General features: G+C 42.1%; 1 protein-coding gene across 2 annotated transcripts; it reads right to left on the reverse strand.

Moving 5' to 3' along the window:
- Positions 1-3809: 3809 nt before the first annotated feature.
- On the reverse strand, positions 3810-36598 carry LOC110529821 (leucine-rich repeat transmembrane protein FLRT2). 2 transcript variants are annotated; one of them, XM_021612380.3, is made up of 2 exons: positions 36161-36598; positions 3810-9799 (listed from the first exon to the last, which is right to left on the reverse strand). In XM_021612380.3, the coding sequence occupies exon 2, from the start codon at positions 9286-9288 to the stop codon at positions 7273-7275; it is 2016 nt and encodes a 671-aa protein (XP_021468055.1). In that variant the 5' UTR covers positions 9289-9799; positions 36161-36598; the 3' UTR covers positions 3810-7272. The 2 variants fall into 2 exon arrangements, with proteins under 2 accessions (XP_021468055.1, XP_021468054.1); XM_021612379.3 differs by lacking the exon at positions 36161-36598 and adding an exon at positions 12050-12628.
- Between the last annotated feature and the right edge of the window lie 35491 nt (positions 36599-72089).

Genomic DNA, 72089 nt, shown 5'->3' on the forward strand with positions numbered 1-72089 from the left:
TAGTACTAGTCATTTCTAGACAGGTAATTTGTAGTTGGGTGGACATTTCCTCACATCTCAAAGCATAAGGTTGCATAAAGATGTGTACACTTGTTCTTAAACATTTATTTTACTGCGTAAACTTCAGAAATAGGTAGCCTTGGGATTTCTATGGAAACCAATGTTTTGGCCATGAAGGTAAAGTTTGTGGGTACAGCTACCAGCATCTTATTTTGTGCAAAGCAAGCTTTTAGGAAAACCAGTGCCTAGATTCAGGAAAAGTAGTACAAAATAAAGTAAAACTCCATGTTCCTATCAACCCCTGGGCCAAAACATTTTACTCACTAAGCGGTAGCCTACTTAAAAATGTCCCCACTCATTTGTGTTTTCATATGATTTCACCCAGAGTGGGATGCCAAGGCAATGATCTTCAGTGGATTTGCTCTCTCCCTGTACCTAATGATGATGACCCTCTTCAGTGGAAGCAGACGGGCAGAAATTCAGTGACCCATTGTGACTCAAATTAACCCTACAGAACAGGAACAGAGGGCAAGGCCTCACCTCCACGCAGGCCTAAATTAAAGCCTATTGAAGGGGATGGAATCAGGGGAATTGAGTCAGAATTAGTGCTTTTGGCAGGCAAACTGCTCAAGTGGAATCCCAGTTGACTACACTTACTGGACATCAATGTTACATTTAATGAGTCCATTGACTGGTTCAACTATTTCCAGTTTGCTGTTACGAGTAATTTTAAGGGCTTGGGAGATATACAGTTGAAGTCGGAAGTTTACATACACTTAGGTTGGAGTCATTAAAACTCATTTTTCACCCACTCCACAAATTTCTTGTTAACAAACTATAGTTTTGGCAAGTTGGTTAGGACATCTACTAGTAATATTTCCAACAATTGTTTACAGGCAGATTATTTCACTTATAATTCACTGTTTCACAATTCCTGTGGGTCTGAAATTTACATACACTGAGTTGACTGTGCCTTTAAATAGCTTGGAACATTCCAGAAAATGATGTCATGGCTTTAGAAGCTTCTGATAGGCTAATTGACATAATTTGAGGCAATTGGAGGTGTACCTGTGGATGTATTTCAAGGCCTACCTTCAAACTCAGTGCCTCTTTGTTTGACATCATCGGAAATTCAAAAGAAATCAGCCAAGACCTCAGAAAAAAACATTGTAGACCTCCAAAAGTCTGGTTCATCCTTGGGAGAAATGTCCAAACGCCTGAAGGTACCACGTAAGTATAAACACCATGGGACCACGCAGCTGTTATACCTACTGCTCAGGAAGGAGGTACGTTCTGTCTCCTAGAGATGAACGTACTTTGGTGCGAAAAGTGCAAATCCATCCCAGAACAACAATAAAGGACCTTGTGAAGATGCTGGAGGAAACCAGTACAAAGTATCTTTATCCACAGTAAAAAGAGTCCTATATCGGCATAGCCTGAAAAGCCGCTAAGCAAGGAAGAAACCACTGCTCCAAAACCCCCATAAAAAAAACAGACTACGGTTTGCAACTGCACATGGGGACAAAGATAGTTCTCTGGTCTGATGAAACAAAAGTAGAACTGCTTGGCCCTAATGACCATCGTTATGTTTGGAGGAAAAAGGGAGAGGCATGCAAGCCAAAGAACACCATCCCAACCGTGAATCACGGGGGTGGCAGCATCATGTTGTAACAACAAAGTCAAGGTATTGGAGTGGCCATCACAAAGCCCTGACCTCAATCCTATAGAAAATGTGTGTGCAGAACTGAAAAAGCATGTGCGTGCAAGGAGGCCTACTAACCTGACTCAGTTACACCAGCTCTGTCAGGAGGAATGGAACAATTTATTGTGGGAAACTTGTGGAAGGCTACCTGAAACGTTTGACCCAAGTTAAACAATTTAAAGGCAATGCTACCATATACTAATTGAGTGTGTGAACTTCTGACCCACTGGGAATGTGATGAAAGAAATAAAAGCTGAAATAAATCATTCTCTCTACTATTATTCTGACATTTCACATCCTTAAAATAAAATGGTGATCGTAATTGACCTTAAACAGGGAATTATTACGAGGATTAAATGTCAGGAATTTAAACGTATTTGGCTAAGGTGTCGGTAAACTTCAGACTTCAAGTGTATACTGATTAATATGTAATCTGAGGTGACATGTACTGTAACTACAATGGCTAAATGTCATTTTTTACATTATTCCAATGAGACCATGTTACCACCAATCATGAGGAGTGATACAGACCAGAACAAAATGTAATTTTTCTGATGGAAGAATATGAGAATACATATGTTCCCTTAATGAATCAGAATGCCGGATTTATATTTCATGAGATCTAGGCCTATCGAACGTGGTGTCCATTGCCAGCACATTGTCTGCTAATTCAGTGATATTACGGATATCCGAGTCATTAGCAATAACGTTTGGTGTGTGTGGTTAATTGTCAGAGTGAATTAAGATGAGGCTAATGTGTTGTAAAGGCATTGTGGAGAAGTGGGCAGGAATGTTAGATTTCTGTTGAGAAAAAAAACATTACATTGTGGATAGGAATATAGCATTTAAATAGGGATGCACTTGTGTTGAACAGTACTGTGTTCAACTGAAAGCTAAGCAGTATACTGTGACATGTGACGGATAACTATTGGTAGCATACTGTAAGACTAAGTGGATGGAAAGGTCAAATAAGAATAAGTATATATCTCTGTAGATAGGTAAAAAGGCCCAGTGTTTGACCCAGAACACACACACACACAGCCCCATGCAGGATAACAAGGTCAGTGGTACAAGTCCAGGAAAAGTACCTATTCAGTACATTGATTGACATCTAAAATACACTCTTCTCCCTATTTATTTCGACTTTTGAAGATTTGTTATTTTTTGGATTTGAAATCAAATGTTTCATATGAGGCGACAGTAGATGATGTCACCTTTTAATTTGAGGGTATTTTCATAAACATATGTTAACTAGGCAAGTTAGTGGGTTAACAGCCTTGTTCAGGAGCAGAACGACAGATTTTTACCTTGTCAGCCAGGGGATTCAATCCAGCAACCTTTCGGTTACGGGCTCAACGCTCTAGCCGCTAGGCTACTTGCCGGCCCATATCTAAAACCCCCATTTGAAGAAATCATAAATATTTGGACAAATTCACTTATAGTGTATTAAAGTAGTAAAAAGTGTAGTATTTGATCCAATATTTATAGCACGCACTGACTACATCACACTTGTGACTCTACAAACTTGTTGGATACATTTATATCTTGTTTTGGTTGATTCGGATTATATTTTGCTCAATAGGAACTGATTGGTGATTGATGACTGGAGTACTGTAAATAGGATTTTTCTGAACTCTAAATTAGTCCTGACAATGCCATGACTAAGAAAAATTGTGAATACTGATGAGTGAGAAAGTTACAGAGGTTACAACAAAACACGCTAACCTCTCACCATTACCAATAACATGGGATGTTAGCATTTTTTGGGGGGGGTATGATCTTTGCGACCCAACACGTTTGTAGTCACAAGCTTGATGTAGCCATTGTGTACTCGGAATATGCGACTAAAATACTAAACTGTTGACTACTTTAATACACCGTAAGTCAATTTGTCCAAATACATAAAGTGTGTTCATTTCTAAATGGTAAAACAGATATTTATGAAAATACCCTCAAACAAAAGGTAATACTGTCACATTAAGTACAGAGCCAAACAAATAAAAATGCTTCACTGTCCAAATAAATATGGAGGGGAGTGTTAATGATATGTTTCAATGGGCCTATAATCTTCTGACTGAAATGACAATGAATGATATCAAATCACATATCACGTAATGGCTCTTTTATTTGCAAAAAGCTTAACTTCTATATTTACATTTTGTGCAAAAACATTTAAAGGTTTCAAGGACTTTACATCGTAAGTTAACCTCAAGGCACATACATGGGACAACAACAATATTTTATCATGAGAAAAGAAATGTAACTTTGGTTCCTAAGTAGCATATTAGTTTATGTTGTTAAAGTCAAAACAACTCAATGTCGAAACGAAAAGCCATAATAGCCGAGAACCCCAAGCCAAATGACATGCATTGTTAATTTTCCGCATACTTTCTTCTGTCAAATGATACATGAACAAATAACCTGTCGTTGTTCATTTTATTTCCATTAATTCGACCCAGCAGCTGTAAGAGAAAGTGTTTATTATCCAAAACACAGAAAATGTCATTACTTCAAACACCCATGAATTGTTTGCTGAAGACTTCTAGTTTTCTGAAGACTTTTATGTTGGTCTACAAGGTGTAAAGACGACGTAAAATGTATTCAATTTGATTCACTTGGGTGCTTATTTTGATTTGACCTCTCAGTGATTTAACATAATTATTCCAATGAGAATGAACGAGCTTAAAGGAAGTTACTATCAAAGCCTGAAACAGTAACAAACAGAGGTTGCAGTCTCTCTTTTTCTTTCACTCTTTCTCCCTCTTTCTCTAATGTGTTCGGTCTAATTCCATTGGTCACGCCATTGCGTTTGTGTACTTTCTTCAAATGAGGGAGGGAATTTAGAGTAATGTACTGCCACAAACAAACAACAAGGCTTCTCAGTCACTTTGTATCATTACCCAGCACCACTCGAGGGCGTCGTTACGAATGAACAGGCTTTCATTAATTATGTGTTGGGTCTATTGCTGTCTGTCACTCGTAGTTTTTTCACCAATATGAAAATATGTGCTTTCCATACAGTAACTATTCAATTACTGCCATTGTCTCTTTCACAGTTTATAAATTGCTTCTTCTCTGAAAAAGTCCTTGAACAAACTAAGTGCAGTTAGCCGGTACAGTACTGCATAAAAGTAAGGCAATAAATGGACCTCTATCACTTCTTGGAACATTCTTTAATTTGGGGAAAAGTGTTGCAACAGGTTGGCCTGAAAGACTAACATTACATTTAAATCCTAATCACTAATGAAAATAAAGATACTTTGCTGTATGGGATTATTGTCAGACAGGCCGACTTTGCCACAGGCAGGTAGGATGACGTGTTCAGTGGATGCACAACCTGTTAAAGCACTACGGCCATGTAGCAGTGTGACCTTAGGTCAGTAAATGTTGGTGGGATGTTTTACATAACTTGTCATGTAGCAGTGTCAAACTGACCTTAGGTTAGTTTACGCCAGTGGGGTTTATTGGACGTAACTTCTAATGTGTATCAAACTGACTTCAGGTCAGCTTCCGTTGGTGGGGGTTTAACACAGGCTGATAAACAGATATGTGTACGTTCGTAGACCAAGTGGAGACCCTTTGATAACCACAGAAGAGCAACTGTTATTTCTAAATGACACAAATGTATTTCTGATGTATGAATATAAATTTGACTCAAAACCCTATGAAAGCACACAAGAAAGCTTAAGCATCAACGTGAATAATGGCATTATAGTGTCTATTGCGTCATACGTTCCCTACCTACTATTTCTGGATCTACTAAAGGAGTTATTACTAAGGGCAGATGTGCACTGGCATGGCAATTCTTCAAAGAGAGACAACGTCCATTAACACCCGAGCACAAAACGAGAGTTCCACCCTTAAAAATTGTATTTCCTATTGATACTTTCAAATTCTAGCCAAACCAATGCAATGTCGTGGTTTTACGCTGTATTTAACCCAGTGACTTGGTGCCCTGTGAATGGTTAACTCTTGTCATTTGACCTTCCCCTCTCTCTCTCTCGCACTCTTCTCCCTCTTCCCAGCTTGTGATTCGAACGGCCAAGTGAAAAATAACGTCTGCATATTTTCTCCCTTTTTCGGATGAGGATTATGAGCGGGGCAGGGGGGGGGGGGATTCTTTGAACTCGGTCTGCAAAATAAAATCTAGTCAAAGCAAATAAAGTCTGAGTAAGAAGTGCATAACAAAGACTCCTCAGTGGCACCAGGCATTCCTAACTGGGAGCCAACATGGTTTGGAATTGATGATGAACGTGTAGCTCGAACCAATCAATCAATTAATCAATAGAGTGGTCAATCCCATGTAGACAATAAAACACATCATCACATGCTACAGTAGGAAAGTCCTTCTATCAACACATTGTAAAGCAGATAACAGATAAAACACCTTCATTGTTGATTCTGACTCACTCAATTTTCATTTGAGTACTTAACAATAAAGGACTTAAGAAAGGCAGAGGAATGTATAACTGTGAGTGTATCTCCTCCACATTCATCATCGCGGCAGACACCACCCGGCAAAGACAAGACACGCAACGCAACCTCATGGACCTCCGCCATGATAATATCTGTATCATTTAGCCGCTGAACAACAGAGCTGAGCACTGTTCATTTTAAATGATTCCATAAGTAGCTCCGCGACCATTAATACTCTAAACAATGCCATTTGAGAATGAGTAATGTAATGCATCTGAGGTAATGGACTCATGGGATGCTGGAGGTAAGGGATCTCTTAGACTACCTGTACCTCGCTCTACTCTACACTGACTGAGAAAACATGCCCCCTAGTGGCCACAACTGGAGAGAAAAAAACTCCTGTATCATTGGAGGCAAATCTATATCCAACAGCGACGGCATTATCCCTCTCATCCCTACCACCTTGAAAAGTGTTCACTTAGTCCTGCTAAGGTAGTCTTCCTCCCATCCCTTCCACATTCAAACGTGTTCACTTAGTCTTGTGAGGGCAAAAAGGGGTGTTGAAAAGTGTGCCCATTCCTCTGATGGGATTTCCACAAAAAGCTCATTTGAATGGCTGCTTACACTCTCTGTTGCATTAGGAAGTGCACTTTGATTCTTAAAGAAAATACCACCAGTGCTTATTTTCCACTGCAGTCTAATCAGCAGTGTTAGTTCCCCCAGACTTCCCAGACCACTGTGTTATCTTAACTAGTGTTTCTGTGAGGGGGTGGCTCTGCACAAAGGCCATATTTTTGCTTCTGTGGTTAGCAAAGAATCCCAGCCCTCATAGCGCCCAGCAACCCAAAAACCTGACAGACAGGACACCGTTCGTCAGAACCAACCCAGCGTGCCATATTGTACAAATTTCTATGTACAGAGAATACTTGAGCAAAAACCACTTACTGTATTTAAATCCCGCTGATTAAAAAAAAACATATGTATTCCTTTTTTTACTAAGAATAAAAAAGATTGCAGATAGAATTCCACATTATTGTCCACAGTATAAATTACATCGTAGACAGAACTTGGAAATATATATGGTACAGTATATTTAACTACTTTGTTGTTTCTTTCTGTCAGACAACCAGTGTGGGAATATCCTGTGAGAAGCATCACGTGTGGCAGAACTCGGTGCTGGGAACATTGCTGCTCTTGCAGTAGGCTAAGCTATTGTCACTGAGGTGGCAGTCTCTGAAGCCGATGCCTCCGTTGGGTGTGTAGATGGGCTGAATCCTGAAATCCCCTTTCAAAAGTTGCTCATTGTTCAGCGAGACTATCTGAAAGCTGGTCTCAGTCATTTCCAGTATAGAGTTATCCTTTTTGGTACCTGCCTCGCAGTAGTCGTCTTTTCTCCTGCCCCGGTTGTATTTCCACTTGGACGACTCCGAGCGGCTCTTCTTGTGCATGTGCCAACAAAACAGGCTCAGCAGTATTACCAGGACGACCAGGACGGCCCCACCGATCACCCCGGCCAAAAGGAGGGTGGAGTGGGCGTCCTGTTGGGCTTGCTCTGACCCTGTGGCCTTGTTGTTATTGGAGTTGGATGAGGCCGACTTGGTCCTGGCCTCTGAGCATATTGTATCCTCACCTGGGCGGTAGGAGTTGAGGGTGTCCAGTACATACACACAGATCCGGTACACTGACTTGGGCTCCAGGTTGGTCAAGCTTAGCTTCCGCCTGTCCCCACTCAGCGTCCTCTCGCGGCTGACGTCGCTCATTAGGCTCTTGCCCATCTTGACCCAGGTCACCTTGTAGGCCGTAACGGTGAAGTAGGAAGCCCAGCTCACATCGATGCAGGAGGCGTTGACCACGTGGAAGGATATCTGTAGGGGATCCTCGTAAGGGGGCAGGGGTCCAGCGGGGTGGGGAGGCAGGGCAGGGGGAAGGGAGGGCGATGTGAGGTAAGAGGAGGATGTGGAGATGGGGATGGAAGTGGTCATGGCGGTGGTAAGGAAGGTGGTGGAGGCGGTGGTGGGGAGTTGGGGGTGTGGGGGCGTAGAGCGCAGGGTGGGCCAGAGGTCATGCTGGAGGTCTGTCCCGCCTGAGCACTGGATAGCATCCAGGGTGAGTTCTCTGATTGCCATGCCGCGCACCCTCTCGGGGCTCTGGCACATGAACCCGCGCACGTTGATGGAGCCTGGCAGTGACTTGAGCCACACCACCACCCATTTGACAGTGCAGTCACAGCGCCACGGGTTGTTCCGAACGGTGAGCTGTCTGAGGCTGATGAGGCCGTCAAAGACCCCCTGTGTCAGTGTCTGCAACTGGTTATTGGATATATCCAGTCTTTCGAGCCTCTGAAGGTCGGAGAAGGCCATCACTGGAATATGGTCCATCTGATTATCCTGCAGGCTGAGCTTGACCAGGGACTGGGTCGGGAGGAGGGGTGGGGGGAACGTCAGAGAGTTACGAGCCAGCGCCAGCTCCCGGAGGGTGGACAGCTCCTGGAACGTCCCCGGGGCCACGCCCTCGTCCGTCAACAAGTTCCCATCCAGCAATAGGCGTTGGAGCCGCGTCACGTTCTGAAATGCTTCCTCAGCAATGATGGCGATGCGGTTCTCGTCCAATCGCAGCTCCTTGAGGTCCTCCGGAAGACCAATGGGGACACTGCTCAGGTGGTTCTTGGTGAGGAAGAGCAGCTTGAGGCTGACGGCCTCCCGGAACGCCCCCTCCTCCACCCCCACGGTAGAGATGGAGTTATCATCCAGGTGGAGCTCCTCTAGGCGGGGAAGCTGGGCCAAGGCAGCCCTGGAGATGGTCTGGATGTTGTTCTCCTGCAGGTGGAGCACCCGGATGTTCTTGGGCAGGTTGAGAGGAAACTCATCCAGCTGGTTGCCGTAGAGAAACACCGTCTCCACGGAGGCCACATTGTGTAGTTCCCATGGGAACCCAGCATTGTTGATCTGGTTGTTGTGGAGGTAGAGGATCTTGTAGCCCTCTGTCACCCCCAGAGGTACCGATGTCAGGCTCCGCTCGTTGCAGTAAACAAATGTTTTGTCGCAGCGGCACTCCTCCGGGCACGAGGCTGCGGGGCGGCTGAAGTGCAAGTTGAGGCTCAGGAGGACTGTCAACCAGAAACGCAGAAATGAACCCCAATTTTTATTCCACAGCCTGACCTGAAACTCCATAGTGGAAAAACAGAAGGAGGGGAACGGCCTCAAAAAGCAACACACAATAAAATGTATTAAAAAGGGAAAAGGATTGAAGGCGATGAAGTAAATCCCCTAAAATAGTCAACAAAAACGAAAGTCCTCTAAAATAGTTTGATAATGCTCAGTTCACTTCTTCGCGGGGTGGTAGAACAGGAAGCCATAGGGTTAGGCTTAATCCCCCTGTAATTGGTTAGTCCTCAGCTTTAAGAGGAAAGAGTGTCACATTAGGAAGAGCAGGTCCTCTGACTGAAGCTGACTCTGACTCCATCCATGCTGATATATTAGACCATGGCAGGGCTCCACAATCTCAGCTCCTCCTCAAAGCACAGGGCCAAGCCTGGGCCAATTTAATGCCAAGTCGCAGCTGAGAGCTACCGTGTCCGGGGCCTCCTTCTCTCCTCTCCTCGCCACACGCCCGTCAACGTCACACACTGCTGGTCCCCGCCCGGGGCAGCGTCCAGGTGGTGTGACATTTGGATCCAGAGACCTGTTCCACAAGACAAAAGAAAGGTGAGATAAATGGGGGGTGGGGGGGGGGATGGGTTCGGGTCAGGGGTGGTCTGTTTCGCCCCATGAGAAAAAAAGAGCTGTCTATAACTCACGTGCACACAAAGGCTGAAAAAATGACTCTGTTTCACATACATATTCAGACCCATAAACACATAGATCATAGACACACACTCTCACACACACTCTTTCTCACACACACAATCATACTTAACCCGCACACAGATCCACACACACTGACACCTTTGAAATTTATGCACAGGCTATTTCTTTCAAAATTTCAAACCATCTGATAAAAATGCAGGAGCGCTCTAGCACATCCGGTTTAGCAGACATAAAGGGGCTTTCATTCCTTCCTCTCAGTCATAGAGGAGAGAATATAATAGCTGCTAGAACAGCATGGACATTCTGCGCTTTCTACAACAACAAGTCAATGCCTCAGTGCTGAACTACACACTAATACACACATTGCAATTATTTTTAACTGTCTGAAACATAAATTAGACATAACGGAGACATAAAATGAGAAAAAGCAACAGAAAGGAGATAAAAATACTGCCCGAAAGCAAAAAATACTGCCTGAAAGACTTATTGGGCAGCCCTTTGACTTGTGTGAAAATAGTCTCTTCTTTTTCTTTGCCTTTGTTAGAGCAGACAGTGCTTTGAAGTTAGAGCTGATGAACACATTGTGCTTACAGTAGACAGAGAGAGGTGTTGTTTTGCCTCTTAAGGTGCACCATGCACATTACATAAGTAGGCCAGACAAACCACCAACCATCTCCAGCACATATACATGATATAAGGCACCGCAAAAATGAAATGAAAGGGGAGTGTGGGGATGTATAGTGGGACTTCATACCAATCCCAGAGTGACAAACACAGCCTGTCAAATGGAATGGGATTGGAAAATAAGTTAGCTCCTCCACCTGCGATAAATGATCGATACTGGACTATTTCTCAAAATGGTTTAGAGGTTTAGCGTGGGCACAAGGCCACCCAGTTACAGTAAGGCCTCAGCTCCCCACATCCCAGTATTTGAGTTGCCCATCACACATGTTCTATCCAGAAGATTGAAAGATACTGCTTGTCACCAGTGCTTTTAACTTAACAGGAGCACTGCACATGTCAATGCTCAAGAGGCCCATACATTTAATAAATAATGGGTTTGATGGTCTGAATTGTATAGAGGTCATATAAGGATAGGAGGTATGGGCATAGGGGGAGATTAAGGTTATCTGCAATTATAGGTTGCTCTGTAGCCTGATGAGTGGTGAGATGTGGCACCACTGCTACTTATAAGGATGACACAAAACAATATGAAATACATCTGTGATCTACTTTTCTAAATTGAAAAGAGCTACATTTAATAGAATAAGCTTCAGGGGAAATAAGGAGATACCACAAGCTGCAATAAATGTGCTGCCACAGCAAAAAAATCTCGAATGATTATAGCTGCATAAATAAAGACTGTGGACATTGGAATGAATTGTGGAGTAAAAATACATCTAAGCAAGGCTAAACAAAATGATCCTATGGACACAATAAAGTTGCCCTTGCATGTATCCAAATCCAAAAACGACATGGACAGAGAGCAAGGTGTATGTGTGAAAAGATAAAATAACGTTTTTCGGTTGAGGCCAGGTTCAATCCGATTAGGACTGGATTAAACGACAGAAACGCAATTAAAAGTTTTTTAAAAGGATAGGCTATTTAAAAGGCGATAAGAAGCGGATCAGGTGTAGGCTACTTCAAAGGCAGCCCAGCGAGTGGTGTTCAATTGAATGAATTATTACAAAAGGGATTGAGAGCCGTGCTGAGCATTGAGATTGCAAATGCAAACGGAGGCTTTGCTTTTCTCTGAAGAAAAACAAAAATCTAAAGCAATGCGCTTTGTAGCTAAGCATTGATCTTTGACATCTAATAATGGATTGATAAATAAACGATAGAAAACGAACTGAGAATTTACAAATTGACCACATTTCCTTTAGAGATAGCAGAGGGTTGTGAGGAGAATAGAATATATTAGGCAGCAGTTTGGCTGGGAATAAAATTAGCACCATAGCTCTTAACAATGGCAGTGCATCTATGTATATATATCCATAATAAATCTCATCTAGTTCAATCTACTCATACAGCCTAGAACTCTATATAAACTATTTAAATAAGTTGTAGTATAGTTGTTTATATAGCCTTTATGCTGCTATTAAACATTTGGGCTACTGTAGCCTACCTTAGACGAGGCTTTATCCATATTCATTGTATGCCCCTTTACCATGTTCAACTCTTTTCTTTATCCTTCATGCAATCCTAGAATATGACCGTGCGCAATGATCCAGCGCCATTCGGTATTGTTTGTGCGAATCGCTTCCAAGCGCCATGCCACCCGTGGGTCTACCGGACAGCATGCTGCCTGAGTCGGGGAACAATCTTCTGCTCTGTCCGCACTTTTCTGCAATTCCGGGGCATGCAGCTCAACCTATGACTACACTCAGCTCAGGCCGCCTCAAAACCTTGGGCAATGCATTCGAGCGGGAGAGTGGGACTATATGGACCAGAGGCAGCACCGACTTCTCTCGAAACAGTGAACACGCACTTGCCAAGGTATCCGGGTTGTTTTGGGGACGATAAACTTGCCTTCTATGCTCGGAATCCCAGAGAGATGTTTGCTAAAATGAATTCCGTTGATAGTGATGTGTGTGCAGTGCACCGCTCAACTCTGTCTTGCGCTCTCTCTCTCTCGCTCTCTTCTCTCCCTCTCCCATCGTCGCTCAGGTCCCTCCTACCCTACCCTTCCCTGAATAAAGAATGCGTCTCCCGGTGCAGCTCGGAGAGAGATGGCTAGGAGCCACGTACTGCTCCTCCCAACACTGCTGCCCTCATACTTTCTCTGTTATCAGGGAATTTCAACTTTCTTGTTTTTCTGGAGAACTTTATATTCAGCCTACGCATTTGTCACTATATAGTTTTCCTATACACAATAGTTTACTAGCAATGGTCCAAAACGCAACGACTAGACTGACCTGGATAAAGTAGCCTACATTTCCATGCTCACTTCACATTTTTATTCGGTTTTCAGGACGGCAGACCTCTATGCTTAATTCTGTCTACATTTACAGTCAAAAGTTTGGACACACCTACTCATTCCAGGGTTTTTCTTTATTTTGCCTATGTTCTACATTGTACATTAATAGTGAAGACATCAAAACTATGAAATAACAAATATGGAATCATGTAGTAACCAAAATAGTGTTAATTAAATCAACATACATTTTAGATTTTAGATTCTTCAAAGTAGCCACCCTTTGCCTTGATGACAGCTTTGCACACCCTTTCATGCTCATTTTAAAGTTATCAAGTGTTGCCTACAGTTTGCATTCATATATTTTTTTTTATTGAAAGTGAATTATGCTGGTAAACACATTCTAAACCGCTCTGGTGACACTTTTTGCCTCATCTCCATTCATCCACATGGCTGTTGGATGCCCAAAAACCTATTCAAGTCAATAAATGCATTTATAAAATGTTAAAAAACAATGTATTATTTGGGAAAAGGGAAAGTGTAGGGCAAGTCATTTTGTAAGAGGACATTATGAAAAAATGTAAATGGACCGGGTGTCCATTTGATTAATTGTTCAGCACTCTTATGGCTTGGGAGAAGGAGCCTTTTGGTCCTAGACATGGCGCCCTGGTACCACTTTCTGTGCAGTAACAGAGAGAACAGTCTATGACTACGACAATCTTTTTTGTACATTTTGAAGTATTGATTCTTTAAATATGAAGTGTTTAAACTTGTTTTATTTCTTAAGCTATTATTCAAAATGAACTAGTGTCAGTGTTGATTAATCACTAATCACAACCCTGCAATAAAAGGGGTTCTGTCGCTGTGTTGTTTTCTCAAATTAACATTTTATTTTTGTCTAGCTGTAAGATGTCCAATCGTTTTATTTGATTTTCACGCTCTCACAGTATATATATATAAAAAATCTAAACTCTTACTGACAGTTGTGGCTGCTTTACTTGATGTATTGTTGTCTCTACCTTCTTGCACTTCGTGCTGTTGTCTGTGCCCAATAATATTTGTACCATGTTTTGTGCTGTTGTGTTGCTGCCATGCTATGTTGTTACTGGCCTATGGACACCCGTCAGCTGAGGCAGAGAATAGCTAAACTCACACATTTACATGTAGAGAATTTACATGTTCTTAATGTAAAATGATACCAGTAGACAATGTATGTAAGGCAAACCTTACACCAGATTTTGTACATGCATTTAAAGTGCTGACATATACAATCGTTTAGTGCAAATCCAACCTTGTAATTTAGTTTGAAAATAAAAAATGAGGTTAATTTTATTTGATTTCAATAATATTTGCAATCTTGCTTGCAAAAAGGTTGCAGTTGTTCCCATAGGTAGACAGTATATCGTTTCTCTATGTGTCACTGACCTTGGATAAGCTAGCACAACTAACCTTCCAGGTCAATAATATGCTGTTTTTATTTTAAAAAATGTTGGCTTTAGAATTGTGAGAGAAATTGAACTAGCTAGTAGCTAGCTGGTTATACCTAGCAGCATACAAAGTTAGCAGACATTTCTGAAAACAAACCTCTTTGCGGCTAGCTACTTCTTGTCCCTCATGCTAGCCTTACAGCCAAATATCACTTCTGAAATGTAAAAAATAAAAAATAAAAAATATTGATATGGCCACTTCTCTGCCCTTGCTGCAGATTTAGCTAGTCTCGAAATAGCAGAGAAATGCCATGAAAACCAGAATGCTGCTGTGTTTTGTCACCAGTGCTTGCTGACATTTTTAGTCCTAACGCAATGTTGCGCCTACGGCACTAATGCGATGTGCACCTTTGGAGCGCCGCCCAAGCAAGAAAAGTCAACTCGAAGCCAGCAGATGGCGATTCCATTGGTTTTCTGTATTATCGACTCTCCATGAGACAATTTTGTGAGATTCATTCTGCCTTTCATGTTTCATTTTGTCAGCAACATCCCAAAGATGGACTGCTTTGCCATGTCCTGTCCACAAAATGTTATTTATCCATAAATCACACAACTGTACACAGCATGAATTATATATTAGACATGAAGAATGCAGGGGAAAATAGACAATTTTAATTTGCATGTTTTGCAGCATAATTCCAGTGGATGGAAATTGCCATGGAGTTGTAAAATATTTCTCTAAAGTCAAGAAAAGTTTTTACAGTTGTTTGATATAATGTTTAATGTATGTTTGTGTATGCCAGTGTTAATACCAGTTTACTTTTAGCTACTTTTGAGCTACCATGCCCATCTGTGTGTATTAAGGTGTGGATCAGCTTTAATATTGCAAATAGATTTTGGCCTCTATCAATGTCATTGTCTGCATAATTTCCAATCCCCCATATATATATATATATATTTAAAATAATATATATATATATACACACTACCGTGTACTGCTCCCTTAATAGAACAGCGCAAACTGGCCTAACCAGAATAGAAAGAGGAGTGGGAGACCATGGTGCACAGCTGAGCAAGAGGACAAGTACATTAGAGTGACTAGTTTGAGAAACAGATGCCACACAAGTCCTCAACTGGCAGCTTCATTAAATAGTACCCGCAAAACACCAGTCTCAACGTCAACAGTGAAAAGGCGACTCCGGGATGCTGGCCTTCTAGGCAGAGTTCCTCTGTCCAGTGTCTGTGTTCTTTTGCCCATCTTAATCTTTTCTTTTTATTGGCCAGTCTGAGAAGGTTTTTTCTTTGCAAGTCTGTCTAGAAGGCCAGCATACAGGAGTCGCCTCTTCACTGTTGACGTTGAGACTGGTGGTTTGCGGGTACTTTTTAATGAAGCTGCCAGTTGAGGACTTGTGAGGCGTCTGTTTCTCAAACTAGACACTCTAATGTACTTGTCTTCTTGCTCAGTTGTGCTCCGGGCCCTCCCACTCCTCTCTCTATTCTGGATAGAGCCAGTTTGCGCATTTCTGTGAAGGGAGTAGTACACAGCGTTGTACGAGATCTTCAGTTTCTTGGCAATTTCTCGCATGGAATAGCCTTCATTTCTCAAGAAAGTTATTTGTTTCTGGCCATTTTGATTCTGTAATCGAACCCACAAATGCTGATGCTCCAGATACTCAACTAATCAAAAGTAGGCCAGTTTTATTGCTTCTTTAATCAGCCCAAATGTTTTCAGCTGTGCTAACATAATTGCAAAATGGTTTCATAATGATCAATTTGCCTTTAAAATTGATAAACATGGATTAGCGAACACAACGTGCCATTTGAACACAGGAGTGATGTTTGCTGATAATGGGCCTCTGTACGCCTATGTAGATATTTCATGAAAAATCAGCCGTTTCCAGCTACAACAGTCATTTACAACATTAACAATGTCTGATCAATTTGATGTTATGTTAAGGGACAAAATATAGCATTTCTTTCAAAAACAAGGTCATTTCTAAGTGGCCCCAAACTTTTGAACAGTAGTGTATGTATTTATATTTGTTCCTCTAACCCTACCATCCCTACCCTAATTGGAGTAAACTAATGGACAACATCATTTACAGTAGGTTTCTACTTCAATCTTATATATACTATATACATTTTATGGACACAGTATATTTTACATTAGTTAACTTATGTTTGTTTTTAGTCCTTCAGCTATCCTCAACCCCTCCCATCTATCTCTGAAGACCATTCAGTTGTGATTTATATTTGCCATATATTTTTCACTGTGCTGTGATGTTTCACAAAAGTTTTGAATCTTTCTATTCTCATAGGTTTTCCAGATTATAAATGAAAGATAAACATTTTTGCTAAGAGTATTATTAGAGTATATTATTGATTGATTGACTTTTTAGATCACCCAGCAGTGCTATTTGCAGAGTTAACTCCATTTGAATGTTGCAATTCTTCAGCCATTCCTGAACCTGCGACCAAAAACAAGCTACACATGGACAGTAGCAAAACAAATGATCTAATGATTCTGTCTCTTTTAAGCAACATCTGCAGAGTTGGGATGGTTGTATATGTTATATATGGGGGATATATATATTTTTTTGTTATTGGTTGCAAGAGTTTTGTATGATGACTTAAATTGAAAAACTTGAGGTTTTGAATCCGGAGTCATTTTGTGTGTCAGTTCATAAGCCACGGAATAGGTACATCGTAAATCTCTTCCCAACTATTTTGCAATCTGTATGGCACAGCTGTCAATTTTTGGTCCTTAATTAAACTGGCAAACTTTTTTATTCATCACAATTTTCTTTAACCAATTTTGGTATTTTTTGCAGAGCTGACAGTGTCACGAATACCACCGAAGGTGGCTCCCCTTCCTGCTCGGGTGGTGCTCGGCGGTCGTTGTCGCCGGTCTACTAGCTGCCACTGATCCCTTTTTCCTTTTAGTTTGTTTTTGTTTAATTGTTTTCACCTGTTCCTTGTTGGGGTTTTGGGATGGGTGTTATTTAAGTTTGTTTAGCCCGCTGGTGTTTGTGCGGGCTTGTTTTTATTGTTACGTTTGTGGTTATCGTTGTCTTTTGGGTTTTCGCTGCCCGGGTTTTGTAACTAAGGTTTTGGGTTTGTTTTGCATCTGTGTTTAGGGCTTCACCCATGTTTGGACCTGTTACTTTGTAGAGGACATTAAAGCGTTTTCCCCCATTTACTTTTGCTCTCTGCGTCTGACTCCACACCCATCACTCACCCACCGTTACAGACAGATTAGTTTCTTACTTTCTCCCCCTTACACTTACCTCTTCCATTTTTGCTACAATTCGTTTTTTGTCATTTTGGATAGAGCAGACATTTCAATATATTTTTGTTAGCTGCATGTGCAACATAACTCCTCCAGTCCTATTTATGATATAGTTGACAAAAGATTATACCGTAATCTTATATTTGACCATAATATTTGAAGTAATGTTTGTTCTGTCTTTTCTGGAGGAATAAACTGAAATTGCAAGCAACTTTCTAAAAATAGCATTGTTTTGGGGATTATTTCATTTCCAGATATCCGAAAGTGAGAGGTTGTAATCTGAATAAAGAAAAAAATGGCCATTCTTGAACACGGGGTGATCCATTCTTGCTAAACTGCTAGAGAACCAGTTTGGATTTGACTATAGCTTTTGTATGACTGAAGCCTTTACTGAGAGTTCTAATGCATTAACCTCTTAATAGTTAAGAATTTCTTCCTTCCGAATTCATATAAATAGGCCTGTTTAATTTGTGTGGGTTTGATGAGTAGGATTTATTGTTGCAGTGTGGTGGTCCAATCATTATTACTTTCAAAGTTGAATTTTTGACAGATCGTAATTTCAATTTCCAATGCAAGACAAGTACCCTTCACAGGGAGAAAACAAGTAAAACATCTCTAATCTGGGGAAATCTCCTAAACCTAAAGTATTTCCATTCCTCTTGGCAGCTTTTAGTTCTTGAAGACAGATGGAGGAGGTCCAGTGAACCCCCCCACACATCCTTTTATTGTTCTTTATAGGCTAATCATCATTGACTAACTGAACCTGCTAGACCTGCTGATATTGTGTTTCAATTCTGTTTAACTTTGATACTTTCATTTCCCGTCACTTTGTGTACCAGATTGTGACCCTTACACAGGTACTAATATCAAGCTGCGTGTCCACAGAACCTAACCGCAAACGTCCTGATATTCGACTGAAGGTTTCTGTTCCATTTGAAATGCAGAAGATTTAAGACAAACAATGCAGCAGATGGAGAATATTTACCATAATAGGCAGATAAACTAAGTTTGTGACAAAACGTCATCCCCCTTAGGTCTCCTCCTTCATCTTTACACACTCCTCTCAGGAATTTTCTTCCATACCACTGTGCATCTCTCAGTGACAGAATAGCATAGAGCCTAACTAGGGTTGTGGGTCATGTTGACCACACGTTATAATCTCAACACTGGGAGAAACGCCGGACACTGTTTCTAAGCTTACAGTTGATGAATTACATTTTTCCTTCATCATTTTTATGCATGTCAATTATAAATCTACCATTGTTACATTTTTACGGCACAACTCCCACCAAAGAAAAAGCCCCATTTTCAACAGTCAACCGCCATATCAGTTGTTGACTGTGTTTCCGTCGATGTACTGCAGGTGTTATATAGGCACTCCATTAAATGAAATAAAGAGAAACCTGTAAAGCTTACAGTTCCTTTTAAGAGAATAAAGCTGCTTGTCAAACTGTTGGGCGGGAGGAAGGAGGAGGCAGGGCTCAAACAACCTGGTAGTCAATTCATCAGGAGCTCAGCTCTCACATGGACATGATGTGAATTATGGGGGAGTATAAATGGTAGCCGTAGACCCTTATTGAAGGCTTCCCTGTGATAATGTCACACCGGAGAAACAGACTGACTGATAACAAGCTGGTCCCTGTAGTAGCCTACTGCAGAGAGAGGGGAAAGAGAGAGGGCAGAAAGGGAGGGAGAGTGTGGGTAGACAGACAGACAGAGGGAGAGAGAGAGAGAGAGAGTGAAATGGAACGACAGGGAGAGAAATAGATATTCTCTAGAGATAGAGAATAAACAGATTGACAGAGAGAATGATATAGAAAGAAAGATGAAGAGAGAGAAAGAGCGATGCCAGGAACAGGTCTTTGGGTCACGCAAAGGATGGGCCTTATCCCACCTCCAATCCCTCCGGATTTCTTTCTGTTTGAAGTCACATCTGGGGTGAATTTCCCCTCCTGAGCTGAATGGAGAGGAAGTCTTAGTCTAGCTGTTCATAGCCTGGATGTGGATTTGAGCTAGCGCGTACCTCCCAGGCTATAGCTCTCTCTCTGAGTCTCTGACTGCCTGCTGTTGTCCAGACCTCACCTCTCAGTATGTCTGCATGATGGACACATAGCTGGCTACTACTGCCTGAATGATCTGCTGACATCATATGGCTCAGCTCTCATAGGGCCAGGAGTTGTTCCTGTCTTTGTGCAACAAGTTCTCACAGTCTCACTGCAGAATTAAACGTTCAGCCACATTCTCCAAATGTCGAATTTTGAAGTGTTTTTGACACCCTGAGTTGACTTCTGCTGCTTTGTATCATTCCATTTCTACAAAGGTCAACTTTTTAAGATAAAGGTTAAGTTTAGCCACTCCTTCCGAATGGTTAACGTAAGGGTTACGGTTTGGGATAGGGTTAAAAGAAATGTGTCCACGACTGGGATTGAAAACGCAACCTTCTGATCCTCATCCATGGGATTCCAACTATCCTGCATCCCCTTAGTGCCCTATCAAAACCCAAGCCTACTTGATAGGAATCGCACTCACTATTTCCCCTAGTATAATTTCGACATCAACCTTGAACAATCTCCCTGCTTTGTGATCTGACCACAAAAACAAACTCTGGACCCAAAAAGCCAGTTGCCCTGGCATGGTCAAATAAGATAGGCTATAGTCTGGAAATAGAACGTATCTTTGACAAATAGTGTTTATTTTTGGATTGCCTTACCTGTCCAAAGATGTATTCACTAATTCCCAAGCCAGAGTTTACCTCTATATTAATACATTTCCCCATTAGACCTGTGTTCAAACTATTTCAATGATTTTATTTACTTTCACTTCACGTAGATTTCAAAGTGAGTATTTGGATATATATAAAACAAATTACATTACTTCAATATTGCAATGTATTTGGAAATACCCTATGAAAGTATTTAAAGGTATTTGAAAACATGCAGACAGGTATATTTTAATGTCCAAATATTGAAATATTTAAACACTCCCATGCATTTAGAAACAAGTACAAGTCAAAAAGTAGGCTATTTATAGGAAATTATTTGGAAATGCATTCAAATACTTAAAATAAAAATGATTGATTTGGCACCACATCATTTGAAAATATTTAATAGACAAATACTTAAATACTCATGTATTTGAACCCAGGTCTGTTCTCCATATTTAGATTTCAATGTGTTTGCATTCTCGTGATGAGTTCATTCATTATTGCATTGACTCCTAATTAGAGGAGGGTGGAGAAAGACCCTGCGACATCAATTAAACTAGTGATTTCATTTGTATGGCCAAAATCACTGCTTGCTTATCTCCCGAGAGTATCCCCAGAGGATGTCTGTAGCATGGAGTGTGTGCGTATGTGTGCATGCGTGTGCACGTGTGTCTGTGTGCACATCCTAATTACAGTTCTAGTCTTCTGTGTCTTGGGTTTTCTACTCAGCATGACCCAGTAACAGTGGATTAGTTGCCCGATTTTTAATGTGCTAATTCGCTTGCGTAGGGTTGTAACTGTTCTAAGACTGAAAAGATTGAAAAGATAAAGTACATTTCTCAGGATACAGTATGGGGGCTGCATTGTGGGGCTTCTTATTGTTCTTCGCAATCTAAATCTTCCCTCCAACAATACAGGACTTTGGGTAGCCCTCTCCTGCAGTCAAATTACCTAATGCCCTCATGGGTGGAATATTATTAATATTTGTCATAATTTCATAATGAATTAACAATTTAAATGAAGTCGCTGAAAGTCCAGTATTTCGTTATGTATATAAAGTGTAATATTGGGATGCAAATTCTTTTTTGCAGATTACATATTTTCTTTTGATTAGAACAGTGGTGATTTCAGTATTTACATCTTGGTGGTGAAAATAATGTATAATAATAATAATAAAAAAATGTATGCATTCCAGCAAAGCCACTACACAACACTTAACAATACATGAATTGCACTGTAACGGTGACAAACGGTGACCACAAACTGTTAGGGCCTACATAAAGCTGTCCCAACACTTTCCCACTGCTACACCTGGCTGGCAGCGAAACAGTTCATTCCGCCTCATTTACTACCTTTTTAAAAAAATATAGCTGATATGGCTGACTTGTTGAAACAAATGTGATTTCTACTGACAATTGACATAAGGGGACGACGAGCGGATAAGGGGCAATCCATAGTTTTGATTAAGACATTACTGAGCGAGCTAAGACGGACGTTGTCAATATAACTATTTTGAAATGTACAGTGACAGTATTCTCCCTGTACACCAAGTCAGAACCGTAGGATAAATAACAGGGTCATATGAGCAGACAATGAAAGCTCTTACAATATTCGATGATTACATTTCTCTAAAACAGGCTATAGGCTACATGTGCACGTGCACCACCAAGTCAGAGCAGTAGAAAAAATTAAGAGCGGTAAAATGGACCAAATTATTAGCGTGAGGCATGTGGTCTACTAACATCTTACTACCCAACATATTACTTTCTTAGCTGCCGTACACATATCTCCCTGGCATATTACATCATTTAGGCAGCAGCATACAATACATTTTTGAACTTACCTTGTGCTGTGCTCACTTCCTTCCAAACCACTCATTGTTGAATTTGCGATTTCAAATTGTTGTGTAATGTTTATGTCCAATGGCCGATGAGCACCAATACAATTTATCAATAATTTCTCTTCATATGACAAAGATTTGCTAGTGACTTGATTCAAAATGATGATTGCTAGCTAAGATTTTGAAAGTATGATGTTGACATGATCAGTCCAATCAAAGCTACTGTACATATAACGTGATTTGACACCATTTTATCTATGGCCAATGACCTTGAGCCTTCTTGGATGGGCACTTCTAATGAATCGCTATGTCAGCACCCAAAGAGCTTGAATTTTTGAAGTCTCCCCTTAGACTTCGCGGTGACATAGTTTCCCCATGAGTGACAGAACACTGAGCCATTCACGGCCAACGCTCTGTATTTTCTGCTGGCTTGCTGCACCACCACAGAAAGCACTGGCTTACTCAAGAAAACATAAAAGAGATCATGTTTGTATGCGGCTTTATTAACTCAATGATATATATTTACATTGTTTGCAAACTGATATTTGACACGTATTAATGCCAAAATAACAAGTAAAACAGGCCAGACTCCCCAACATTTATTTATTGTTTATTTATTAATTATTTTTTGCTGAAAATGTGGGGCATTGGATGAGAATATTTGTTTTAAATCTCATAGTGCAGGATTTTGATACAACACAAACGTAATCCACAGTATTTGTGAAATTAGGATAGTTATATTCTATACGTTTACCTCCCTAGAACTTGTTTAGTAGCTGCTATTTCCTAGATAAGTTAATGATATGTAATATCTAATTATTTGTTTGCGAGACCTTTACCGCCTTCTCCCAACTCCCTACTGAACAAGATTACCGAGATGTGCAAATAAAATATTTACCTTCATATAGCTTTCGCTAAGGCAATAGCCCTCACATACCAATCTGTACCATCTGGTCACTGTGGTTTTCACATTTACCATTTTCTACCCCTTAGCTTTCACTTACTGCCACAGTGAGAGTCTTCCCATTTGAAAATAGTATCGCAAACATCCTCAGGCGGTCTCCTATGGATCTCTAACATCAGAAGATTAGAAGCACTACACTACCCAGTTGCTGTTGAGACGAGGCTGGTGAATCACACAACGCCTTCCGAACATGTGCTTCCCTCTTCCAGGTTTATATTATGTGGATAGGTGGGGGATTGTAGATTTTGGGATAGTAGATATCCTACAGACTAGCTACAGACAATCAGTAACATTTCAACTAACTATCTACTAACCTTATCTCTAGCCCTAACCCTTATCCTAACCCTAAAATGAACCCTTCCCTAAAACGTATTCTAAACATAACCTCAGCTGCTTATCAGCAGATAGTGTGAATCCGGACTATCCAAATAAAGTGTGACCTTCTGTTATTATATTTCTGTATTAGTGTACTCTTTCCAGAGGGAAAGGGCAGAGTGAGAGATGGAGAGTAACTGAAGAGGAGTAGGGAGAGAAGGAGGGAATTATGTAAGATCTATCGATTAAAAGAATCCCCTTTTGTCCCTCATCCTTCACAGGGCTGCGGTGCCCCAAAAGATAACTCTTAACTCTCTCTCTACACCCACCTCTCTCTTTCTCTCATCTCCCATTTCTCATCTCTCACTCTCTTTCTCTCATCCCTCTCTCGCAGGTGGAACAGGGCCCAACCCTGGCGCCTGCCACCCTGTGCAGATTAATTGAAGCATAGCACTGTAAATTAATCACATATGGCTAATATCTCTCCTCTCAGCTTTGCAGGGAGCGGGCCAGAATCACCTCGCTCTATTCTTCCGGGAGTCAGTCAGCGGTGACTCTCAGGCCACTCAAAAAAAATGACAAAATAAATTAAAAATGGTATTGTAGCAAAGTTCAGTAGCTGGAGTCCCGCTATATAATTCAGGACTTCATTTTGTATTACTCGGGACCTCCGGTCCATTCTCTCTCTCGCCGTTCATAATGCAAAACTCCAGATTCATTTCCTTGTTCCAGGTAAGTAAAAAACAGTGTGGAAACCTGTCCGATTGCATTAAGATAAATTGAGTGATCATAGTTTTAGTTTCATTAGTTATTTTTAAGGGCCACTGCCCAAAACAACACTTTACTCAGGAAGTGGAAGACGGCTGGACAACTGGTCACCATTAAGGGTTAATGGAAATCATGGTCTAATGGACTTCAGCGAAGTGAAATATGTTCATGAAAGTGCAATAAGAGATGATCGAAGACTAAGCAACACAAGGAACGTTGCAATGCAGTGGCAGCAATGATAATACCATTAGTATGTTGTTACAGTTGTGTAGGGTTAAGGTAAACACAAAGCAACAACGTACTGATTTTCCTCTCAGATACTCAATGTAATCTTGTCAATGATACGGACTGTCAACTCTTTGGAGGTTTAAACTCTCTCCCTTTTTTTCTTCCAGTCATGGGTTTGATTTGTTGCTCCTAGATTAAATTGCAGAGATTTGCGATAGGACAATATTCCTATAACTAAGGTCTGATATCAACAGTCTTATAACTCATAAGAACATTGCTTTCATACAAAGTTCCAGTGCACTGTTGGTTCCCCTTATCGTCTGGCTGATCAACAGTATTCATTGACTTGCCAAAGGCCCTGATTGCATGGTTAGAAATTCATGTGGTAGATGTATTGGCTTTGATATGAATGTTATGTGGTTTTGCCCATGGGGGCAGTTCCATTAGTTAGATTTTCCATCTGTCTGAAGCAAGACTGAACTCTTTAGCTTTGTCACATTTCATTTTCTTTGCGAACTTAAAGCTGCAATATGTAACTTTTTGGACAACCAGACCAAATTCACATAGAACTTTGAGTTCTATATCGGTCATTCTCATTGACCGCAAGTCTAAGAAGCGGGTGATTTGTTCTATGTTTTCGCTATTTCTATGCTTTCCGTTCTTCCGTTTTGTACACCAGCTTCAAACAGCTGGAAATACAATATTTTTTGTGTTTTAGATTATACAATGATTCTCTACACGTCTGCTTGTTTTGTCACAAACTGAAATTAGGCGAACTATTCGAATTTTAGCAAACAGGAAATTGTGGAGCAATTTCTGCATATTGACATTTGTCAAGGAATTTTTCACTTTCTAAACCGATGTTTCTAGTGTGTGCCTTGAAATGCCTTGATTTCCCTATTGAATCATATATTTAGGAGTACGATGCTAAGAAATTCATGCATCAATTCCATGTTCTTGTACACCAAAAGGAGCGGAGACTATGTTGTGTTATATTTAGATGCAGCAGCATCCTTGTTCTGCGTGGTGTATTTACTGCTAGTACTGTGTACTATTGTGATCTGTCAGAAAGAAAATAAACCCTGAGAACTTAGAACCCTGAGAACAGAATCAGATTTTGTTGTATGGTCGTGCCATTCAACCCACGTGTTCTATGCAATGTTTCGCCACATACAGCAAGCAAGCCTGGTTCTGATTAAACACAATCTTGATGTGTGTAGTGCATATACTAAGCGCCATGTGCTCCCTGCTGTGCGTGTGCACACACTGCCCACACACACATTTGTCATGCCGAACTACTTGTCGAGACTGTTGTTGTGATTAATGTGGTGGTTTAGGGTGGCTTTAGCGTGATCACTGCACTGTCAAAGCAGTGTGTGTAATTTCGCTGTGCATGCCGCAGTTTTGCTGAACCACATTCACATTAACAGCAGGCACGAGGAAAACAAACTGAAAAAAGGGCAAAGACAAACTAATTTAAACCGCAGGTCGGTAGGTTTGCGTCCGCGAAACGGTGAAGTGGTATTCCCACAAACAGTGAACCCCTTTGTTCTCCCCACGACCTTAGATCCGACACTTTTATTTGACATCGAGGTCTGTCCTGCCCAACAACTGTTGTTAAAGCATCTAAAGTCCCCTTAACACACGGATATGTCTGCAGTGTGAGATTATGACTGTAATAAAACAACCTTGGCTCTGTTTCCCTGAGAAATCGAAAACAATAGTCAACACGTGTGAGGCATGTCAAAAATTCCCCCGGCGTTAATCGAAACTGTTATGGCAGGTAGGAGTGTTGGGCCAGGAACCGAAAGGTTGCTGGATCGAATCAATCCCTGAATTGACAAGGTACAAATCTGTCGTTCTGCACTGAGCGAGGCAGTTAACCCACTGAAGACACATGTCAGTTGAATATATCCCCCTTTCCCCCAATTAGAGTGAGCAGGTATTTCTCATGAGTATCTGTTTTCTCCTGGGCGTCCAGTGACTGAGGTGAAAAGCCTGGGATTGGTAGTCAGAACAGGGGAATGCTCTAGATGTGCACATGGAAGTGTTTTAGAGATATTTTGTGGGGGAGGCAGTTTGCCAAAGAGATGTAGGATCAAACCATGTCCTCTTAAATGTATCTTTTGGAAGGAGAGTGTTAGCACATTCCTCTCTAGCTATCTGTGCATGTCTGGACTTTGTTGGGGGAACGGTAACTGTCGTGTGGCACAGGGGTTGTGTTAGAAAACCCACCTCAGGACTTGAGCGTTGGCTTCGGTCCAGTTCAACTGATTGGCTAACAAGAATAGCTTATAAATGGAGCCCTTTATGCTGTCTGCACATACACACGCATGCAAGAATGTAACGCCCCATTCACATCCCAAATTTGCAGTCCGTTGCGTACAACATTGGATGTTAAAGCCAATTATATTATATGACTGTAGCCTCACGTTTTAATTCGGAAAAGTTTCTTGTGATGGTCATGACATTTGTTTGAGGTGTAGCTACACCATCTTCAACCTAGCCTAGCTTTTAATTAGTTAGCTATCATTAGCTGCTCTGTGTGAACTAGCTTGACTTGCTAGAAACTCAGAGAAAGAAGTTGAGGGAAAAGTAACTCAATTAAACCTGTTTTATTATCACCTGAAACATTGTTTCAGATGAGTGCTATCTCTGACAAGAGACAGGATCTCTTCCATCTTGCGTTATGAAACCCTATGCTCATCCGACCAGTAGAGGAACGAGATTACGTGAAAAGGAAGAATGGCCAACTGAATTGTGTCAGTTTGGGTATGGGTCATAAGCTCACAAACGCAGGCACGCATGCGTGCACACAGGTAATCACTCATTCACATGCACACGTACAGACACAGACACAGATGAGTGCTAAGACACACACTTGCACACACACACACACACACACACACACACACACACACACACACACACACACACACACACACACACACACACACACCACTGTCTACAGGTGTCAGAGAAAGTAGTGCTTTCAACTCCCCAGCATTCATCAGAGCACTTCAGTAACACAGTCAGAAAGTCATTGTTATTACTCTTACAGAGAGGAATCCAAGTTGAACTATGCCAAGAATAGGGAGAGGTGGGGGGAGAGAGAGAGATCACAATGGTGATAGGGAGGAGGAGAGACCTGTCACTTATCTTGCTGGAGTTTTTTTTGGCTTCTACACTGATACAAGACAGGGTGAGGTAGAGCAAACAGGACCGCCACTGAGCGTGCCCAGTTGAGCCTACTAATCTCACAACGCACTCCGACCTATCCGGCCCACTGACAGCATTTAATTACAAACAGCCTAGTGTCAGGCACACACACACACACCGAGTGTCAGGTAATTCCTTGCTCTCCCTCTCTCACACTTCCCCTTCCCAGGCAGCAATTACACCCTTTCGCTCTTGTCAATGCAGCAGCGTTTTTTTTCCTGCTCTGCGTAGCCAAACATCTACCCATACCCTCCCTCCCTCCTCTGTCACCCCCCCCCCCCCCAAGTAGAACAAAGGCCAACTGCTCCATTACTCACTTGTTCAGTTTAACTCAACAATGAGAGCCTATAGTATTGGCTCTGTTGAAGCTAACATAATACAGTAATTCTACACCGAGAAGTTGATAGATCTAGGATCAGGTTCCCTTTCACAAGTAGTTCATTGGTCTATTAAGGTTTAAAGCACATAATTGACCTTCTGTGTCGTGAGTTGATCAGTGTCTCTAGGCATGTTGATTGAGAATACGCTCTTTTGCGAAAAACGCCCTCGGGAAGACCATTAAATCATCTACTGGATTAGTATCAGGTGAACGGGAATTCATTTAACTGAGATCAATCAGCAGTGTTTTCTCTGGTTTCAGAGAAGATACATTCTGAATGCAAACAACACCTGTTTTCTTACCAGATAAAGAAGTTGTAAAAAAAAAAACTATAAAGCCTAGATTAATAAAAACATTTCCTGTCACTAGACAATCAGCTTTTAAAACAACACAACAATTAGTTTGATATAGCTGTCATTCAGCCGTTTACAGTAAATTGCATAGTAAAGTATGGCCTCAGTCGAGGATACACAGTAGGCCTATAGAATAGTGCCATAGGATAGGGCCTGATGAATGAAAATATACATTTCAACAGGGATCCTTTCTGTGGTCATTAAGGGATTTTATGAAAGCTACTTGTCACCTCCTTAATACTCACAGTACTTACAGGGGAAAAAAAGTCTGACTTGATTCTTCCCTAGCGTTGTTTACCGAGCCAGCCAGAGCCAGAGATAAATACCAAAGAATAACTTCACCCTCAAACTCTCCCTCTTTACCCACAGCCAATTTCCTCCAATGGAGGCGATTCTTTTTGCTGGGCTTATTGGGGCGGATGCCACTCTGGCTTTTACACTGTGGAGTGAAAATGAGGGATTTCTAATGACTGTGCACTCTGATAGTCTTCCAACGGAACAGGGTCCAAGGCCGCTCACTCCGGAGCTCTAACTCAGCACAACTCAACAACAGCCACATAACTCTCCCTACTCTCCACCAGGCCATGGTAGAATACCGGAGAATGGAAGGAAAACCGAGCTGCTCGCAGTACTCTACGAGTGTTAGCAGATGGAGAGAGTTAATGCGAGTCTGTAACAGAAAAATACGTGGCGTACTCGGCCAAAACCCTAAAGCTTATTATATCTCATTATGGAGATTTCTGTTGTGACAGCAGGAGAATGTTCAGGTTGTTGATATGGCTTCTTCTTTTTTGGCTGTGAACATCTGCAGAGAAAAACTGTGGTGGTGTTGGATGCGTCGGAGAAGAAAAACATACTACCATGCATACTCCAGTGTACTGGTACATTTGTTCATGCTAACCTAAAGCACGAGTAATGAGCACTTCAATGTGTAGTGTCAAAAACGCTAATGATTTTAATTGATGGAGTAATTAGCGGTGTGTTTGTTGAATAACGTCCAAACCTCGTAATCTGTTTCTTGTTCAAGGATTTAAAAAAGAACACCTTTGTCCTCAGTTAAGGGCTAGATACTGTAAATGCTTTTTTGTTGTTGTATTTCCTTAGTTATAAGGGAAATGTCAACTATATTTGTTTTATATAGTATGTGGAGTTTCAGTCTAATTTGGATTCAGACGTCTCTCTGTGTAGTGTGTCTAGATTGCTTAACTCCTTTTATTGTTTATTAATCAAGTACATTAATGTAGAGGCAGCTACTGTATATCTACAGTAAAATGTTCCTATCATCCTAATACTTTTACAATTCTAGAGATTCTGTTTTTTATATACGGGAGTTAAAAAAATGACAAAGGGGGATGGTCAAATGCAAATGTTTCGATAATTTAATTGATTGATTCTTGAAGAATATCGACTAAAATGCCTTATACATTTATTCAACGGGCGTTTCAAGCTTCATCATTTTCTAATCTGGTTCCAGTGACAGGTTTGGTATTGTAGCCTATATAGACAGTAGACACTGGGGGACTATTTTCTCAGGGCCAACACTTCATCTCCTCTCCCTGAGTGAGCGTTTGCTCTGTGTAAAAGGAGAACACTTGACCCCTATTGTCTCCATGTATAGACATATTCCCCTGCGTAATGGGCTTTTACATATAGATGTCAAGACACACACACACACACACACAAACACACACACACACACACACACACACACACACACACACACACGTGCACATGTAGGCACATCAGCATGCACATACGCGGGAGCGCATCCACAAACCCAAGCCATATTACAGAGATGCGCACACACACACACAGTCACATTTCTTTTCATTGACGTACCACACCCAGGATGAGCATGTTTTAAAGGCAGTCTTTTCCATGGCATTTGACTTGCAACATTCAAGTGAAGCAAAACAAATTCCACTCATGAGTGCATTTGAAATAGCGCGGCACAAAACAGACGCGCCCAGGAATGTCATGTCGACCTGCAAAGACCTACCAATGAGAAATCTTGAATTGATACAGTCCTATGTTCTGAATATAGCTACAACAGAAGTAGTGTTGAAATTCACAGCCTATGTGGTTGTATGGAGATGATAAAGGGTTTAGTAGATCATGATGTGGCTTTACACAAAACTTTTTAATTTTTAATCCAGTAGGAATTCACCTTTTTTTGCTCTAAATGTTCTTAGTAAAAACTGCTTCTGTTTCTTGCCTTTTTGAATAGTTTTTTTCCTTCAGTTTAGTGCACTTTTCCTGTAGGCTAGTGTCGGTCTGTATTTTTTCAGCAGTGCCACTGGACTTATTTTTCCCTCTGTCTGTCTTTCCTCTTGCTTCAATGGGCCATATGCTTCAACAACATGTGGGAGGCAGGGAGACATCTTGGGTGGAAAATTGATTCTAACTGGCTGATCCAGGGCATACGTGTAATGGTGGCCGAGACTGCCTCAGTCCCACAGTGCAATGTCACCACAAGCTATCAGCCTTAGTGCTCTGGGCTTTGATGCTGCTCAGTGTATATTCTGAGCCGGTAAGCCTATATGCCCCAGGAGACCAGGTCAACCAATGGGCCCACAGCCATCTCCTCTTCTTTGATATTGTTATGGAAAAGTGGCAACAGACAGATTTTTTTTAGGGGCTTGATGTTGCAACAGCTAGAGCTCAGCAGAAACAAAAAAGGGTGACTCTTCTAGCTACGCTGAGTGTGAAGGAGAAGTAACTGACCACCATTGTTTTAGTGCCAACACAAACTCACTCACTTCTTGGAATCTTTTAATGTGCCATAATAAATTGCAGTAGAAAGCAATTGCTGGGCGATATGCTGAGGGGTTTGAAATTGAATCCTGTATCATGTGGGGACGACGAGGCACCCTCAAAGAGAAACGCCGGGGTCCATGGGGGATTCTGGGAAGGCCATCTGATCCCACCTCGAATGAGCTGAATTAATGGACACGATACAGATTTCAGAACTACAGGTCTCTGTACTGTCTGACTGAACATACACACAGACGTAGACACACACACACACACACACACACACGCACACACACACACACACACACACACACACACACACACACACACACACACACACACACACAGGGATAGATGAACCTTGACATGTGTAGTCTAACTACTTCATCACGCGATGCAGCAACAAAAAAAACTCCCAGCAACAAGAACATTCCAGCAAATGACAGCCCTGATCTGCTGTACCCTCCAAGAGAGATGCAAGTAAGCCCATTAAATATGTCTCTATAACTCTCACTGGCTAAAAATCACCCTGGTCAGCCCAAGGCTGAGACACTCCCTCTGATTGGTTGGCTGCAGTTTGTTTGAGTTTAAACGGTGGGTTGTTGCCGTGGCGTTGGAGCCCTGCTGTGTGGCAGTCAGCCCTGTTTGCTCTAACTCCAGGTGGCATTAGCGATATGCATTAGGAGCCCTCTGCCCTCATAATGGCAGAATAAAAGTGAGCCCCAGCGCTGTTGGGCTCAGATGTAACTGGATAAAGGCTGTCAGAGGCTTGTCTGCACCGCAAGTGGAAACGCAGACAGAATCTAATAAGGAGGTCCAACCCGCAGCGATTCAGACAAAATCAAAACAAAGGGGCTCTGAATATGGGCCCTTCTGGGCCTAAACCCGTGCCGCCTCTAGCCGGTGTGGGGCCCCTAAGAGCGATTTGGATTGGGAGCACCTTCTGCGAATAGGCCCCTTCTGCGTATAGGCCCCCTCTGCGTATTGGCCCCTCACTCTAAATCTGGACCCCCTCTGCATATAGCAGAGCACTGCTGACATGGGAGAACTGAGTGACTGACATAACAAATGGAAAACTGCTGATGCACCAGAGATTTTTGAAATTACACCTTGTGTATTCCACTTTTCCTGATTGAGTTCGTAAATAAATGGTTGTGGGCCCCCTAGTGGCCGCATTTTGTTTCATTGAGTCCAACTAGCCGATTCGGGATGGTAGCCTACTTTAGGAATATAGATAAACAAGACGTTGACTGACTGTGGTTATCTGTATTCAGACAGAAGGATGTTTTTTCTTCTTCTCTTCTATCAGGGATAACATTATGGGAATAGAAACCACCAAAAAAGGATTGGGGAGGGGAGAGAGGCAGAGCTGGGTCAGCGTGAGGTATCTGATAGCTCTCTGTGTGTGTGTGTGCGTGTGGGCGTGCGTTCATGCGTGTGTTTCTTAAAAAAAAAAAATCTCAGTACAGACACTGGTCTAAAAGACCCATTCATCCTGAGTCATGTTTCACTAGGGCTGCAGTGTCAGGCTGAGAGAGAAAAATAACAGAGCCTAATATCCTCCATATGTCCTAGCTGCCCCATGCAGGAAAACAACATCCTGGTCCTGGCTGCCTCTCCTACTGCCTGATCAAAACAATACCTCTTCCTCTCATCGCTGCTCCTGTCCTGCTTACTGGTGTTGGATGGGAATAACTAGGAAAATATATGCGTAACCCTCCCCTGACATAGCGCCTCGTTTGATGTGGATTATTCAAACACATGCACTTTCTCTCCGTTCTCGGAGCAAAAACACATCTGACTCATTAAGTTTGAACAGCTCTGACAGAATATGAATGAGGCCAGCCAGTCAACCAGTTTTGTGGACCTGATTTTTAAGCCTGAGATAAGTTGGCTTGTCAAAAGCTTTCTCTCAGATGTTTAGCTGGAGGGCTGTCAATTTTTTTGACAATCAAAAATAAGGTGTGTCGTGGGATATGATAGTTTAGCCTTGCTTTGCTCCAGGCCAGGTCTGTGGGTCATGTGAAAATGTGAGTGGCTTGGCTGGCATTACTGGCTGCTGGAAGATAGGCAGGGAGAGGGGAGAGTACTTTCTCCCTCTGGCTGATAAAAGGCAGAGAGGTGATCACACTGCTGCCCAGGCCTACAGCCCTCTGTTGGGCTACTGCCAAAGCAATACACACACACACACACACACACACACACACACACATATCACGGGCCACATGGATAAGAGATCTGCCTGCCAGGCTTGCACAAGGTCCACAAAGTTTATCTTGGATATGTGGTAATGTATTTGTTGACTAAACCTCAATGAATTCAGACTATATCCACAATGAATGATATGGAATGGAATGGAATAGATGTTGCAACAGCAACATGAATAATGACTGATGGTTTACTGTCTGATTGAGAGTGGAAGAGGCACTAAGGCATGAAGGGGGAGTCGGTGGGCAGTGGTCAGAGACGTGATGCCTGTTAAATGAGTCCACTGTGACGGTGGCTGGACAGAGGAGAAAATAGAGAGACTGTGAGTGAGAGCGAGAGAGAGCGAGAGCGAGAGAGACTGCGCGGGAAGCCTTGGCTGCTGGCAGCTCGGAGCTCCGGAGTGCTCTCTTGGCCGCCTTCTGAACGTTCCAAAACAAACAACAATGGCCCTTCCAGCCTTGCTGCTCACAGCCAATAAAATGACTCTCAGAAATCAGTCAGTCACAAACTACTTTGCTCTCTGGATATCCATGCTCCAGCCAAGAGAGGACGCACACGGCGCAGTTATCACGAGAAGGCTAAACCATTTTAAGTGATTCATCTGAAAGTGGGTTAGAATCAGATAAAATAATGTTTTTGTGTTATAGATTCATCTTTATTTTTTTTTTATAATCCTATCAATAAATAAAAATCATTGACGTCTAAATAAACAAAATTCATATTTTTTTAATCTGGTATTGGGCTCAATTTTGAAACAACCCAGTGGGCAAAAACTGGTGGAATCAAAGACGCTAATGCGTCTATGTCATTCCAAACAAAAAAAATGCAATGTAATGATATTAAATCAATGTGGATAACCGATTGGATTTGAAGAAAGTCATCAACATATGGGAGTTTTGTCTTTTTCTCACCCAACTTTGAACCTAAATCCAATGACACGTGACATTTTTTGTTCATTGAATTCACATTAATTGACAACTCAAGCAAATGTAAATCAAAACTAGCTATTGAATTGATGTATGTGCCCAGGGGGAACTAATTAAATGTGGCCGATGGTGAAAATGTAAATAATCAAACTATTTGATATATCGTACTATGCTTATGCACTATCTTAGGATAATACTTTTTCAATTATTCAGACACACAACTTTTGTATTTTATTTACATGAATCTGTCATCAAGTTCCAAGGAAAAGTTAGCTCACAAATTCGAGTACAGTATATTTTTTCCACATATAGACTTTTTAGGTCAATTACACATGATCCATTCCTTTAGCACTAATGACATTACCCGCTGGTATTTGGTTCTATTTTTCTATCGTCTGCGGGAGGCCATTTCTCTCTCCCCCTTTTTCTGATGCCCAGAAGAAGGTGAGTGTCGAAGGCAGTAGGTTATAACTCAGTACGGTTCCTTATGCCAGGCTCTCAGTTTGCCATGTATGCTCTGCTCTCCCTGGCCTCCCTACCTGCATTTCTGGGCTGTGCCCTGAGTCCAAGTTGCTGCTCTAGACAATGCTTGATTCATGACTGAGTTTCCCGACAGTCATATGACTCAAGACACTGATGGAGACTTAGGTCATGCACTACCGAGGCACCTGAAGCGAGGGTTGGTATGATGTATTCTATGTGGAGACCTGTAACTGTTCTTTGTAGTGGTATCAAACCTGCTACCAAACCTGATGCTCCTATCACGTAGCAAGTAGCAATATGTTGTTCTGATGTCATAGTTACATCATGATTAAATAGTATGTGAATAGAGTTCTGGTTTCTGAAGAAATATGTTATTTGAAGGGAGGGATAATACAATTGTACATGGTAGTATTATAAAAATATTGTTGGGTTTGATCAATAATTGTTCAATAATCAAACTGCAGTTTTGGCAAGGGCCTTGAGTTCCTGCTTTTTCCACTGAAATTAAAACGGTATGAGAACCCCCAGTGCAAACAGAGTGTGAAAAGAAGGTATCTAAAATCAAATCCTATCCTCTTTTTATCCTTTTTTGAATTCATTCACAACCAGAGCTCTTCCACGGTTGGGCTAATGCGTCTAAACGTTTTTCTTGATCATTTTGATTTTAACGTCAGCGTATACAACAGTCAGATCCTGTCAAATGCAACAGATAAAAGCCCATTAAATGAACAACACCTCTCACTGATAAGTAGCAGTGAATTATTGCTACGCCTCACCAAATATTTTATAATATTCATTTGGAAAGTGATTCAAAAATATTTAAACAAGACATCAAAAGTGTGTACCAGCTTTTACGATGTACCATTATCTTCACAATTTCCAGGCTACTCCTAAGAGCCTGTCTTTCTCAGCTTCCCAGAATAATACCCTACTTTATCAGGCTATAAAAATACCATAAGTCATTCTAGGTTTGCTCTGTCTGAACACATTACAATCTTTCTGAAACGTTTCACAAGGGAATGATCGTAGTAAACACTACACAAACAAGTTTCACTGGCCAAAAATACATAGCTCAAATTGTACAACAGTCAATTAACTGGATTTTTTTTCTCCAATGCCTTAAAAATGCATAGACTACTGTATCTAATAGCACCATTTACATTTTAGAAATAGCTTCCTTGTATTCAGATCAAGTTGCTCCCTTTCGGGAATACGTTCTTCCTTCGCTCAAACTCTACCTCTTTATGCAGACGCACTGATTGGTTTAATTATGATTGCACCGATTAAGTGTGTCTTCTCTGCTCTCCTAGCTATCTCAGCCTGAATCACAAAGATCCAGGGAGTTTGAGTTTGGAGCTTTGCTTTAAGTGCTGTGGGGTGTTGTTAGTCTCTCACGCTCTCTCTCTCTCTCTCTCTCACTTTCTCTCACATGTTGTCAGACACTCATTAGAAGAGGGGCTCTTACCGTTTTTGAGGCAGCTGGTGGTCAAATCAGGGTCAGAGAGAGAGCGGCGACCTCCCGGAGTTACACACGCATCCCAGGACAGCTCCCGGACGGCAGGGTAGTGAGGGCTCGTTATCTTAAAAGAGCACAGTGTCTGTCGGGCAGCATGTAGCAAGCGGCAGACGTATGTCGGGAGGAAACTACAGGCACCAGTCAGAGAGGAGAGAAAGAGCTGAAAGAGAGAGAGACAGAGCAGGACGCCGGCAGTCGTTTCGCTTCCTCCTCTTGTGTGAGGAGTGTATGTAACTTAACCCCTGAGCAGCCTGAACCTTCACACACCGACACACACAACCAGTTCGAACCCGTCCAACAATGGTTGTCTTTTTTTGTTATGTTGTTTAACTCCTGAGAGTGGCGATGAGCTCACCGTGGTCTCGTGTTTCAGGGCTGGGGTGTCTTGGAGGAATGTGAGAGCAGGCTCACGGAGAGGCAGAGGCGATGGAGAGGTCAGAGGGCACCAGAGGGCACCTGGGGGAGTTATCAGGGGAATGATGGGGGGGAGTTCCAAGAGATTCACCGAGAAAAAAAAAGAGGAATTAGGGACTGTTTGACATTTCTGAACTGGGCCCTGGAGAAAAATGGGGGAGGGCCATGTTTTTCCAATTTCAGTCAGGGGAAGGGTTTAGTATTTTTTTTTATCTAGTCTAGTAGAGGGTCATGTAATTTGTAATCGATTACATTTCTAAATTGCCCAATTCTGCCCCTCATCCCTGATTCTCTGCTGGTTGCGAAATATCAGGTGCACCCTGTGCCTGTGGCCTCAATAAAATGAAAGAATGCCTATAGTTATACTGTACAAAGTGCATGCTCAGATCATTTTTACAATGCAGAAATCGCTCAGTTCTGCCTCCGGGACAAGATTCATCCCAATAGTCGTCAACCTGCTCATGTGAAATTACATCGAAATGCATGAATCGTATATTTTTTCTCCTACAAAGAAGATCTCTCCCCCCTGCTCTTGTCCGAGGCGGTCGTCAAAACCCACAACCTACTAGCCCACAGCCCTGTGCACAATCAAAATTGCTACGTTGCCATGTAATGCTGACATGAAGAAGAACAGCTTCTAAAAGTGCATACCTAAGGCTCTGGTTTGTACAAGAAGAGAGCGTAAATGGTAGACATGTTATTGGCTTTTTTTGCGTGTGCAGGGAGGGTTGGGTAAAAATATATTTTACTGAAGGGAGGGCCATCCATAACGTACAGTTCCTTAGAAGGGCCAGGAGTCAGACATGCCGCAGGGCTAGAGGAGCGCCCAGGTGGATTGAGAGCTGTAGGCTATGAACATGAGGACAGAGCGCATTTAGCAAGCGCATTTAGCACTCGAACCCACTGTCGATTTACCCCTCGCTCAGAAACTGCACAGGCTCTGTGCTTTGAACAGAGACAGCAGCCGAGGTGTGTGTTTTACTGTCTAATGCTCGAGGGGGGAAATGACAGGCGCCTGCTTTGTTGGAACTGGGGCCTCTCCTGTCTAACTAGATGATTTCTATAGTTCTTTTATGTTCCTCCGTTCCACCTGAGGAGAGAGGACAGAGGTGTGAGATTGTTGGTGTTAGTCATATTTTCTTCAGGCTAAATCCATACAAAACTTTCCAATTAGGAAAGGAACAAACTGGTTTCTGAAAAAAACTTAAATGAACTAACTCCTCATCCCATATCAGTTCCAAAACAATCATAATTTACTGGGCTGGTAACAGGGGGTTGGAGCATTTATTTGTTTCTTTTTCAGGGCTTTGTTTACTCTCCCTGCCTGCTGTTGCTGTTTCAGCTTCGAACTGCCAGATCAGCGTTGCTTCAGAGCCTCTGGGAACTTCACAGGAAGTGTGTGAATGAACACTGCAGGCCCCACATCCCACATCTCCGGAATCTTGATCCCTTTTTCTCTTGTGGCTGATTCAAGAGCGGGACTGGCTAATCGCTCGCACAGATAGCCTCCTTTCTGAGGCCTTTTGGGACTGTAAACTCCCACCTCATTACGGGATGGAAGTGTGTGTGAGTGTGGCGTGCAGTGTGTATGTGTATGTTTGTGCGGGATGGGCACACCCTGGTGGGTCCAATCCCATGGGAATGCGGTGATAGCGAACAGCTTGTTTTTGTGTTCTTTGGCGATGCTGCTGCTCCTGGAATTCCGATAGGCACAGGGGAGGTCTAACATTTAAAAACAGTGCCAGGCATAAAACAAGTTATAAAAAGCTTTTTATTTTTTTCACTTAAGGTTTCTTCTTACTTTTCAAGCCATGTTTTGTCTAATTGCTGCCATTTTTGAACTGCATGTTTCTCAGAATATAGTTTGGATGCTAAAAACCTTTGTTTGAGTGTCAACTTAGTTTTGAGTCCGTTTTCAGTACCTAGCTATGTGTTGGTCTAATGTAGTTTGTACTCTATGTTAATTCCTTGTCACAGCCTGACAGGTTGAACTTGAGGTTGAGTTTAATCCTCTGGTGAATCACCTGATCTGTCTCAGCCAAATGAGTCAGGTCGGTGTTACACGTCCCGACACGCCCAGCTTACTAACACTTGGCTCTGGTCATGTCCCCTAGGCATCCGCACTACATAAACAGGAAAATAACTTTTAAAATGTCCCCCCCCCCCCTAAATAATAACATCCCTGTATATTTACTCTCAGGTCATTAGCATATAAGTAATTGGAGACCTATCTCCTTCCTGAATCTTGATTAGAAGGGTGAGAGAGAGGGAGCTTTCAAACTAACTAAGATTAGATATGGCAGGTTGCTATGGTGAGAAGTCATAAACATGTTGTGGGCCTGATTCCCGTTTAAATTGCTTACACTAAAGGTGTTTAAAATTATAATTATTAAACTGGGATGAAAACAAAAGTGTTTTGTCTTGGTTTATAGGAAGCAGCAAAGGTTTGATGTTGGGTAAACAAACACATTCCCTATCTCTGTCCAACAACTAGAAACAAACCCCACTGCACACATCAAAGGAAATTCCATAACCTCAAATTATCAAACGTTTGTTTTATACACTGCCCCCCAGCTCTCTTATACATTACAAACATAAAGCCACCAGCTGAAACCGCAGTGGAAGGGCTCAAAATGAAATGAAAGTGTACGTTTATTGTGCAAACTACTAACTCTCTTTATGGTGTTTTGAGTCTTAAGTGAAAACATGTTCCTGGAAATCCCCGACAGTGGCCTCTCGCCGGGAGCTCACAACCTTTAAGTGAAGAGAGTGTGTGTGTGTGTGTGCGTATGTGCATGCGTGTGTGCGCGCACCTCTCCACCAATGCAAGCAGGGTTGAGGCCGCTGCTACCCTGCCCGGGACGCCTGGCAAATTACCGCATTTTGGAGACAGCATGAAAGCACTTTAAAAGCAAGAGCAAATTAAAATCTTTATTACTTGCGGAAATGCCAATTAAAAGACAACACCTGGACACGTGGCCGCTAACATGGCCACCGTCTCCCTGCTATGCTGAGGAGGCATTTGGTCTTCGTACGAACCCCAAAGGGGCCCACCGCCATCTCGATTCTCTCCTGACAGGCCGAGGAGGCATATGGTCTTCGTACGAAAGCCAACGGGGCCCCCTGAGAATGTTTTTCTTTCCATCTTTTTTTTACTCCCTCTTTTATTTGTTAAACGTCACCAACAATGTCAACAACCTCTCACAGTCTCACTGCAGAATTAGACGTTTCTCCAAATGTCAAATTTGAAGTTTAAGGGTAAAGGGTTTGGATAGGTTTAAAACATGACGTTTAGGCACTCATTCCGAATGTTTAAGGTCAGCGTGAAGGTTTGGGATAGGGTTAAAATAATATATATATTTTTAAATGTCTACCACTGGGATTGAACACACAGCCTTCTGATTCAGATTCATAGAATTATGCTCATCCGCCACACCCATCCACAAAGCCCCAGCAAAACCCAAGCCTACTTAATGGTAATAGCGCCGACTGTTGCCCCTAGCGGCTCAGGAGATAGGCAGACGTCCAATTTCGAAGCAATCGTTGAGCGATCTGCCTGGACAATGTACCTTCAAATTCGCTCCCATTGGCCCATAAGTCACTCTTTGACGTGCTCTTAACGGTATTGATAAAGGTTGTTTCCTGGACGAACCATATGGAATGGATATGTCGTAAACTTGTTTGTGGCACGCTACTGAAAAAGAAAACCCTCCTGATTCTCTAGTCAGCACGCAACACCCATGCCTAAGCCCTATCCCTCATCAATTTAACACTACCCCCCACCTTAGTCCGAATACACACACACACGCACACATGCAAACACACATACATAGCCGCGGGAAGATCTTTGGGGTTGGGGGTAATGGGAATGAGGGGTGGGGATTTCTTCCCGCACTGCAGACGTCTGTATCGGTCCCCTAATACAGGAGTAGTAAAGGCCCAGTGAACTACTTTTGTGAAGCAGATAAATATTTCCCGTGCTGCAGAAGGATATATTGGTCTGCTAACACAGGCATCACTCATTAGGCAGGATTAGGCGACCGCCTACGGTGGTAGATTGATCATGGTGCCATTTTTCTGAGGTAAACTGACCAAGACGCATCTCCAACCACACAGAAAATGGGGCCGGCAAGGGCCGCAAAATATTTCCGCTTGTCCATTCCCAGCGGACAAGCTGTTGGAGAGACGCATCGCTGCCACACTCCACCAACCTTCCGTCAAAAAAATGATCTATCATATATCATGTTGCAGATATAGTATATGGAAGAAAGAGCATGTCGCTTTTTCTGTAGCCTACAGCTTGGAGAAATGGATGACAATGTAATGAGACGGTCAGACACTTTTTCATCACGCAGGTTTCTCTGGTCAAAAAGCCTAATATAAATGGGGCACAATCAAGTGCAAAATGTGCTGCCCTGTTATTAACAAACAATATATCCTAAAAACAGGACAGGCCAATGTAAAATGGACAATATGGAATGCAAAATCAGGCTACTCACAACTGCAGTCCTGGAGTTTCACATCATGGGATAAATTGTCATGATCAGTGGTTTCAAGTTTGTATCTGTATATTTTTGATGAGCTGATCATACCAAAAAAAAAAAAAAATTATCATGCATTTCCCAGTGTGTAAACACATTTCAAATAGGCTCTGGATAACTCCTGATAAAGTTGGTTAGCTGGTATTTCAATCTTAAATAGCCAAATTGATTACAGGAATTAGGGCTAATAAAGCCAAAGCAACAGCCTGTTTAACAAATGGTAGGCCTAACACAGATGTGCATTCATAAAATTCCATTACAGGCTGATATGGCAGGCTACACCCAAGTAAACATGCACGGACCGACGGTGCGTGTCTTTTGGACGTCTTTTCTTGGTTCAGTCCAGACCAGCCTCAATTTCCATTTCCACGTCCACGGATGTTGGTTTTTGGGCTGTTCTTTCATTCAGAACCGAAAATTAACCTGATTTTAACGTCCGGAAAACACGTCTTTTCACCTTTTACTCAGAACCTAAATTGAACCCAACTTACACGTCTAGGAAATACATATTTTAGACATGTTTTCAACATAATTTTACTTTCTAGAACTATTCTAGTTTTATTCTAGTTATTTTTTTGTCTCAGAATGGCCTGGACCAGCCCTGAATACAGGGGTAGGAAAGGCAGAGTGCGCTACTTTTGTGAGAGAAAATGGTTTTCCCGGCTATATCGGTCTGCAGCAGGAGTTGTAAAGGCCCAGTGCACTACTTTATATATATATATAAATAAATAAAAATTGCGATTTTTTTTAAAGAGGTGCTGCAGCACCCTCAGCACCCCTACTTCCCGTGGCTGTGCACACAGTATACACACACAAACTAGCATTCTAAAACTGGGTCCAGACGTTTCCTCATCAGGCCTCATCATGTTCAACAGTAGCACACAGACACGTCGTTCGCCGCGTCACACTGTTTTCATTGCTGTGTCGAAGCTGCAGAAGAGATTAGAATACACCGCGGTGCCGTGGCGACACTGAGGATGACTACAGTACGTTGACAGGCGGTGCCATGTTGACAACGGTCCTACTACACACACATTGCGGTGTCAACCAGAGCCACATTTACTTTAGAAATGTCTTTACCAGCAGTGGTGAGAGGTTTTTATGAGTTATTACACTAACGGCAGACAGACAGTACATGCTCCCTGGAAATTCAGCAGGACCGCAAGGCATATACTGTATGCGACTGGAATGTCACTCATATTAGTTTTCGTGTTGCAGTGTCTTTGTGTGTGTGAGCGAGCCAGTGTGATGAAACATGGTGAATTCTCTGAGAAAAGAGATGAGGATGTCTTAGAAGTACGAGTAGTGCTGCATTGTCAACTCTGTTGTGTCACTGTAGTTAAGAACCATGAACAGATTCAGCGTCCTCCGCCAAGAATAATGGACCTCTCATATCCAAATAATTGACGCTGCGCTTTTGTACGACCTCGAGTTTAAGGTCTGGGCTACAGTTTACAAAGTGTAGTTTTCCCGTTTGCCTAAAATTAAGGAAACTATTATCAAATAAAGTATCACATTCCCTCCTTGTGCATTTCTCTTTCATAAAAATTACATTGCAAAAAGTACAATCTTTAATGCATGGTTTGTGTGAAACTGCCTGTACTGTAAAGGCTTTAGGGCCAATCCTGTTCTAGATGTGTTCCTCCGTGTGAGCGAGGCCAGAGAATCATCTGATACATAGCCATTGTGTTATCTTAACATGGACAGCATTCCTGGGTTCAAATAGTATTTAAGGACTTGATTGAGCTTGTCTGGCGAAATGGAACCAACGAAATTGTCATAAAAACTCCAAACGCTGCCCATCTATCACTCCAGGCCAAGCTCAGACAAACGCTAAAATTTAAAAAATTAAAAAAATACTGTTTGAACCCTGCAGCAAGGCCTGGCCATTGTGTACTGGTTCTTGCTTATGCCCCACCTGTGGTGTTACTGCCTGTACCAGGTCCACTCAGTCAGATATGATATCCATTTGACTCACTAAAATATTCATAGATGCACCCGGGGCAGCCGGAGGTTATGTGTGTGGGTGTGTGTGCGTGTCTGTGGCAGGGTGGGAGTGTGTGTGTGTATTCATGTGTGTTCATGTGTGTGCGTGTGCGTGCGTGTCTCACAAAAGGGATGTGACAGCGCTGCTCTTTTAACCCCCCCCCCCCCCCAGAAAAACCAGACATATAAAATAAAAAAATCCATCTATTTGAAAAAATAAACTTACTGGAGGAGCATGTGCATAATCAATGCAAGGTATTATTAAACTGGAATATATTCATTTCTTGTTTTGGGATGCAGCAGAAAAATAACCTAAAAGGAGTTGCAGTCGTGCTCATTCCAGAATTCGATCTTACACTTTGATTAAATGAGTTCCATGATTTCTTGAGTGAGTGAGTAAATGCTGACTTGGCTCTCGTTCCCTGAGCTCAATCTTTTACCCTTTTCTTCCAATCAGCACGGAGTCTAATATATATATATGGAGGATATGACTGAATGCATCCCTTTTAAAGTGGCAATCAGCAGTTGAAACAATAACAAAGCATACTATGGAGATGAGCTTACAGGAAGGTCCTGATAATAGACATTATACAACAGCCCTGCCCTGACAGTAACCAGTTCAATAAACGTGTAGTTGCAATTCAATCTGAGGGCTACTCTACACGTCATTACTATGGGAAATCTTAAATGATATCCGAGTGGCTGCAATAGATTTAATACATAAGCTTTTGAGATTGTCTGTAGTCTGCAGACCAGAGAGAGACAAAGTGAGAGAGAGAGAAGTGGAATAATAAACATAGAAATATGATAAAATGGAGGCCTGAGATGTGAATAACCATCACCTCTGGCTAGCCACCCATCTGTACCTCCCCCCTTCTGTCTCCCTCTCTCTCTCTGTCTATCTCTATTCCTCTCTCTCTTTCTGTTTCCCCCTGTTCACCCCATCTCTCTCTCTCTACCTCACACCAATCTGTTTCTATTTCCCTCTCTCCCTCCCTCCACCTAGTCTCTCTCTCCTTCTCACCTATCTCTCTTTCTCCCTCTCTCTCTCTCTCTCTCTCTCTATCACTGAGTTGAATGCTAGCTGGCAGTGATACAGAGGTTGAGTAAATCCCTGAGTGATTTACTTCCATTTGACAAATATTTTCCGTAGCCACACCTTCATGAGGCATGCACCCACTTTATAACTTACATAGTATCTACAACCTCACTTGTTGAAATTGGGCACCTTGCACACAGCTGCTGAAGAGCATTGGTAGAGAGGTGATTGAGTTGCGATGGCGATCTGAAGTGAACGTTTTGAGATTGTTTTAAGGCCGAAAATGTTATCGACCTCGTGTTCTGTGTGAACTTAAGCATGCTCCCTCTAATTCTCACATCTCTCTCTCTCTCTCACTCTGCATCGCTCTTTCTCTTTCACCCATTTCCTTAATTCTGTGTCCATAAACACTAGAAACAGACAGAGACAGGCATATTTTTCAGCTACCTGACACCACCCTGGCTAATCCTATGTAAACACAACTGGGTTCTGTTTTCCAAAAGCATCTGAAGGCTAAGCTCACTGTTAGACCCTTTGTAGGAACATTAAATCTCTGAGCTTTTTCCCAAAACCATCATTAGTAAAGTTGCACTTGAAAACACTCGTTATTTACAGACTGCCTCAGACCACTCGCAGAACAGCTGAGTGTGATATTAGATGCTTTTTGTTTGCCCTGCGTGTCACTTTATACACAGAAGATATCTGCTAAACGTAGAAACAATATGTTTATCTGTCTCCCTGTAACCTCTGATAACTTAAGAACGAAGTTGACTACCGATGCAAATCAAGATGACTGCATTAAATAATAATAAAACAGTCTAGGCATTTATATTTCAATCATATTGAAATCAAGGGATATCAACCAGATTCCTTTTTCTATGGCTTTCCTAACGTGTTAACAGTCTTTAGACATAGTTTCAGGCTTTTATTTTGAAAAATGAGCGTGAAAGATCACATTGCGTAAGTGGATCGGTGGGGGCTCTTGTTCCACCCGGTGTTATTGAAAAACCTACACACTCGGATGATATATTATCGAATATATATTTTAAAAACAACCCGAGGAATGATTATAAAAAAACGTTTGACATGTTTCTGTGGACATTATGGAGACTATTTGGAATTTCCGTCTGCGTTGTCGTGTCCGCTCTTTCCTGTGGATTTCTGAACATAACGCGACAAACAAACAGAGGTATTTTGGGTATAAAAATAATCTTTATGGAACAAAAGGAACATTTGTTGTGTAGTGAAAACATCTTGTGAGTGAAAACATCCGAAGATCATCAAAGGTAAACGGTTAATTTGATAGCTTTTCTGATTTTTGTGACCAAGCTTCCTGATGGTAAGTGTACATAATGCTATGCGGGCTATCGATAAACTTACACAAACGCTTGGATTGCTTTCGCTGTAAAGCATAATTTCAAAATCTGAGACGACAGGTGGATTAACAAAAGGCTAAACTGTGTTTTGCAATATTACACTTGTGATTTAATGAATATGAATATTGTTTAGTAATATTATTTGACTGTGGCGCTATGCTATTCAGCGGTTGCTGACGAAAATGATCCCGCGACAGGGATGGGCAGCGTCAAGAAGTAAAAAACAAAACCCAAGAAAATGCAACCGAAACAATCCTGCACAAATCGCAGAGGAAATGGCGAGATTTAAATACACCCCCTAATAAACCAGGTGAAACACAAAACAGACAAAACCAAAAGAAAAGGAAAAAGGATCAGTGGCAGCTAGTAGACTGGCGATGACGAGCACCGCCGAACAGGGAGAGGAGCCACCTTCGGTGGAAGTCGTGACATACAGACAGATTATTTCACTTATAATTCCACTGGGTCAGAAGTTTACATACGCTAAATTGACTGTGCCTTTAACTTCTTATGGCTGGGGGCAGTATTCAGTAGCTTTGTTGAATTAGGTGCCCAGAGTATACTGCCTGCTACTCAGTCCAGTTGCTAATATATGCATATTATTAGTACATTTGGATCTAAACAGTTTGAATGATGTCTTTGAGTATAACAGAACAAATATGGCAGGCAAAAACCTGAGGTTGGTCGTTTTTCAACTCATTCCCTATTGAAGATTCAGTGGGATATTGGTCATGTTGCACTTCCTAAGGCTTCCACTAGATGTCAACAGTCTTTAGAACCTAGTTTGATACTTCTACTGTAAAGTGGGGGCGAATGAGAGGGGAATGAGTCAGAGGTCTGGCAGAATGCTTTGAGCTCGTTCACGTGAGAAGTAGCACGCGTTCCATTGCTTTTCTACAGACAAAGGAATTCTCCGGTTGGAACGTTATTGAACATTATTTATGTTAAAAACATCCTACAGATTGATTATATACATCGTTTGACATTTTTCTACGGACTGTAACGGAACTGTTTACCATTTCGTCTGCTCCTAGTGAACGCGCTTCATGACTTTGGATATGTTTACAAAATGCGCTAACAAAAGTAGCTATTTGTACATAAATGATGGACATTATCGAACAAAAAAAACAAACATTTATTGTGGAACTGGGATTCCTGGGAGTGCATTTTGATGAAGATCATCAAAGGTAAGTGAATATTTATAATGCTCTTTCTGACTAATGTTGACTGCACAATATGGCGGATATCTTTATGGCTTTTTTGGTCTCCGAGCGCCGTACTCAGATTATAGCATGGTTTGCTTTTTCCGTAAAGCTTTTTTGAAATCTGACACAGCGGTTGCATTAAGGAGAATTGTATCTAAAGTTCCATGCAAAACACTTGTATTTTCATCAACATTTATAATATGTATAATAATAGAGTATTTCCGTAAATTGATGTGGCTCTCTGCAAAATCACTGCATGTTTTTGGAACTACTGAACATAACGCGCCAATGTATAATGAATGATATGTTTTGATCTAAATATGAACTTTATCGAACAAAACATATGTATTGTGTAACATGAAGTCCTATGAGTGTCTTCTGATGAAGGTCATCAAAGGTTAGTGATTCATTTTATTTTTATTTCGGATTTTTGTGACTCCTTTCTTTGGCTGGAAAAATGGCTGTGTTTTTCTGTGACTTGGCTCTGACCTAACATAATCGTTTGTAGTGCTTTCGCCGTAACGCCTATTTGAAATCGGACACTGTGGTGGGATTAACAAGAAGTGTGTCTTTAAAATGGTGTGAAATACTTCTATGTTTGAGGAATTTTAATTATGGGATTTCTGCTGTTTTTAAATTTGGCGTCCTGCACTTTCACTGGCTGTTTTCATATCGATCCCGTTAGCGGGATCTCAGCCCTAAACAGCTTGGAAAATTCCAGAAAACTATGCCATGGCTTTAGAAGCTTCTGATAGGCTAATTGACATAATTTTATTCTATTGGAGGTATAACTGTGGATGTATTTCAAGACCTACTTTCAAACCCAGTGCCTCTTTGCTTGACATCATGGGAAAATCAAATCAGCCAAGACCTTGTAGACCTCCAGAATCTGGTTCATTCCTGGGAGCAATTTCCAAATGCCTGAAAGTACCACTTTCATCTGTACAAACAATAGTACCCAAGTATAAACACCATTGGACCATGCAGCAGTCATACCGCTCAGGAAGGAGACACGTTCTGTCTCCTAGAGATGAACGTACTTTGGTACAAAAAGTGCAAATCAAACACAGAACAACAGCAAAGGACCTTGTGAAGATGCTGGAGGAAACAGGTACAAATGTATCCACATCCACATCAAAATGAGTCCTATATCGACATAACCTGAAAGGCTGCTCAGCAAGGAAGAAACCACTGCTCTTTAACTGCCATACAAAGCAATACTATGGTTTGCAACTGCACATGGGGCCTAATATCATACTTTTTGGAGAAATGTTCTCTGATCTGATTAAACAAAAATTGAACTGTTTGACCATAATGACCATCGTTATATTTGGAGGAAAAAGGGGGATGCTTGCAAGCCGAAGAACATCATCCCAACCCTGAAGCACGGGAGTGGCAGCATCATGTTGTGGGTGTCACATTCTGACCTTTATTTCCTTTGTGTTGTCATTATTTAGTATGGTCAGGGTGTGAGTTGGGGTGGGCAGTCTATGTTTGTTTTTCTATGATTTGGGTATTTCTATGTTTCAGCCTAGTATGGTTCTCAATCAGAGGCAGGTGTCATTAGTTGTCTCTTGAGAATCATACTTAGGTAGCCTGGGTTTCACTGTGTGTTTGTGGGTGATTGTTCCTGTCTCTGTGTTTGCACCAGATAGGACTGTTTTGGGTTTTCACGTTTCTTGTTAGTTTGTTCATGTGAAGTGCTTTATTAAACATGAATCAAAATAACCACGCTGCGCTTTGGTCCGCCTCTCCTTCAAGTCAAGAAAACCGTTACAGTGGGGGTGCTTTGCTGCAGGAGGGATTGGTGCACTTCAAAAACTAGATGACGTCTCATTTGAGGAACATTTTTATGTGGATGTATTGAAGAAACATCTCAAGACATCAGTCAGGAAGTTAAAGCTTGATTGCAAATGAGTCTTCCAAATGTACAATGACCCCAAGCATACTTCCAAAGTTGTAGAAAAATGGCTTATGGACAACAAAGTCAAGGTATTGGAGTGGCCATCACAAAGCCTTGACCTCAATCCCATGGAAGATTTATGGGCACAACTGAAAAAGCGTGTGCGAGCAGGGTGGCCTACAAACCTGACTCAGTTACACCAGCTCGGTCAGGAGGAATGGGCCAAAATTCACCCAACTTATTGTTGGAATGTTGTGGAATGCTACCCAAAACATTTGAACCAACTTAAACAATTTAATGGCATTGCTACCAAATACTAATTGAGTATGTGTCACGATCCTAGTCCGAGGAGGAGTAGTTGGAAGGATCGGAGGACCAAAATGCATCGTGGTATGTGCTCATCGTGAATTTAATGAACCGAGAACACTTGAACAAACTATACAAAACAATAGAAACATACAAAGCAAACTATTGTCATGTACTGTCATGTTGTCTTGTCTCTGTCCTTTCCCTTCACCCTGTCTCCCTCTGCTGGTCGTTGTTATGTTACCTTTTCTCCCCCTCTTTTCCCCAGCTGTGCCCTGTCTCCTCCTAACTACCTCGTCACCCCGTTCCCCACCTGTTCCCTTTTTCCCTCTGATTAGGTCCCTATATCTGTCTCTGTTTCTGCTCCTGTCCTTGTCGGATTCTTGTTTGTTTGTTTGTGTGTCTCATGCCTGAACCAGACTATCATCGTGTGTGCTGCAACCTTGTCCTGTCCTGTCGGAATCTACCTGTCCATCTGAGCCCACGTATGTTCGTCATTAAAGTACTCTGTTTGTTAATTCGCTTTTGGGTCCTCATTCACGCACCATAACAGAAGAATCCGACCAAGAATGGACCCAGCGACTTCGGATCCTCTCCACTCAGCCGTCGAGATCCAGGGAGCGATGCTAGGCAGACACAAGCAGGAATTGTCTGCTGCTCGACATGCCGTTGAGACCCTGGCCACCCAAGTCTCCAACCTCACAGAACAGGTTCACCATCTCCGCCTCGATCCACCGGCCACTTCCAGGGCTTTCGAATCTCCGGAGCCCAGAATCAATAACCCGCCGTGTTACTCTGGGGAGCCCACTGAATGCCGCTCGTTCCTCACCCAGTGTGATATTGTGTTTTCTCTCCAGCCCAACACTTACTCCAGGAGCACTGCTCGTGTCGCCTACGTCATATCTCTCCTTATTGGACGGGCTCGTGAGTGGGGCACGGCAATCTGGGAGGCAAGGGCTGAGTGTATTAACCAGTATCAAGACTTTAAGGAGGAGATGATACGGGTTTTTGATCGATCTGTTTTTGGGGAGGAGGCTTCCAGGGCCCTGTCTTCCCTATGTCAAGGCAATCGATCCATAACAGACTACTCTATTGAGTTTCACACTCTTGCTGTCTCCAGTGGCTGGAACGAGCCGGCCTTGCTCGCTCGTCTTCTGGAGGGTTTCCGCGCAGAGGTAAAGGATGAGATTCTCTCCCGGGAGGTTCCTTCCAGCGTGGATTCCTTGATTGAACTCGCTATTCGCATTGAGCGACGGGTTGATCTTCGTCACCGAGCTCGTGGAAAGGAGCTCGCGCTCTCCGTCGCCTCCCTCTCCGCATCACTACCATCTTCCTCTGCCGGCTCGGGTGCTGAGCCCATGCGGCTGGGAGGTATCCGCATCTCGACTAAGGAGAGGGAACGGAGAATCACCAACCGCCTCTGTCTCTATTGCGGTTCCGCTGGTCATTTTGCCACTTCATGTCCAGTAAAAGGCCAGAGCTCGTCAGTAAGCGGAGGGCTACTGGTGAGCGCTACTACTCCTGTCTCTCCTTCAAGATCCTGCACTACCTTGTCGGTCCATCTACGCTGGACCGGTTCGTCAGCTTCCTGCAGTGCCTTAATAGACTCTGGGGCGGAGGGCTGTTTTATGGACGAGACCTGGGCTCGGGAACATGACATTCCTCTCAGACAGTTAAAGGAGCCCACGGCCTTGTTCGCCCTGGATGGTAGTCCTCTCCCCAGGATTCAGCGTGAGACGCTACCTTTAACCCTCACTGTTTCTGGTAATCATAGTGAAACCATTTCTTTTTTAATTTTTCGTTCACCTTTTACACCTGTTGTTTTGGGCCATCCCTGGCTAGTTTGTCATAATCCTTCCATTAATTGGTCTAGTAATTCTATCCTCTCCTGGAACGTCTCTTGTCATGTGAAATGTTTAATGTCTGCTATCCCTCCTGTTTCCTCTGTCTCTTCTTCACAGGAGGAGCCTGGTGATTTGACAGGGGTGCCGGAGGAATATCACGATCTGCGCACGGTGTTCAGTCGGTCCAGGGCCACCTCTCTTCCTCCACACCGGTCGTATGATTGTAGTATTGATCTCCTTCCGGGAACCACCCCCCCCCGGGGTAGACTATACTCTCTGTCGGCTCCCGAACGTAAGGCTCTCGAAGATTATTTGTCTGTAGCGCTTGACGCCGGTACCATAGTCCCCTCCTCCTCTCCCGCCGGAGCGGGGTTTTTTTTTGTCAAGAAGAAGGACGGGTCTCTGCGCCCCTGCATAGATTATCGAGGGCTGAATGACATAACAGTGAAGAATCGTTATCCGCTTCCTCTTATGTCTTCAGCCTTCGAGATCCTGCAGGGAGCCAGGTTTTTCACTAAGTTGGACCTTCGTAACGCTTACCATCTCGTGCGCATCAGGGAGGGGGACGAGTGGAAGACGGCGTTTAACACTCCGTTAGGGCACTTTGAATACCGGGTTCTTCCTTTCGGCCTCGCTAACGCTCCAGCTGTCTTTCAGGCATTAGTCAATGATGTCCTGAGAGACATGCTGAACATCTTTGTTTTCGTTTACCTTGACGATATCCTGATTTTTTCACCGTCACTCCAGGTTCATGTTCAGCACGTTCGACGTGTCCTCCAGCGCCTTTTAGAGAATTGTCTTTTCGTGAAGGCTGAGAAGTGCACTTTTCATGCCTCCTCCGTCACATTTCTCGGTTCTGTTATTTCCGCTGAAGGCATTAAGATGGATCCCGCTAAGGTCCAAGCTGTCATTGATTGGCCCGTCCCTAAGTCACGCGTCGAGCTGCAGCGCTTTCTCGGCTTCGCGAACTTCTATCGTCGTTTCATCCGTAATTTCGGTCAGGTGGCAGCTCCTCTCACAGCCCTTACTTCTGTCAAGACGTGCTTTAAGTGGTCCGTTTCCGCCCAGGGAGCTTTTGATCTCCTCAAGAATCGTTTTACATCCGCTCCTATCCTTGTTACACCTGACGTCTCTAGACAGTTCGTTGTCGAGGTTGACGCGTCAGAGGTGGGAGTGGGAGCCATCCTTTCTCAGCGCTCCCTCTCTGACGACAAGGTCCACCCATGCGCGTATTTTTCTCATCGCCTGTCGCCGTCGGAACGTAACTATGATGTGGGTAACCGCGAACTGCTCGCCATCCGGTTAGCCCTAGGCGAATGGCGACAGTGGTTGGAGGGGGCGACCGTTCCTTTTGTCGTTTGGACTGACCATAGGAACCTTGAGTACATCCGTTCTGCCAAACGACTTAATGCGCGTCAGGCGCGTTGGGCGCTGTTTTTCGCTCGTTTCGAGTTCGTGATTTCTTATCGTCCGGGCTCTAAGAACACCAAGCCTGATGCTTTGTCTCGTCTCTTCAGTTCTTCAGTAGCCTCCACTGATCCCGAGGGGATTCTCCCTGAGGGGCGTGTTGTCGGGTTGACTGTCTGGGGAATTGAGAGGCAGGTAAAGCAAGCACTCACTCAAACTCCGTCGCCGCGCGCTTGTCCTAGGAACCTTCTTTTCGTTCCCGTTCCTACTCGTCTGGCCGTTCTTCAGTGGGCTCACTCTGCCAAGTTAGCCGGCCACCCTGGCGTTCGGGGTACGCTTGCTTCCATTCGCCAGCGTTTCTGGTGGCCCACCCGGGAGCATGACACGCGTCGTTTCGTGGCTGCTTGTTCGGTCTGCGCGCAGACTAAGTCCGGTAACTCTCCTCCTGCCGGCCGTCTCAGGCCGCTTCCTATTCCCTCTCGACCGTGGTCTCACATCGCCTTAGATTTTGTCACCGGACTGCCTTCGTCAGCGGGGAAGACTGTTATTCTTACGGTTGTCGATAGGTTCTCTAAGGCGGCTCATTTCATTCCCCTTGCTAAGCTTCCTTCTGCTAAAGAGACGGCACAAATCATCATCGAGAATGTTTTCAGAATTCATGGCCTTCCGTCAGACGTCGTTTCGGACAGAGGTCCGCAATTCACGTCTCAATTTTGGAGGGAGTTTTGCCGTTTGATTGGGGCTTCCGTCAGTCTCTCTTCCGGCTTTCACCCCCAGTCTAACGGTCAAGCAGAACGGGCCAATCAGACTATTGGTCGCATCTTACGCAGTCTTTCTTTTCGCAACCCTGCGTCTTGGTCAGAACAGCTCCCCTGGGCAGAATACGCCCACAACTCGCTTCCTTCGTCTGCGACCGGGCTATCTCCTTTTCAGAGTAGCCTCGGGTACCAGCCTCCGTTGTTCTCATCTCAGTTCGCCGAGTCCAGCGTCCCCTCCGCTCAGGCTTTTGTCCAACGTTGCGAGCGCACCTGGAAGAGGGTCAGGTCTGCACTTTGCCGTTATAGGGCGCAGACTGTGAGAGCTGCTAATAAGCGTAGAACGAAGAGCCCTAGATATTGTCGCGGTCAGAGAGTTTGGCTCTCCACTCAGAACCTTCCCCTTAAGACGGCTTCTCGCAAGTTGACCCCGCGGTTCATTGGTCCATTCCGTATCTCTCAGGTCATTAATCCTGTCGCAGTGCGACTTCTTCTTCCGCGATATCTTCGTCGCGTCCACCCGGTCTTCCATGTCTCCTGTGTTAAGCCCGCTCTTCGCGCCCCCGCTCGTCTTCCCCCCCCCCCCCCCATCCTTGTCGAGGGCGCACCTATCTACAGGGTCCGTAAAATCTTGGACATGCGTCCTCGGGGCCGTGGTCATCAGTACCTAGTTGACTGGGAGGGGTACGGTCCTGAGGAGAGGAGTTGGGTTCCCTCTCGGGACGTGCTGGACCGTGCGCTGATTGATGATTTCCTCCGTTGCCGCCAGGTTTCCTCCTCGAGTGCGCCAGGAGGCGCTCGGTGAGTGGGGGGGTACTGTCATGTACTGTCATGTTGTCTTGTCTCTGTCCTTTCCCTTCACCCTGTCTCCCTCTGCTGGTCGTTGTTATGTTACCTTTTCTCCCCCTCTTTTCCCCAGCTGTGCCCTGTCTCCTCCTAACTACCTCGTCACCCCGTTCCCCACCTGTTCCCTTTTTCCCTCTGATTAGGTCCCTATATCTGTCTCTGTTTCTGCTCCTGTCCTTGTCGGATTCTTGTTTGTTTGTTTGTGTGTCTCATGCCTGAACCAGACTATCATCGTGTGTGCTGCAACCTTGTCCTGTCCTGTCGGAATCTACCTGTCCATCTGAGCCCACGTATGTTCGTCATTAAAGTACTCTGTTTGTTAATTCGCTTTTGGGTCCTCATTCACGCACCATAACAACTATGGTCAGGGCGTGACAGTATGTGTATGTAAACTTCTGACCCCACTGGGAATGTGATGAAAGAAATAAAAGACATTTCAAATTCTTAAAATAAAGTGATGATCCTAACTGACCTAAAACAGGGCAGTTTTACTTGGATTAAATGTTAGGAATTGTGAAAAACTGAGTTTAAATGTATTTGGCTAAGGTGTATGTAAACTTCCGACTTCAACTGTGTCTCTCTAGGAGCTGATCCTTCGTCAGTATTGTGAAATAATTCTAATGCTAAGGTAAGAACTGAATATAGATAGCTGATACGACTATCTGTGTGGCCGTTGTTAGAACGATGTGTCTTTAAAACACTCGTAAGACTTTGTTCCATCACTTTTGGGAAAATGGGCCCAGAACAAAACAAAAAAAGGATTTGCGTCCACCATTCACTGGTTTTCACATTTCTTGTTTTTAGAGCAGTTCATGTATCAAAACCACAAGTGGTGCATTGTCTCAGCATGTCCACACCTGGCCAGCAATGACAGTATGCTGTGTACGCCGGCCAAATTCTTTCTCAGTTTTCCAAAACATTCAGCACATGGGTATAGCACGCAACTATTCTCAGGGCTTCCAGGAGCCTATTCTACACGAAGGGTGAATGATGGCAGGTATCTATTCATATACTGTATGTGAAAAGAGAGAGAGAGAGGGAGAGGATAGAGGAAGATTGAGAGTCCATGTTCCTTCCTCAACATTGTTTTCCCATTTGGCTGCTTGCCTACAGTCAGACATGTGCCATGTCCTGTGTTTCCAAAGACAGTTCCCCCTCTCCTCCTCCCCCTCTCCTCCTCATCCACCTCTACCAGACCTGGGCTCGGCAGCACCAGCTGTTGAATGCATCACTCTTAAAATGGATCCTCAGCTGCTGTGATGGCGGCCGGAGGAAAGGCAGGGCAAGGATGACTGCATGGGCAGCTGGGGGACCATGGCTGCATACTACCAGACCTGGGTGTAAACACTATTTGAAATCTTTCAAATCATTTGAGTGTTTGCTTTTACCTGCCTGGAGTGCCAGATGGAAGCATGTGTATTGGTGCCATCGATTGGTGCCATTGAAACAGACAAGCTTAATCAAGCATAGCTAAGGCATTTGAAATAATTTCAAATAGTATTTGAAACCAGGTCTTCCATTTCAGTTTACACACATATGCCTGCCCTATGGCAACAGGAATCTGTTTTGGTCTCATCAACAGCTACGTGCCACCAACCCCATGTTAGAGGGAGTTGCCATATAATAAGCCAATCAATGGTGTCAGTTTGGCTATTCTATGAAGTAATTTAATGTAATTTGTCCATTGTTCTCTTAGCCGAGGATATGAAGGACAATAAGCTATAAAGGGTCTCCGGTTACCCAGGATTGATCCCAATTATCAATGTATCCAAAAAGATCCCTCGCTATTCTTCATGGTGTTTAGAACTATGGATATATTCTGTACATGTTGGGTTTCTTTCTCAGCTGATATCATTTGGCCATTGATCTCAAAGATTGAAATCTAAAGAAGATATGAATTTTAAAAATACATTGTCTATTCAGTGAAAATATGGTTAACACCCTAAATAGCCATGTGAAAAGACAGACCACACATGTTCCATTCATTCATTTATTTATTTGGATTCCCTTACGCTCCTTTGGTAATGTAATGGATATCTTTGTGGAAATTGCAAGCTTCAGAAGCCTTTTTAAACCTTAAGTACACTACAAGTTTAAAATGTCCTGCAACAGGGTGATCAATAAGTGTTTTTGTTTATAAGGTCCAAGGGTTAAGTGATAACATTATTGGCTATTGTATCGTGTTTCATACTGAGGCCTGCTGACTGTGTTTCGTTGTTTCGCTGTTAGGAAAAAGAGGCCATTTTAATAGCAGTGAGAGTTAAAGCTGTCAAAGACTCGGCCTTAGGCGAGTTCACCTCTTGAACAAAATAATAATATATGCCATTTAGCAGACGCTTTTATCCAAAGCGACTTACAGTCAGACATGTCAGTCTGATTGTGTAAACTCCTGAAGTACAACAAAGGCAGCTTTGTGAACACATCTCTACTGTAATTAACTCTGGATTAACAGATAGGCCGTTTAACATCCCAAAGGTTGGGATTTCTTAGATATGAATATCTGTGGAAGTACTGTGCAAATTAAAGATGTACATTTACTAGGATTTGCGACTATAACATGCAATGTGTGTTTGCTGGGAAAACCACATGCTATTCAGTTTGATTGGAGAGCATCCATCGAGGGAATAGGTTGAGAGTTCATGTTGCGTTCGGGATGATTTGATACACTTTCATTGATTTTCAGGTGAGTAGATTAAGTATATAGCTCAGGTGTGCAAGTTGTCAGCAGTATGTGAAATCTTTCTGCCCGATTTACAGTGCCTTGCGAAAGTATTCGGCCCCCTTGAACTTTGCGACCTTTTGCCACATTTCAGGCTTCAAACATAAAGATATAAAACTGTATTTTTTTTTGAAGAATCAACAACAAGTGGGACACAATCATGAAGTGGAACGACATTTATTGGATATTTCAAACTTTTTTAACAAATCAAAAACTGAAAAATTGGGCGTGCAAAATTATTCAGCCCCTTTACTTTCAGTGCAGCAAACTCTCTCCAGAAGTTCAGTGAGGATCTCTGAATGATCCAATGTTGACCTAAATGACTAATGATGATAAATACAATCCACCTGTGTGTAATCAAGTCTCCGTATAAATGCACCTGCACTGTGATAGTCTCAGAGGTCCGTTAAAAGCGCAGAAAGCATCATGTAGAACAAGGAACACACCAGGCAGGTCCGAGATACTGTTGTGAAGAAGTTTAAAGCCGGATTTGGAAACAAAAAGATTTCCCAAGCTTTAAACATCCCAAGGAGCACTGTGCAAGCGATAATATTGAAATGGAAGGAGTATCAGACCATTGCAAATCTACCAAGACCTGGCCGTCCCTCTAAACTTTCAGCTCATACAAGGAGAAAACTGATCAGAGATGCAGCCAAGAGGCCCATGATCACTCTGGATGAACTGCAGAGATCTACAGCTGAGGTGGGAGACTCTGTCCATAGGACAACAATCAGTCGTATATTGCACAAATCTGGCCTTTATGGAAGAGTGGCAAGAAGAAAGCCATTTCTTAAAGATATCCATAAAAAGTGTCGTTTAAAGTTTGCCACAAGCCACCTGGGAGACACACCAAACATGTGGAAGAAGGTGCTCTGGTCAGATGAAACCAAAATTGAACTTTTTGGCAACAATGCAAAACGTTATGTTTGGCGTAAAAGCAACACAGCTGAACACACCATCCCCACTGTCAAACATGGTGGTGGCAGCATCATGGTTTGGGCCTGCTTTTCTTCAGCAGGGACAGGGAAGATGGTTAAAATTTATGGGAAGATGGATGGAGCCAAATACAGGACCATTCTGGAAGAAAACCTGATGGAGTCTGCAAAAGACCTGAGACGGGGACGGAGATTTGTCTTCCAACAAGACAATGATCCAAAACATAAAGCAAAATCTACAATGGAATGGTTCAAAAATAAACATATCCAGGTGTTAGAATGGCCAAGTCAAAGTCCAGACCTGAATCCAATCGAGAATCTGTGGAAAGAACTGAAAACTGCTGTTCACAAATGCTCTCCATCCAACCTCACTGAGCTCGAGCTGTTTTGCAAGGAGGAATGGGAAAAAATGTCAGTCTCTCGATGTGCAAAACTGATAGAGACATACCCCAAGCGACTTACAGCTGTAATCGCAGCAAAAGGTGGCGCTACAAAGTATTAACTTAAGGGGGCTGAATAATTTTGCACGCCCAATTTTTCAGTTTTTGATTTATTAAAAAAGTTTGAAATATCCAATAAATGTCGTTCCACTTCATGATTGTGTCCCACTTGTTGTTGATTCTTCACAAAAAAATACAGTTTTATATCTTTATGTTTGAAGCCTGAAATGTGGCAAAAGGTCGCAAAGTTCAAGGGGGCCGAATACTTTCGCAAGGCACTGTATATCTAGAGAGCAGACAGAGGAGGGGGGACTTTTTATTTGAACATGTATTTCAGTTTATATTATACTTTGTCTTGATGTTAGCTTGGGATTTAAGGAAGGAGACAAATATATCAGGTCTTTTTCAGGTATGACAAGTCTATACCCCCTCTCCCCTGCCTGCTTCAGTCATAGCAACACTAGTCTGGGGAGCATTAGAACTGCCCTGCAGGTTTTCCTGTCTGCAAATTCCTACACTCGCACGCACGCACGCACGCACGCACACACACACACACACACACACACACACACAAACATATCTCTGCTTTTGTGTATCACCAAGGACTACAGTAGCTATAAATGTTGTTCTATAAACATTTGATGAAATATTAATTCAAAACATTATCCTAAACTATGCGCATCTTAATCAAGATAATCATGAAATTAGTTTGGGGGTTACAGAAATGTAAAATGAATCCTAGGTAATGATCTATCATTTTGTTTATCGACGGGGTACATTAGTGTTCCCAAAGCTGCTTATTTTGGTTTTGTCAAGCTTGGGTTTGCTTTCTCCACACTTTAATCTTGGGTTTAATTTCTGCTCACTGTAATATGAGTCATGCTTCATTGGCTTATCATGTATCTTCTCAAATTATATAAAATATTTGTGCTTTTTCACTTGGATAAACAATTTAGAAAGCACTGATCTGCCACACTGAGACAAAATTGCATGCAGAGAGACAGAGAATGAGCGAGAGAGAGAGAGAGAGCGAGCAAGCGAGAGAGGTGTGGGCGCTGTTTCAAATAGAACCAATTACATTCCTCTGTAGTACACACATTTTTCTAAAAACATATTGATTCGGGCTGGATTTTATGCCATTATATCACCACGTAGAGCCAGCCACCTGTTGAAAATGTTATTCACTTTTCCTGGAATGTGAACCATGCAAATACCGCAAGCCATGCGGCAGAAAGGGTAGGAGAACTAAAATGCTCTCAGGTTTGACATAACTAACAGGCTAAAATATGTGAGACGTCAACATACCTATATACTCTATGAAATATTCAACCTGATATCAATATTTTTTTTATGATATGAAGATAATGTAAATTTAGAGTGGGAACATTGACTATCACACACAAAAGACCCGGTCAGTCCTCCCATGAATTGTTTGTTTTCAGTATAAAATCAATTGAAATCTCATGACGTTTTCTACTATTTTTTGGCTCAAATTGAGAGAGAGAGAGATACTGCAGAATTTATCTTACATGCATAATATGCTTCCTATGTAAGTAGAGTTTAACAGCTACATGAGTACATCTTAAGTGTAAGCCATAGGAGATAAGCCATAGGAGATATAGGATATGTGAGCCAACGATGCACATTTAAAAGAATAATATCACATATGATTCTCTTCAAACAAATGGTACAGATACATTATGGTTTTATCTAGACTAAACCCTATGGAAGTGAGTATTTACAGTGCATTCTGAAAGTATTCAGACACTTTGACCTTTTCCACATTTTGTTACCTTACAGCCTTATACTAAAATTGATTAAATTGTTTTTTCTTCTCATCAATCTACACACAATACCCCTTAATTACAAAGCAAAAACAGTTTTTTTTGTAGAAATGTTTCCAAATGTATTAAAAATACATATGCAGTGCCTTGCGAAAGTATTCGGCCCCCTTGAACTTTGCGACCTTTTGCCACATTTCAGGCTTCAAACATAAAGATATAAAACTGTATTTTTTTTGTGAAGAATCAACAACAAGTGGGACACAATCATGAAGTGGAACGACATTTATTGGATATTTCAAACTTTTTTAACAAATCAAAAACTGAAAAATTGGGTGTGCAAAATTATTTAGCCCCTTTACTTTCAGTGCAGCAAACTCTCTCCAGAAGTTCAGTGAGGATCTCTGAATGATCCAATGTTGACCTAAATGACTAATGATGATAAATACAATCCACCTGTGTGTAATCAAGTCTTCGTATAAATGCACCTGCACTGTGATAGTCTCAGAGGTCCGTTAAAAGCGCAGAGAGCATCATGAAGAACAAGGAACACACCAGGCAGGTCCGAGATACTGTTGTGAAGAAGTTTAAAGCCGGATTTGGATACAAAAATATTTCCCAAGCTTTAAACATCCCAAGGAGCACTGTGCAAGCGATAATATTGAAATGGAAGGAGTATCAGACCATTGCAAATCTACCAAGACCTGGCCGTCCCTCTAAACTTTCAGCTCATACAAGGAGAAAACTGATCAGAGATGCAGCCAAGAGGCCCATGATCACTCTGGATGAACTGCAGAGATCTACAGCTGAGGTGGGAGACTCTGTCCATAGGACAACAATCAGTCGTATATTGCACAAATCTGGCCTTTATGGAAGAGTGGCAAGAAGAAAGCCATTTCTTAAAGATATCCATAAAAAGTGTTGTTTAAAGTTTGCCACAAGCCACCTGGGAGACACACCAAACATGTGGAAGAAGGTGCTCTGGTCAGATGAAACCAAAATTGAACTTTTTGGCAACAATGCAAAATGTTATGTTTGGCGTAAAAGCAACACAGCTGAACACACCATCCCCACTGTCATGGTGGTGGCAGCATCATGGTTTGGGCCTGCTTTTCTTCAGCAGGGACAGGGAAGATGGTTAAAATTGATGGGAAGATGGATGGAGCCAAATACAGGACCATTCTGGAAGAAAACCTGACGGAGTCTGCAAAAGACCTGAGACTGTGACGGAGATTTGTCTTCCAACAAGACAATGATCCAAAACATAAAGCAAAATCTACAATGGAATGGTTCAAAAATAAACATATCCAGGTGTTAGAATGGCCAAGTCAAAGTCCAGACCTGAATCCAATCGAGAATCTGTGGAAAGAACTGAAAACTGCTGTTCACAAATGCTCTCCATCCAACCTCACTGAGCTCGAGCTGTTTTGCAAGCAGGAATGGGAAAAAATGTCAGTCTCTCGATGTGCAAAACTGATAGAGACATACCCCAAGCGACTTACAGCTGTAATCGCAGCAAAAGGTGGCGCTACAAAGTATTAACTTAAGGGGGCTGAATAATTTTGCACGCCCAATTTTTGATTTGTTAAAAAAGTTTGAAATATCCAATAAATGTCCTTCCACTTCATGACTGTGTCCCACTTGTTGTTGATTCTTCACAAAAAAATACAGTTTTATATCTTTATGTTTGAAGCCTGAAATGTGGCAAAAGGTCGCAAAGTTCAAGGGGGCCGAATACTTTCGCAAGGCACTGTATTCAGACCCTTTACTCAGTACTTTGTTGAAGTACTTTCGCCAGCGATTACATCCTTGAATCTTCGTGGGTATTACGCTACAAGCTTGGCAGACCTGTATTTGGGGAATTTCTCCCATTTTTCTCTGCAGATCCTCTCAAGCCTGCCGGGTTGGATGGGGAGCGTTGCTGCACAGCTATTTTCCGGTCCCTCCAGAGATGTTTGATCAGGTTCAAGTCTGGGTGTTGGCTGGGCCACTCAACGACATTTAGAGATTTGTCCCAAAGCTACTCCTGCGATGTCTGGGCTGTGTACTTAGGGTCATTGTCCTGTTGGAAGGTGAACGAACCTTCATCCCAGTCTGAGGTCCCGAGGGCTTGGTAGCAGGTTTTCCTCGAGGATCTCTATGTAATTTGCTCTGTTCATCTTTCCCTTGATCCTGACAAGTCTCATAGTCCCTGCCTCTGAAACACATCAGCTCAACATGATGCTGCCACCACCATTCTTCACCGTAGGGATGTTGCCAGGTTTCCTCCAGATGTGAGGCTTGACGTTCAGGCCAAAGAGTTTAATCTTGGTTTCATCAGACCAGATAATCTTGTTTATAATGGTCTGAGAGTCCTTTAGGTGCCTTTTGGCAAACTCCAAGCTCGCTGTCATCTGCCTCCAATGCTGCAGAAATGCTTTGGTACCCTTCCCCAGATATGTGCCTCGACACAATCCTGTCTCGGAGCTCTATGGACAATTCCGTCGACCTCAGGACTCAGGAGTTTTAGTTCTGACATGCACTGCCATCTGTAGGACCTTATATAGACAGGTGTGTGCCTTTCCAAATCATGTCCAATCAATTGAATTTACTACAGGCGGACTCCATTCAAGTTGTACAAACATCTCAAGGATGATCAATGGAAACAGGATGCACCTGAGCTCAATTTCAAGTCTCAAAGGAAAAGGGTTTGATTACTTATGTAAATAAGGTATTTCTGTTTTCATTATTTAACATTTGCAAAAATATCGAAAAACATGTTTCCTCTTTTTCATTTTACGGTATTTTGTGAAGTCTGATGAGGATTGTTTTGTATTTAATCCATTTAGAATAAGGCTGTAACGTAACAACATGTGGAAAAAGTGAAAGGGCCTGAATACTTTCCGAATACACTGTAGCATTGAATGCATGTCATTCAGGAATATCACCTGAAGTTCAGCTCATGCTAGGTCAATGACCTGTTTTATAAACTGTGAAGGCTATTTAGCAGAGCTTTAAAAAATCGATATAGCACTATGCTGTCCTATAACACAGCAAGGAGCCTATGCAGGTAGAGAGAGAGATGAACTCATCCCTCACTAAATGAAGAGGTAAATGCGAGCTATAGTGTGAACCTCTCATTGTATACTGTTGAGGGACATTCCCTCTGGAAGTCCTTGTGCTAAAACAACAGTTTCTATTGCATGGCTTCTTCCTCCACAAGTGATACACAATTGAAGAGTACATCTAGTTCAAATCAAATCAAATCACATGCGCCGAATACAGTTAAATGCTTATTTACGAGCCCCTAACCGACAGTGCAGTTTAAAAAAAATACGGATAGGAATATGAGATAAAAGTAACAAGTAATTAAAGAGCAGCAGTAAAAAATAGCAATATATGCAGGGGGGTGCCGGTACAGAGTCAATTTGCGGGGGCACCGGTTAGTTGATGTTGTATGGACATGTAGGTAGAGTTAATAAAAGTGACTATGCATAGATGACAACAGAGTGTGGTGGTGGTGTGGAGAGGGGAAGGGGGGGGGGGGGGGGCAACGCGAGTAGTCTGGGTAGCCATTTGACTTGATGTTCAGGAGTCTTATGGCTTGGGGGTAGAAGCTGTTTAGAAGCCTCTTGAACCTAGACTTGGCGCTCCGGTACCACTTGCTGTGTGGTAGCAGAGAGAACAGTCTATGACTAGTGTGGTTGGAGTCTTTGACAATTTTTAGGGCCTTCCTTTGACACCACCTGGCACAGAGGTCCTGGATGGCAGGAAGCTTGGACCCTCTGTAGTGCCTTGCGGTCGGAGGCCGAGCAATTGCTGTACCAGGCAGCGATGCAACCAGTCAGGATGTTCTCGATGGTGCAGCTGTAGAACCTTTTGAGCATCTGAGGACCCATGCCAAAGATTTTCAGTCTCCAGAGGGGGAATAGGTTTTGTCGTGCCCACTTCACGACTGTCATGGTGTGCTTGAACCATGTTAGTTTGTTGGTGATGTGGACACCAAGGAACTTGAAGCTTTCAAACTACTCCACTGCAGAATGGGGGCATGCTCGGTCTTCTTCTTCCTGTAGTGCACAATCATCAGTTTTGTCTTGATCACGTTGAGGGAGAGGTTACTGTTCTGGCACAACATGGCCAGGTCTCTGACCTTCTCCCTATAGGCTGTCTTGTTGTTGTCGGTGATCAGGCCTACCACTGTTGTGTCATCTGCAAATGTAATGATGGTGTTGGATTTGTGCCTGGCCATGCAGTCATGCCTGGCCATGCAGTCATGAACAGGCAGTATAAGAGGAGGCTGAGCAGGCACTCCTGATGGGCCCCTGTGTTGAGGGTCAGCGCGGCGGATGTGTTGTTACCTACCCTTACCACCTGGGGGCGGCACGTCAGGAAGTCCAGGATCCAGTTGCGGAGGGAGGTGTTTAGTCCCAGGGTCCTTAGCTTATTGATGAGCTTTGAGGGCACTGTGGTGTTGAACGATGAGCTGTAGTCAATGAATAGCATTCTCACATAGGTGTTCCTTTTGTCCAGGTGGGAAAGGGCAGTGTGTTAGTTAGCTTCAAATCAAATCAAATCAAATTTTATTTGTCACATACACATGGTTAGCAGATGTTAATGCGAGTGTAGCGAAATGCTTGTGCTTACACTGCTCTTGAAGACAGAGCCGTTGACCTGGGGAGGAACAGAGAGAGTGATGGAATTATCCCTCTCTCACTGGGCCTAAAATAGTGTCTAAAGATTGTGCTATGTGAATGAATGATGTTGTAAATATTTATTGGTCTAATGTGATTAATAAGGAGCATCCATACGCTGCACTTGATGAATTTATAAAATTGTTTCTTCTAACTATTGATAAACATGTACCTGCTAAGAAACGGTCTGTTAGAACTGTTAAGGCTCCATGGATTGATGAGACATTTAAAAACTCTATGGTTGAAAGAGATGGGACAAAAGGAGTGGCTAATAAATCTGGCTGCACATCTGACTGGCTGGCTTACTGCAAATTGAGAAATGATGTGACTAAACTCAACAAAAAGAGGAATAAACTGTATAATGAACCAAGATCAATGATTTCAAGAATGATGGAAAAAATGTCTTTGGAGTACTTTAAATGAAATTATGGGCAGAAAGACAAATTCAACTCCATCTTTCATCAAATCAGATGGCTTATTCATCACTAACCCATTTGATGTTGCCAAATATTTTAATGATTACTTCATTGGCATAGTGGACAAACGTAGGCAGGAAATGCCAACAATGAACAGATTATAATGAAAAGAAAAACATTGTAAGTATGAAATTAGTATTTAGTGTGTGAGGTGGAACAAGTATTGTTGTCGATCAATAATGACAATCCTCCTGGTATTGACAACTTATATGGAAAGATACTGAGGATGTGGCCACTCCCATCTGTCATAAAGAATGGTTCATCTTAGTCTGGAGGAAGTTGTTTGTTCTCAGGCCTGGAGGGAAATCAAAGCCATTCCGCCACCCAAGAGAGGTAAAGTGTCCTTTACTGGTTCTAACAGCTGACCAATCAGCTTACTGTCAGTTCTTAGCAAACTGTTGGAAAAAATAGTGTTTGACCAAATACAATGCTATTTCTCTGTAAACAAATTGACAACAGACTTTCAGCATGCTTATAGAGAAGGGCACTCAACATGTACTGCACTGACACAAATGACTGATTATTGGATGAAATACATTGATAATATGAAGATTGTGGGAGCTGTACTGTTAGATTTCAGTGCAGCCTTTGATATTATTGACCATGACCTGTTGTTGAGAAAATGTATGCTTTATGGCTTTTAACCTCTGCCATATCGTGGATTCAGAGCTATCTATCTAACATAATTCAGAGGGTTTTCTATAATGGAAGCCTCTGTAATGTCGAACATGTAGGGTGTGGTGTACCGCAGGGCAGCTCTCTAGGCCCTCAAATCTTTTCTATTTTTACCAATGACATGCCACAGGTATTAAACAAAGCCTGTGTGTCCATGTATGCTAATGTCTCAACCATATACGTGTCAGCAACCACAGCTAATGATGTCACTGAAAACCTTAACAAGAGTTGGAGTCAGTTTTGGGATAGGTGGTCAGTAATAAATGAGTTGTTAAACAAGTTGAGGAGACTAAATTACTTGGTGTTACCTCAGATTGTAAACTGATTAAATGGTTGCAAAGATGGGGAGAGGTATATCCATAATAAAGAGATACTCTGATTTCTTGACAACACACTCCAAAAAGAAAGTCCAGAGGTTCTAGTTTTGTCTAATCTTGATTATTCTCAAGGGCTGGAAAGAAAGACCTAGTCATTAAGCTGCAGCTGGCCCAGAACAAAGTGGCACGTCTTGCTCTTCATTGTAAACAGAGGGCTAATATAAATACTATGCATGCCAGTTTCTCTTGGCTAAGTGTTGAGCAGAGACTGACTGCATCACTTATTTGTATAAGAAACCTTAATTTGTTGAAAATTCCAGATCGTTTGCATAGTCAACTTACACACAGCTCTGACACATACACTTACCCCACTAGACATGCCGCACGTCCACAAACCTTTGGACACATCTACTCATTCAAGGATTCTTTATTTTTACTATTTTATACATTGTAGAATAATAGTGAAGACATCAAAACTATGAAATAAGATGTAGTAAACAAACAAGTGTTAAACAAATCAAAATGATTTTTATATTTGATCATTCTTCAAAGTAGCCACCCTTTGCCTTGATGACAGCTTTGCACACTCTTGACATTCTCTCAACCAGCGCCGTGAGCTAGTCACCTGGAAAATGTGAAAAATGTCAAGAACTTTTAAAGTTTCTTCAGGTGCAGTCGCAAAAAACATCACGTGCTATGAAGAAACTGGCTCTCATGAGGACTGCCACAGGAAAGGAACACCAATAGTCATCTCTGCTGCAGAGGATAAGTTCATTATAGAGTTACCATCCTCAGAAATTTCAGCACAAATAAATGCTTCACAGAGTTACAGACACATCTCAACATCAACTGTTCACAGGAGACTGCGTGAATCAGGCCTTCATGTTCGAATTGCTCAGAAGAAACGACTACATGGTGTGATAGTGTGGGGGTGCTTTGCTGGGGTCACTGTCAGGGATTCATTTAGAATTCAAGGCACACTTAACCAGCATGTGTTCCACAGCATTCTGCAGTGATACGCCATTCCATCTGGTTTGTGCTTAGTGGGAATATCATTTGTTTTTCAACAGGACAATGACCCAACCCACTTCCAGGCTGTGTATGGGCTATTTGACCAAGAAGGAGAGTGATGGGGTCCTGCATCAGTTGAACTGGCCTCCACAATCACCTGACCTCAACTCAATTGAGATGGTTTGGAATGAGTTGGACCGCAGAGTGAAAGAAAAGCAGCCAACAAGTGCTCAGCATATGTGTTTTTTCATTATTATTCTACAACATAGAAAATAGTAAATATAAAGAAATGCCCTTGAATGAGTAAGTGTGTCCAACATTTTGACTGGTACTGTATATACAGTGGGGCAAAAAAGTATTTAGTCAGCCACCAATTGTGCAAGTTCTCCCACTTAAAAAGATGAGAGAGGCCTGTAATTTTCATCATAGGTACACTTCAACTATGACAGACAAAATGAGAAAGAAACATCCAGAAAATTACATTGTAGGATTTTTAATGAATTTATTTGCAAATTATGGTGGAAAATAAGTATTTGGTCACCTACAAACAAGCAATATTTCTGGCTCTCACAGACCTGTAACTTCCTCTTTAAGAGGCTCCTCTGTCCTCCACTTGTTTCCTGTATTAATGGCACCTGTTTGAACTTGTTATCTGTATAAAAGACACCTGTCTACAACCTTAAAGAGTCACACTCCAAACTCCACTATGGCCAAGACCAAAGAGCTGTCAAAGGACACCAGAAACAAAATTGTAGACCTGCACCAGGCTGGGAAGACTGAATCTGCAATAGGTAAGCAGCTTGGTTTGAAGAAATCAACTGTGGAAGCAATTATTAGGAAATGGAAGACATACAAAACCACTGATAATCTCCATCGATCTGGGGCTCCACGCAAAATGATCACAAGAACGAGTGAGCAAAAATCCCAGAACCACACGGGGGGACCTAGTGAATGACCTGCAGAGAGCTGGGACCAAAGTAACAATGCCTACCATCAGTAACACACTACGCCGCCAGGGACTCAAATCCTGCAGTGCCAGACGTGTCCCCCTGCTTAAGCCAGTACATGTCCAGGCCCGTCTGAAGTGTGCTAGAGAGCATTTGGATGATCCAGATGAAGATTGGGAGAATGTCATATGGTCAGATGAAACCAAAATATAACTTTTTGGTAAAACTCAACTCGTCGTGTTTGGAGGACAAAGAATGCTGAGTTGCATCCAAAGAACACCTACTGTGAAGCATGGGGGTGGAAACATCATGCTTTGGGGCTGTTTTTCTGCAAAGGGACCAGGACGACTGATCCACGTAAAGGAAAGAATGAATGGGGCCATGTATCGTGAGATTTTGATTGAAAACCTCCTTCCATCAGCAAGGGCATTGAAGATGAAACGTGGCTTGGTCTTTCAGCATGACAATGATCCCAAACACACCGCCTGGGCAACGAAGGAGTGGCTTCTTAAGAAGCATTTCAAGGTCCTGGAGTGGCCTAGCCAGTCTCCACATCTCAACCCCATAGAAAATCTTTGGAGGGAGTTGAAAGTCCATGTTGCCAAGCAACAGCCCCAAAACATCACTGCTCTAGAGGAAATCTGCATGGAGGAATGGGCCAAAATACCAGCAACAGTGTGTGAAGACTTACAGAAAACGTTTGACGTCTGTCATTGCCAACAAAGGGTATATAACAAAGTATTGCGATAAACTTCTGTTATTGACCAGATACTTATTTTCCACCATAATTTGCAAATAAATTCATTAAAAATCCTACAATGTGATTTTCTGGATGTTTTTTCTCATTTTGTCTGTCATAGTTGAAGTGTACCTATGATGAAAATTACAGGCCTCTCATCTTTTTTAAGTGCGAGAACTTGCACAATTGGTGGCTGACTAAATACTTTTTTGCCCCACTATATATAAACATGAAAACATTACATACACACATTACATGTGGATAAATAGTACTCAGACATGTTCAGTATACATTATATACAGTATAGTGTTTTCAGCAATAAATATTACCGATCATGAGCTTTATAATCCCAACCCTCAGCAACTCTCAGTCCAAGCCACCTATATCCTTAGACCACCCTTTTTTGATTTCCATGTGCCATATATTTTTCAACTGTGCTGTGACGTCTTACATGAATTTTGAACCTTTCTAATTGCATAGTATACAGATATTGCAAATTAAAGATAAATATTATTATAAGGAATAGTATTATTGTATTGTTGATTGACTATGGCTTTCAGAATCACCCAACACTGCTATTTGTAGGATTCATTTTAAATTAACATTATGATTTTTCTGCCATTCCTGAACCTATGACCAGAAATAAAGATAAAATAAATAAATAAAGGTAAAATTGAAATGTTTTTAAAAAAATGACCAGAAACAAAATACAAGAGGGTAAAACCAGAATAAAATGTTCTAATGATTCTGTCTCTTTGCATCAAAATCGGCAGAGCTGAGATGGTTGTATACCCCATATATAACATTCTGTTGGTGGCAAAAATTTTCTATAATCTTTTAAATTGTGTTGAATCAAGCATTGTTTTGTGTATCAGTTCATGCACCTTGTGCCATGGAATCGGTACATAAAAAATATCTTCCCAGCTATTTTGCAACCTGTATGGCGCAGCTGTCAACATTTTTGCCCTCAAATTAAACTGGTATATTTATGCAAATCATTTTCAGCCAATTTTGGTCTGTAATATATGGCAGGCAAACAAGTTCCCTACCCTCTCCTGCTTAGACTTGCCTTCTACATGTTTTGCAGTAATGCTGCAATCAGTCTGTTGTAACTTTGGATTGAGGAAACATTCCCATTCCTCCATTCCTATTCATAATATCGTTAATAAATATAACGTTTTATTCCATAAAGAAAGTTGTTTTAATCTATTAGTATATTTGAGTTCAACATTAATGTTTGTTATGATTATTCGTTCTGTCTTCTCTGAAGGATAACGTTAAAGTTGTAAACAGTTTTGTATGGCTTGTTAAAGGAAGGGTGATACTTTGGAAGATTGTAATCTGTATAAAGGGAAAAGGCAATTTTTTAACAATGAATGAGGCTTTCATTATAATCCCTGGGGAACCATTTCGAATTTAAGTGTAATTTACGTATGAGTAAAGCTTTTATTGAGATGTTTAATGATTTAATATTTCATAATTTCAGCCCCTACAAATCATATTCATTATATAAATAGATATGTTTAATTGTGTCTAGTTTAGCATTCCAAATAAAGTGAAATACTAAAATCATTGCTCAAATGATGTTAAAAACGAGTCATCTAGAATAGGCAGCCTCATAATTAAAGAAATAAATTGTGATATAACTAAAGAGTTAATGAGTGTGATGTTTCCATAAATAGACAGGCATTTACCTGTTAACTTCTTTGGGGTAGGGGGCAGTATTGGGTAGCTTGGATGAAAAACGTGCCCAAATGAAGCTGCCTGTTACTCAGCTGTAAAAAATATAATATGCATATAATACACTCTGAAGTTTCTAAAACTGTTTGAATGATGTCTGTGAGTATAACAGAACTCATATGGCAGGCAAAAACCTCAGGTTTGTAGTTTTTCAACTCAGCCCACATTGAAGATACAGGGTGATAATAGTTATGTTTCACTTCCCAAGGCTTCCACTAGATGTCAACAGTATTTAGAACCTGTTTTGAGGATTCTACTCTAAAGGAGGGGCTCATAAGGGTTCTTTGAGTGAGTGGTCTGGCAGATTGCCACAGCCTTGGGCTGGCACGCTCATGTGAAAGGTAGCTACGTTCCACTTCATTTGTACAGACAAAGGAATTGTCCGGTTGGAACATTAATGAAGTTTTATGTTAAAAACATCCTAAAGATTGATTCCATACTTAGGTTGGCATGTTACTACGGGCTGTAACGGAACTTTTTGTCCAATGTTCGGCGCAACCTGAACGCGCTTTTGGAGTTGTTTACCAAACGCCCTAACAAAAGAAGATATTTGGACATAACTGATGGACATTATCGAACAAATCAAACATTTATGGTGGAACTGGGATTCCTTGTAGTGCATTCTGATGAAGATCATCAAAGGTAAGTGAATTTTTTAAATGCTATTTCTGAGTAATGTTGACTGCCCAATATGGCGGGTATCTTTTTGGCTGCTTTGTTGTCTAAAGGCTGTACTCAGATTATTGCATGGTTTGCTTTCTCCGTAAAGGTTTTTTTTAAATATGACAGAGCGGTTGCATTAAGGAGAAGTTTATCTAAAGTTCCATGTATAATAGTCGTATCTTAATCATTGTTTATTATGAGTATTTCTGTAAATTGATGTGGCTCTCTGCAATATCAACGCATGTTTAAGAACTACTGAACGTAACACGCCAATGTAAACTCGGATTTTTTAATATAAATATGAACTTTATCAAACAAAACATACATGTATTGTGTAACGTGAAATCCTATAAGTGTCATCTGATGAAGATCATCAAAGGTTAGTGATTCATTTTATCTCTAGTTCTGCTTTTTGTGACTCCTCTCTTTGGCTGGAAAAAAATGGCTGTGTTTCTCTGTGGCTTGTTGGTGACCTAACAATCGTTTGTGGTGCTTTCACTGTAAATCCTTTTGGAAATCAGATACTGTGGCCGGATTAACGAGAATTTCATCTTTAAAATGGTGTAAAAAAAATGTATACTTGAGGAATTTGAATTATGTGATTTTTGTTGTTTTGAATTTGGCGCCGTGCACTTTCACTGGCTGTTGCAGAGGGGTTCATTCCTAGACAGGTTAAGGGTTGCAGGATCTAGTCTATTTTTAAAATGTCTATTGAAATTTCATCTGTTATGTTCATTTATATCTTCAGGTATATAAATAGCAAGTATGTTTATTTCACCATCACCCCATTTTATTTGTAAGCTACAGGGTAATGCAAAAGTTGTGTATTTTAACGATCCAATACATAATATAACAAACTTACCATAATTGGGGTTTAGTCCAGAGAGGCTAGAGAAATGTAATAAGCATAATAATAAAAATCTCCATCAAAATCCTAAAGCTATAGATATCTGGGTTTTTTGTATGGGCTGCCTTCAGCATCTGCATTGGAAGCTGGCCGAGTTACAGCAGTGTTTGTCAGACTATGAGACATTCCAAAAATCAGTCTTCTCACAGAAATGTCTGTTGCGTATGGACGGTTTGGCCTACTCTATAGAAAGATGAAACTCTCATGATGGTGTTCTCCGTTTTTCTCAATGACCC

The sequence above is a fragment of the Oncorhynchus mykiss genome, chromosome 8 (assembly GCF_057628025.1).
Source record: "Oncorhynchus mykiss isolate SJ-2025 chromosome 8, ASM5762802v1, whole genome shotgun sequence".
Taxonomy (NCBI): Eukaryota; Metazoa; Chordata; class Actinopteri; order Salmoniformes; family Salmonidae; genus Oncorhynchus; species Oncorhynchus mykiss.

Coding starts and splice junctions, on each gene's coding strand:
- LOC110529821 (XM_021612380.3), bottom strand. CDS start 9,288: ATGGAGTTTCAGGTCAGGCTGTGGAATAAAAATTGGGGTTCATTTCTG.